Source organism: Bufo bufo, chromosome 2 (assembly GCF_905171765.1).
Source record: "Bufo bufo chromosome 2, aBufBuf1.1, whole genome shotgun sequence".
NCBI classification, from domain to species: Eukaryota; Metazoa; Chordata; class Amphibia; order Anura; family Bufonidae; genus Bufo; species Bufo bufo.
The window spans coordinates 302,473,193-302,545,281 of NC_053390.1; the positions used below are offsets into that span (position 1 = coordinate 302,473,193).

Here is a 72,089-nt window from a genome sequence, read left to right on the forward strand (position 1 = left end):
AATCAGTTTTGAATACCTTGAGGGGTGTAGTTTCTTAGATGGGGTCACTTTTTTGGAGTTTCTACTCTAGGAGTGCATCAGGATGCTTCAAATGGGACATGGTGTCAAAAAAAACAGTCCAGCAAAACCTGCCTTCCAAAAACCGTATGGCATTGCTTTGCTTCTGCGCCCTGCCGTGTGCCCGTACAGCGGTTTACGACCACATATGGGGTGTTTCTGTAAACTACAGAATCAGGGCCATAAATATTGAGTTTGGTTTGGCTGTTAACCCTTGCTTTCTAACTGGAAAAAAATTATTAAAATGAAAAATCTGCCAAAACAGTGAAATTTTGAAATTGTATCTCTATTTTCCATTAATTCTTGTGGAACACCTAAAGGGTTAACAAAGTTTGTAAAATCAGTTTTGAATACCTTGAGGGGTGTAGTTTATAGAATGGGGTAATTTTTGGGTGGTTTCTATTATGTAAGCCTCACAAAGTGACTTCAGACCTGAACTGGTCCCTAAAAATTGGGTTTTTGAAAATTTCTGAAAAATTTCAAGATTTGCTTCTAAACTTCTAAGCCTTGTAACATCCCCAAAAAATAAAATATCATTCCCAAAATGATCCAAACATGAAGTAGACATATGAGGAATGTAAAGTAATAACTATTTTTGGAGGTATTACTATGTATTATAGAAGTAGAGAAATTGAAACTTGGAAATTTTCAATTTTTTAAAAATTTTTGGTAAATTTTGTATTTTTTTATAAATAAAAAAAAAATGTTTTTACTTCATTTTACCAGTGTCATGAAGTACAATATGTGACGAAAAAACAATCTCAGAATGGCCTGGATAAGTCAAAGTGTTTTAAAGTTATCAGCACTTAAAGTGACACTGGTCAGATTTGCAAAAAATGGCCTGGTCCTTAAGGTGAAATAAGGCTGTGTCCTTAAGGGGTTAAAGGAAGTCTGTCTATTTTTTACTAATGTAACTAACAGTAGTGGCCATCAGAAGTTGGATAGGCATTGTTAAAGGGGTATTCCGCTTGTTAAAAGTTATTCCCTATACATAGTATAGGGGATAACTATTAGATTGAAAGTTCCTACCGCTGGGACTCCCACCGATCACATGAGCGGGGGAATTCCGGGGATAGGTGAGAGCTGTACTCAGCTATCTCCGGAACTCCCATAGAAATGAATAGAGCGGCAGCAGGCATGTGCGACCGTCCACTCCTTTTTTTTCATGGGGGCTGCAGGGGGTATGGGGCCCCCGTTCTCATGATCGGTGGGGGGCCCAGAGGTAGAACCCCCACCGATCTGATAGTTATCCCCTGTCTTGTGGATAGGGGATAACTTCTAACAACTGGAATACCCTTTTAGGCTACATGCACACGAACGTTGTTTGTTTCCATGTCCGTTCCGTTTTTTTTCGCGGATAGGATGTGGACCCATTAATTTCAATGGGTCCGCAAAAAATGTGGACAGCATACCGTGTGCTGTCCGCGTCAGTATCTCCGTTCCGTATCACCACAAAAAAAAAAAGAACATGTCCTATTTTTGTCCGTTTTAGGCATTGTTACAATGGATCCGCAAAAAAACGGATAGCATACGGATGTCATCCGTTTTTTTTTTATTTGCGGATCCGCAATTTGCAGACCACAAAACACATACCGTCATGTGCATGTAGCCTTAATCTGCAGAAAAAGCTGTTTTATTCCTTTGGAAAACTGATCGCAAGTTCCCAGTAGGCAGACTTTCCCGTTCAAAGTGCCCAAAACTGCCCGCATTCCCTGATGTCTCCTCCTCAATGCTTCCTCCCCTTGTCTGACATCAGGCAAACATACGAATTACATGCTCGTATGTTAACAATGCTTAGCCAACATTCAGATGGCCATTACTGTGGGTTATATTGGTGGAAAAATAGGTGACAGGCTCCCTTTAGGCACCCAGACATTGGGTTGTACCCTTCTCTTGTTATTCTTTGCTCTCTCACTTTTCTGTCTACTCACAATACAGTACTAAAGGTTTCCTGAGCGGGATGTAGTCCTTAGCAGAACCCCAGTCTGTATCTAAAGCATATCCTGGCTCCCAAAGCCTTTCATCTCCTGGACAAGGTGGCCGTAGAGTCCTCAAGTCTCTCAGATTTTCACACCTCGTCTCCATACTGGTAGGCTCCACCAGGGCCGGTGCAAGGATTTTTGCCAACACAAGCGAAGCTACATTTTGGCGCCCCCCCCCCCCCCCCCCCCTCGGCGCACCGGCCCATAAGACGCACCTAGGTTTTAGAGGAGGATAATAAGAAAAAAATATATTCCATTACACCTCAGACCAGACTACCAATCAGACCCCCAATGCCTCAGATCAGCCCCCCCATGTCAGCCATCAGCTCCCCATGTCACATTTCTCCCCCTCAAGGCCTCCATGTTAACACCTGAGTGGGGCTGTGACTGTCTGACTCCTGCTGCTGGCTGCGTCTTCAGTCTGGCTGACGGCTGTGTCTGGTAGTCAGACGAGACACAAGTTATGGTACGTTCACTCTTGCCATATCGATTGCCACTCAGCTTTCCCAGGAACAGATATGCCTAGATGATGGCCCAATAGAATGAGAATAGAAGCAGAATAAAACAAATCAAGGAATCATTGTCATCTTCCTGTCTATTCAGAATCTTAAGAAGATGGCCGAGATGAGTTTCTCCGGGGTTGTATAGACCTCTAGCTGCCATCATAGACGCTCAGTATGATGATGTTTACTGATGACACTTATAAATGGACATTAGTGATCTCACCTTCCTCCCCCGTAAGTATTATCATTCATCCCACACCTCTGAACGCTTCCATATCTGCCTCTCCACACGGAGCGTGACTCAGACGGTCAAACCTTTCCCCTTAATTTAATTCCATTGATAAAGTACTAACCACACCATGGGGCTGATGCAACAGATCATGAATATTCTCATCCCTGTTACAGGAAGATGAAATATTACATATTCATTTACAGCAATGAACCCAGAAAGCAACATTGCAACCGTTATATCTCTACTCTTGACTCCTTCGGTGTATGAAATAAGGGGCCACAAGGGACGTAACACGTGGCCTACTGTATAGCGTTCTCACATGCGGACCCCTCACAGTCACTAATTATCTGACGACTGACGGGACCTCAAATGCATTACTGGGATTCTCCCCTGCAGGTGATGACTTACTGCAGTACTCAGCTCAGCTCCTTTCTTAAAGGGTTTCTATCACTTCGTTTCACAGAATTAGCTGTCAGACTCTAGCGATCCGCTAGTGTCTGCTCTGCCGAACCATCCTAATATAATTGCTTTTGGGGCAGCCGTTTTGCTAAAAAAAGAACTTTTATTAATATGCTAATGAGCCTCTAGGTGCTATGGGGGCGTCATTAGCACCTAGAGGCTCGGTCTACCTTCACAAACTGCCGCCGCCCAGCGCGTCCCTCCAGCCCGCCCATCTCCTCCGGAATGCGATCCTCCCTGTGAAAGTATGTATTCGGCGCATGCGCAGTGAATGTCTGACCGCTTCCCTGCTCAGACATCTCCACTGCGCCTGCGCGATGACATCATAGTGCTCCGAGGAACAGGCGCAGTGGAGATGTCTGAGCAGTGAAGCGGTCAGACATTCACTGCGCATGCGCCGAATACAGGCGCTCACAGGGAGGATCGCATTCAGGAGGAGATGGGTGGGCTGGAGGGACGCGCTGGGCGGCGGCAGTTTGTGAAGGTAGACCAAGCCTCTAGGCGCTAATGACGCCCCCATAGCACCTAGAGGCTCATTAGCATATTAATAAAAGTTCTTTTTTTAGCAAAACGGCTGCCCCAAAAGCAATTATATTAGGATGGTTCGGCAGAGCAGACACTAGCGGATCGCTAGTGTCTGACTACTAATTATGTGAAACGAAGTAATAGAAACCCTTTAATGAACCCAGGACGGTGAGCGCAAACACAACACAGACACAGTCAGCTCGCCTCACCTCTAGTCCCTGCTTCAATTTCTTGGTCCCTCACCTCTGATTCAATTTCTTGTGCAGGTGACTTGTCAGTTGTCACTAGTGGCAGCCAGAGCGGCGCACTGAGCCTATGAATGAATATCTATCATTCATCTATCTATGATCATCTATCTCTGCCTAAGTGCCTAGCTAGCTATGTTGCCCTGACTACGAGTCCAGCCGGGCGGCCCGGCACACAGCCGCACACGCAGGCTGGGGGGGGGGGGCGGGCGGGTGATATCTGTTGCCCCGAGTCCCTGACTACTCTAGACTAGACGAGCGCCGGCGGCCGCGGCAGGTTCAAGTAAGTCAAGTGCAAAAAAAAAAACATTCATTCATTCTTCCGCCCTGCGCAGGGCGCGCCCTAAGGCGGCCGCTTGGTCTGCCTTATGGTAGCGCCGGCCCTGGGCTCCACCATAACACTTGTCTCTCTTAGGCTACGTCTACACAACGACATTTGTTGCGCGACAATAAGTCGCGCGACAGATAGGGCACAACTACACTGCAACATTTGTAGCGCAACATTTTGTTGCACTAATGTCGCGCGACAATTTTTATAATGGCAGTCTATGGTGTCGCACTGCAACATGTGACATGCTGCGACTGCGACGCAACATTCGCAGAAAAATCTATCTCAAATGGATTTTCTGCGACTGTTGCGTCGCAGTCGCAGCATGTTGCAGTGAGACTGCCACCATAGACTGCCATTATAAAAATTGTCGCACAACATTAGTGCAACAAAATGTCGCGTGACAAATGTCGTTGTGTAGATGTAGCCTAATTCTACGTCTTTGCTCCTCTCTGGCTGGTTTTGTCCTAGGCCTGCTTCTCCTATCTCAAGTTCTACAGCACTCCAAAGTATATATGCAAAGTGCAGTATGAGATTTATTTACATGTCCAGGTCACGTTTCGCTCCATAAAGACCACTTTCAGACCGTAACACAATAACAGATACATACAGGGAGTGCAGAATTATTAGGCAAATTGTATTTTTGAGGATTAATTTTATTATTGAACAACAACCATGTTCTCAATGAACCCAAAAAACTCATTAATATCAAAGCTGAATATTTTTGGAAGTAGTTTTTAGTTTGTTTTTAGTTTTAGCTATTTTAGGGGGATGTCTGTGCAGGTGACTATTACTGTGCATAATTATTAGGCAACTTAACAAAAAACACATATATACCCATTTCAATTATTTATTTTTACCAGTGAAACCAATATAACATCTCAACATTCACAAATATACATTTCTGACATTCAAAAACAAAACAAAAACAAATCAGTGACCAATATAGCCACCTTTCTTTGCAAGGACACTCAAAAGCCTGCCATCCATGGATTCTGTCAGTGATTTGATCTGTTCACCATCAACATTGCGTGCAGCAGCAACCACAGCCTCCCAGACACTGTTCAGAGAGGTGTACTGTTTTCCCTCCTTGTAAATCTCACATTTGATGATGGACCACAGGTTCTCAATGGGGTTCAGATCAGGTGAACAAGGAGGCCATGTCATTAGATTTTCTTCTTTTATACCCTTACTTGCCAGCCACGCTGTGGAGTACTTGGACGCGTGTGATGGAGCATTGTCCTGCATGAAAATCATGTTTTTCTTGAAGGATTCAGACTTCTTCCTGTACCACTGCTTGAAGAAGGTGTCTTCCAGAAACTGGCAGTAGGACTGGGAGTTGAGCTTGACTCCATCCTCAACCCGAAAAGGCCCCACAAGCTCATCTTTGATGATACCAGCCCAAACCAGTACTCCACCTCCACCTTGCTGGCGTATGAGTCGGACTGGAGCTCTCTGCCCTTTACCAATCCAGCCACGGGCCCATCCATCTGGCCCATCAAGACTCTCTCATTTCATCAGTCCATAAAACCTTAGAAAAATCAGTCTTGAGATATTTCTTGGCCCAGTCTTGACGTTTCAGCTTGTGTGTCTTGTTCAGTGGTGGTCGTCTTTCAGCCTTTCTTACCTTGGCCATGTCTCTGAGTATTGCACACCTTGTGCTTTTGGGCACTCCAGTGATGTTGCAGCTCTGAAATATGGCCAAACTGGTGGCAAGTGGCATCTTGGCAGCTGCACGCTTGACTTTTCTCAGTTCATGGGCAGTTATTTTGCGCCTTGGTTTTTCCACACGCTTCTTGCGACTCTGTTGACTATTTTGAATGAAACGCTTGATTGTTCGATGATCACGCTTCAGAAGCTTTGCAATTTTAAGAGTGCTGCATCCCTCTGCAAGATATCTCACTATTTTTGACTTTTCTGAGCCTGTCAAGTCCTTCTTTTGACCCATTTTGCCAAAGGAAAGGAAGTTGCCTAATAATTATGCACACCTAATATAGGGTGTTGATGTCATTAGACCACACCCCTTCTCATTACAGAGATGCACATCACCTAATATGCTTAATTGGTAGTAGGCTTTCGAGCCTATACAGCTTGGAGTAAGACAACATGCATAAAGAGGATGATGTGGTCAAAATACTCATTTGCCTAATAATTCTGCACGCAGTGTATATGATTATAATGTACAAGAGATATACAGGATGGTAATGAACATAATTCATAAAGTCAAGGATACCAATGCGTCTCAAGATCAGAAGAATAATAGGATGAACGGGTATTCAATTATGGGTAGGTAGGTAGGAAGGTGTAAGAGCAGTAATGAGGACAAGTATATCTTAGGGAACATGGTCCTACATGGTAAAAGGTAATGGTTCTGGGATGGAGACCAGAGCGGTAAATTGAACCATGTGGGCCAGAAACAGCAGGTGCAGTGCAGAGAGAGGAGATGTGAGACGGGGTATCCTGATAATCCCCACCATGGTACCTCGCTGTATTGGCTATAGATGGCACACACCAGCATTGTATACAGCCACACCACCAGTGCCAACTCAGTGTGAGCAGCTTGTTACGGTATTTTTAATCCAACAATGTCCCAACCACTTTAAAGAGGACCTTTCACCAGTTTTTACTCTATAAAAGCGAAACCTCACACTGTAGCCCATGTTCCCTAGATGTCATATCGCTAATTTTTTTCATGATATGCTCCTCCGTTGCGCCACTGTGTCCCTCGTCCTGTTTAGGCGCCCTGTATGCTAATTAGTAGCATCGGAACAGGAAGGAGGAGACATCAGCTTTTCTCAGTGGGCGTCTCTTCTGTCTGGCTGTGGCGCTGTCCAATCACAGCGGACCGCGTCACAGCCATTGAGAAAAAACAGCTCACCTTCTCCATGGCTGTGACGCGCTCTGCTGTGATTGGACAGCGCCACAGCCAGACAGAAGAGACGCCCACTGAGAAAAGCTGATGTCTCCTCCTCCCTGTTCCGATGATACTAATTAGCATACAGGGTGCCTAAACAGAAGGAGGGGCACAGCGGCACAACAGAGGAGCATACCATGAAAAAAATTTGCGATATGACATCTAGGGAACATGGGCTACAGTGTGAGGTATCGCTTTTATAAAGTAAAAACTGGTGAAAGGTCCTCTTTAACACTGGAGGCTGTCACTTCTGTCCAGGTCCTGGAGACTTCTGCTGCAGACTTCTCCTTTGATGCTGTAGAGACCCTCTTGACATGAGGATGATGATCACCCAAGACCATGGTATGGTAGCCATTGATAGTGAGCTGCGTGTGGTCCTAATGGCTTAGTCAGTCATGAGAGAGACAGCCTGCTCTGTGACTGGCTGAGTGTGGTGGCGCAAGTTATTCACTCTCCGCTGGATTGGCTCAGCAGCAAATGAATGTCAGACGATCTCTTACAGACTGCTCTCCATTGTCCCCCCCCCTCACATAGACTGCTCCTCATGGTCCTTTCTCTCCCAAAGACTGCTCCCTCCTTACTTCTTCTCTTGCAGACTGCTCCCCATGACTTCCCACCTGAAGAACAATAAACAGTGAGCAATCATTATTTGGACTCTGGATGCTGCTTGGTCCAGTCCCATCACTGCCATTTGCCCTACAGCCATCCAATGACCTTGATCCATAGACCTTCTCCTGCCACTGATTCTCCCCTGAATGCATGGACGTACGGCAGAGAGCTTCCCAACTTGGAAATGAAGCCACCTGGCCCATCCTCCTTACTTCTGTTCTATTTGGAGAGGTGGCCAGTCCCGGGACTCCGTTCGGCCAGTTCAGACAGCTTACTAGTGGTGAACACTGTGGCTCTATGCCCTGTTAGCGCCATCCTGACTGAGAACCAGCAGCAAGGATTGGTCTAGGTCACAATGATGGCTAACCTCCGCCACTCCAGCTGTGGTGAAACTACGACTCCCAGCATGCCCCATTCTTTTCTACGGAGTTCTGAGAACAGCCAAGCAAGTGTGCATCGTGGGAGTCGTAGTTTTACCACAGCTGGAGTGCCGGAGGATAGCCATCACAGGGCTAGGACATCAGGTACACATCGGTGGCCCACACGCTGCAAATCTGAAGAGACTCTGGCTAGCCCCTTCTATCAACCAGGTAAGATCGAAATCCTAATTCCTGACACCTGGTCTGCACCACGTGGTCAAATCATTTTCCTGTTTCCTGGTGCGGTAGCTCCCTAGGTTAGCCCTACAGTGCCTAGCGACAAATACCGCCCTGCAAAACAGACCAAATTTATATTGAGATATACAAACCCATTACCACCATTGTAATGACAACCAAGTAGGACTACATGCGTGTTAGCATTTTGTATGTTTCTAGATATCCACTTGAAAATGAAGGTGAGGGATAAGTATGGGTAACTAGGTTATTTTATACATGGTCCTGATAAATGTTTGACCAACTCATTTCCTAGTACAGTACCATAATATACACAGATTGCCCCACGTGCTGTCCATAGTGTGACGATTAATCTGTCTCATAGGAAGCCTATTTGTGTGACACGATGGGGGGGGGGGGGGGTGATGCTGGCTTAGTCACAAACAAGCTCTGAAAAATGAAAGGTGGAATCTGATTGGTTGCTATGGGCGACTAAGCCAGTTCTACTTTACACCAGTTGTGATAAATCTCCCTCCATGTCCACAGACTGCAGAAGTCTCCTCAAAGGGCATCTGTCACCTATGACCTGTGCGCTTGGCAGCTGAAAACATCTGTGTTGGTCCCATGTTCATATGTGCCCGTATTACTGAGAAATAGGAAGTTTTAATATATGCAAATCAGCCTCTAAGAGCAATGGGGGCGTTACCATTACACCTAGAGGCTCTGCTCTCTCTGTAAATACCACGCCCTCTCCACTTTGATTGACAGGACGAGGCAGTGGAAAGGTCATCACTCCTGGCCCTGTCAATCAAAGTGGAGAGGGCGTGGCAGCTGCAGAGAGAGCAGAGCCTCTAGGTGTAATGGTAACGCCCTCGTTGCTCTTAGAGGCTGATTTGCATATATTGATAGGGGCATGGCCTGATTAGGCTTTGCACCTCATGGTGCCATTGAAACATATGGTACTATTGGTTTTGGGTTTTCTGCCCCCCCCCCCCCCTCCCTTTTCCCTTTGTGTCTCTGATTATTTTCTTCAGGTGAAGTAAGCCAGTTGGATACCGGGCAGCTTCAGGATTGGTCCGTTTGGCTGAAGGGTCAGTGATTATTATTGGTTAAATCTGTTGCTGTCTGGTTGCTGGGCCTTGTTCTATTTTTATCTAGGACCTGGATTGGTTAGCGTTGCGGTGCGGCGGGAAAGCTACCTATTTAACCACCTCCGGACCGCCTAACGCAGATTCGCGTTCCGGAGGTGGCAGCGCTGCGCAGAGTCACGCATATACGCGTCATCTCGCGAGACGCGAGATTTCGCTCAAAGCCGGCCCGCGCATGCGCATCGCGGGCCGGCAAAAGTTAAAGAACAAGTTCGTCACCAGCCTGCCAGCAACGATCATTGGCTGGCAGGCTGGCGATTTTCAAAAAATCCAATCACAAGCCATATAACAGATCATATTAGTAAATATGATCTGTTAAATGGCTTCTCTGCTCCTCTGCTGGTCCTTTTCGTCGGTTGGATCCAGCAGAGGAGCAGACTGAACTGTGAGTTGCACCAAACACTTCACTGTAGCCCCAGATCACCCCCCTGCACCCCAATTAACCCTTTGATCACCCCTGTCAATCACCTAGTGAAAGGAAAAAAAGTGATCAGTGTAAACTGTCACTTATTTTTTTTCACTGGTATTGACTGTTAGGTTTTAGGGATAGTTTAGGCCCCTTGGTTAGGTAGTTTAGCGTGAGTTAGTGCCCAGCCCACCGCACCGCAGTCACTTATTCGCTGTTTAGCGTATCGCTAATCAGCATTTGTACTTTTATAGTATCTGTAAGTGATCAAAACTGATCACGGTCAGATCTATAATTGTATTAGTGTCACCTTAGCTCGCCCTCCACCCAAAACGCAGTGTTTGCCCGATCAGGCGGTGGAGGTCCCTGATAGCACCAGGCGTACCAGGCCCCGTGTCGCTAGACCACAGGTTATGCAGGATCCGCTTCAAGAGCAGCAGAGTGGGGCTGGCGCTGCCGGATCACGTGGTGAGGCATACACCAGCAGCGCAGCCCTCCCTGGACCTAGTACCAGCACTGCCGTACAACATGGTGACGTGGCGAGCACCAGAAGGGCAGTTGAAGCTGGTACGGTGGCACGTGCAGTAGTTACCCCGTCGCAGCCACCGCACAGACAGGCCCGTAGAGCCCCTAGAATCCCTGAGGTGCTGGCAAACCCTGATTGGCAGTCACCAACTTCAGCCGTACCATTAGTTCCCCCTTTCACCGCCCAGTCTGGAGTTCGGGTTGAGATGGCTCAAATCGGTTCGGCCCTGGGATTTTTTGAGCTGTTCTTGACTGCGGAGCTCTTGGACTTAGTCGTGGCAGAGACAAACCGGTATGCCACACAATTTATATCCGCCAACCCGGGAAGCTATTATGCCCAGCCTTTCCGGTGGAAACCAGTCCAAGTTTCCGAACTTAAAATTTTTTTGGGCCTTCTCCTCAACATGGGTCTAACTAAAAAGCATGAATTGTGGTCATATTGGTCCACGAACCCGATTCATCACATGCCCATGTTCTCTTCTGCTAAGTCCAGGGCACGATTTGAGGCCATCCTCCGTTTCCTGCATTTTAGCGACAACACCACCTCCCGTCCCAGAGGCCACCCAGCTTTTGATCGGCTCCACAAAATTCGGCCCCTCATAGACCACTTCAACCAGAAATTTGCAGATTTGTATACCCCCGAGCAAATACATTTTACCGGGCGCCTTGGCTTCAAACAATACATCCCAAGCAAGCGTGCCCGGTATGGGGTCAAATTGTATAAGCTCTGTGAAAGGGCCACAGGCTATACCCACAAATTTCGGATCTATGAGGGAAAAGATCAGACCCTGGAGCCGGTCGGTTGCCCTGACTACCAGGGGAGCAGTGGGAAGACAGTCTGGGACTTGGTGTCACCCTTATTCGGCAAGGGGTACCATCTTTATGTGGACAATTTCTACACAAGTGTGGCCCTCTTTAGGCATTTGTTTCTAGAACGGATTTGCGCCTGTGGCACCGCGCGAACTAGTCGCGTGGGCTTCCCCCAACGGCTCGTTACCACCCGTCTTGCAAGGGGGGAGAGGGCTGCCTTGTGTAACGAAGAACTGCTCGCGGTGAAATGGAGAGACAAGCGTGACGTTTACATGCTCTCCTCCATTCACGCAGACACGACAATACAAATTGAGCGAGCAACCCATGTCATTGAAAAGCCCCTCTATGTCCACGACTATAATGCGCTCATGGGAGGGGTGGACTTCAATGACCAGATGTTGTCTCCGTATTTAGTTTCCCGCAGAACCAGACGCTGGTATAAGAAGGTGTCTGTATATTTAATTCAATTGGCGCTGTATAATAGTTTTGTTCTCTACAGTAAGGCTGGGAGAACAGGATCCTTCCTCAAATTCCAGGAAGAGATCATTGAGAACCTCCTGTATCCAGAAGGTTCCGTGGCCCCATCCACCAGTGTAGTTAGCCGTCTACACGAGCGACATTTCCCCAGTGTCGTTCCTGGTACCTCAACCCAACCGTCACCCCGAAAAAGATGTTGTGTCTGTAGCAGGAGTGGAATAAGGCGTGACACCCGCTATTTCTGTCCTGACTGTCCTGACCACCCTGCCCTATGCTTTGGTGAGTGTTTCCGGAAGTACCACACACAGGTACACTTAGCATAGGGATTGCATCTCACAGGACAGGCACACAGGGCTATTAGGGCCCTTTTACTCACAGCTGCTGCAAACCTCTCCTTTCACCTGGGATAAAGTGCATAACGTACTTCGCCACATCTTTGGGCGATTTGCGCTTTGCACATTGTCCCATGGGGAAGGAGAGGTTTGTTCTATAAAGGTAAAAAAAACTAAACAAAAAAAAAAATACCGGTAAGTAAAAAAGTTAACGTTCAGTTAAAAAAGTTAAAAAAAGTTTATATGTTCTGTTCAAAAGTTAATAAATTTATTGCGTTGCGGCCTGGTTTTTTTCTTTTTTGTTTTGTTTTTTTTACCTTCCAGGTGGACCAACCGATCGACCAGCTGCAGCACTGATGTGCATTCGGACAGAAGCATTGCGCTGCTGTCAGATTACCCGCAAGTCGGTGTATGCGGCGCTGCAAGACGAGATTTCTCCTCTGCAGTAAAAGATATGTTTGCCGAGGCATATGAGCTGAGGAGGTGGCGGTGTTCATATACTTTGGCAAACACTTTGTATATATAAAAAAAAAAATCCCGGCAATGATTTATTCATCCACATCGATTGATGTGAATGGAGAAATCGGGTTTGCCAGGGCATACGAGCTAAGTGGGTATGGATGTTGGGCGGAGCTCCTATGTCCTGGCAGACGGCTTTCCCCTCCTTTTTCTTTTTTTGGCAGAGATTTTTTCATCCACATTGATCGATGCGAATGAAGAAATCTGTGCCATTCATTTTTTTCTTTCAGCCCATACATGGGTATATGTAAAATGACACCCCAAAACACATTCCCCACCTTCTCCTGAGTACGGAGATACCAGATGTGTGACACTTTTTTGCAGCCTAGGTGGGCAAAGGGGCCCATATTCCAAAGAGCACCTTTCGGATTTCACTGGTCATTTTTTACAGAATTTGATTTCAAACTCCTTACCACACATTTGGGCCCCTAGAATGCCAGGGCAGTATAACTACCCCACAAGTAACCCCATTTTGGAAAGAAGACACCCCAAGGTATTCGCTGATGGGCATAGTGAGTTCATGGAAGTTTTTATTTTTTGTCACAAGTTAGTGGAATATGAGACTTTGTAAGAAAAAAAATAAAAATAAAAAAAATCATCATTTTCCGCTAACTTGTGACAAAAAATAAAAAGTTCTATGAACTCACTATGCCCATCAGCGAATACCTTAGGGTGTGTACTTTCCGAAATGGGGTCATTTGTGGGGTGTTTGTACTGTCTGGCCATTGTAGAACCTCAGGAAACATGACAGGTGATCAGAAAGTCAGAGCTGCTTCAAAAAGCGGAAATTCACATTTTTGTACCATAGTTTGTAAACGCTATAACTTTTACCCAAACCATTTTTTTTTTTATCAAAGACATGTAGAATAAATTTAGAGCAAAATTTATATATGGATCTCGGTTTTTTTTGCAAAATTATACAACTGAAAGTGAAAAATGTCATTTTTTTGCAAAAAAAATCGTTAAATTTCGATTAATAACAAAAAAAGTAAAAATGTCAGCAGCAATGAAATACCACCAAATGAAAGCTCTATTAGTGAGAAGAAAAGGAGGTAAAATTCATTTGGGTGGTAAGTTGCATGACTGAGCAATAAACGGTGAAAGTAGTGTAGGTCAGAAGTGTAAAAAGTGGCCTGGTCATTAAGGGTGTTTAAGCCATGGGGGCTGAGGTGGTTAAGAAGGTGTCGTACCTGTGGAGATCAGTCGCCGTGTCAAGAACAGAGAAGAGGCTTGTCCCGCCCGCCCTCCCTGAATATTGTCGCGGTCTTTGTTTCATTTTAGGGGGGGATTAGTCGCTCAGAATTCTGGGTGGACTTAATTCAGTAAATGGACTTTAATATTATTAAATATGGTTTTATATTGGTTTAAAGTGGTTGAGTTATGTAACCCCCAAGAATTTAATAAAGACCGCGGCCTTTTCATCCATTTGAAGTTTGTGTTGTATTATTAATTATTTAAAAGGTTATTGTTGAATATGGCACCATGATAAAACCTCCTATTTCTCAGCAATGCGGGCAGATATGAAGATGGGACCAACACAGATGCCTTCAGCTGCCAAGTGCACATGTAACAGGTCAGCCGGTGTCATAGTACAGATCTGCTGACATGTGACCTTTAACCCACATTTATTACATCTGTATCATCAATCAGAATGATGCCGGCAGCGCCCCTCACATACAGTGGGATGGTTGGACAGGGGTCCTGGCCATCACAGGGGATGTGCAGAGGCATCTTTGGCGGTTCTCTCCTCAGATTTGCATGTACTGGGCACTAGAGCCTGTACTTCTAGAGCCAAGATTCAGCCCTCACCATGACACAGCAGGTTCCACAGCAGCCTATGATGTAAAGAGCAGAACACACGAAACCTCCCTCCCAAAGTTGTGTAACTTTCCCCTCCCCCTGTTCTTCTCAGGCGATGGTACACCCCACCCTCTCCCATCCATTACAATTCACATGTACTGTGGCCTCTCTGAGGTGGGCGTCATCTATGGGCGCGGTCGGCTCCTAGACACGCCCTGCACGCCGATAACCCCGCCCCTTCGCAATTCCCGTCCCGGAGTCTCCGCCCCCTGCCTTCTTAGTTCCCCCTCCCCTCCGCCTCCTTGTTAGTAGTTTTCCAGCGCTTGTCCCGGTGACAGCCCGTCTGTTGTCCCTGTCGTGTGATGCCAAGACTCCAGGAGCGTGATCCTGTGATGGCCGAGGAGCTGGAGGAGCAGTAAGTGCCATCATGGTGACGGGCTGCTGATGGTAGCGGCGCTGGGCTGGCGAGGCCTTTCCTCTACTTGGGTTGTGTAAGCAGCTACAGGTGGCTTATGTCCTGCTGTACAGTGAGAGCTGGGAGACTACAACTCCCAGCATGCTTTGGAGGCACTCCTGATTAGTGATAGTATGGACCAGTAATGTTCTGTAAATACTGACTATTCATTATCCAGGGCGTAATTCTAGGGCTCTGCCCCCTCGTCAGGTTGTAGTTGAGGGGTCAGACCACAGGTGGTATGGGGTGAATTACACAAGTTATCCTTTAGGGTTGTCTAGGACAACCATGGACCATGGTCACCCTCACCGACCCCCCGGTCCCCACACATGAGAAGTGACGTCACTAGTATGGCATGTTGTCCAGCATCTAAGGACCCTGAGGTGAGGGCTTCGAGAAGGTCATGGACAGCATGACAGCCGGACTCCAATGGGACGTGTAGGGCAGCAGCCTTCATAAGGATAGGTTATCGATGATAACTCCTTTAGTCCCAGTGGCACTTGGGTGTTGTCCTTTCCATACGAAGCAAAGATCTCCAGGATAGTTTCCTTAGATAAGTTATAGTCACCTAGTGACCTAAAAAAAGTAAAAAAAAAAAAGTTTTTCCAAATATAAAAAAAAAAATATTAAAGTTCAAATCACTCCCATGCCCATACAATAAAAATATAACAATATTAATGGCATACGGCAAATGGCGTAACGGAAAAAAAAAAACATAAACAGCTAATTCGCCATTTTTTCTCACGTCGACTCCCCAATAATTTTTTTAAAATAAAAAGTGATAAAAAAATTTGCATACAATTCAAATTGGTATCGCTAAAATGTACAGATCGCCCCACAAAAAAATGAGCCCTCACACAGCCCCGTACACATAACTACAAAAAAGTTATCGGGGTCAGAATATGGTGATAAAACAAAATAAAAAATTCTCTAAGGTTTAAAAAAAAAATCGGTATTAAAACGCAAGAAAAATTCTACAAGTGTGGTATCGCTGTAACCGTACTGACCTGGAGAATGAAGATAGCAGGTCAATTGTACCACATAGTGTACGGTGTAAAAAAAATAAAAATTCTCTGCTTCCCACTGCATGTTACGCAACCGTAAATGGCGCCATACTGCATTAGAAAGTACAACTTGTCACGCAAAAAATAAGCCCTCATAAGTCTATGTGAATGGAAAAATTAAAAAGTTAGGACTATGGGAAGACTGGGAGTGAAAAATGAAGACGCAAAAATGGAAAATCACAGGGTCAGGCCCCTTTCACACGAGCACGTTTCTTGCGCTGGTGCAATGCGTGACGTGAACGCATTGCACCCGAACTGAATCCGGACCCATTCACTTCTATGGGGCTGTGCACATGATCGGTGATTTTCATGCATCACTTATGCGTTGTGTGAAAATCGCAGCATGTTTTATATTGTGCATTTATCACGCAGCCCTGGCCCCATAGAAATGAATGGGTCTTCAGTGAAAAACGCATGGCATCCGGAAGCAGGTTCAGATACAATACGTTTCTCACTGATGGTTGCTAGGAGATGTTTGTAAACCTTCAGTTTTCTTATCACGCTCGTGTGAAAGAGGCCTAAGGGTTAATATATGCAAATGAGCCTCTAGGAGCAATGGAGGCGTTGTTATTACACCTAGAGGCTCTGCTGTCTCTCAAATGCCACATCCTCACCTCTTTAGTTGACAGGGCAAGGCCATCATCCTGTTTGCTTGGCCCTGTCAATCAAAGTTCAGGGGACTTGGCAGTTGTAGAGAGAGCAGATCCTCTAGGTGTAATGACAACGCCCCCGTTGCTCCTAGAGGCTCATTTACATATAGTAAAACCTGATGTTTCTCAGCAATACGGGCACATATGAAGATGGGACCAACACAGATGTCTTCAGCTGCCAAGTCCACATGGAACAGGTCAGCCGTTGTCATAGTACAGATCTGCTGACATGTGCCCTTTAATGATGCTTTTATCCAGCACTTTAGGCTCCACTCTCATAGACCTTTGTAGACGTTCGAATACATTTGGAGACATTATTGATGACCTACAAATGTATTCAATCCTTTTGTAGGTCTCCAGAAGGTTTGCTGCTTGAGATGGAGAAAGTATTGATATTGAAAGAAGTATCTAACTTACATTGTGACATTAGGCTACTTTCACACTAGCGTTAATATCCGTCATAGGGTCTCAATACCGGGAAAAACGCTTCCCTTTTGTCCCCATTCATTGTCAATGGGGATAAAACGTAACTGAACAGAACGAATGCTCCAAAATGCATTCTGTTCTCCTACCGGAGAGCAAACCAAACTCTGCGGTTTGCTTTCCGTCCTGGGATGCGGAGCAAGACGGATCCGTCATCACCCACAATGCAAGTCAATGGGGACGGATCCGTTTTCTCTGACACAATAGAAAACTGATCCGTCCCCTCCATTGACTTTCAGTGGAGTTCATGACGGATCCGTCTTGGGTATGTTAAAGATAACGCAACCGGATCCGTTCATAACGGATGCAGATGGTTGTATTATCAGTAACGGAAGCGTTTTTGCTGAACCCTGCCGGATCCAGCAAACATGCTAGTGTGAAAGTAGCCTTATAGGTGCGCAGGAAACTAATTTATTGCCTAAAGATCATGGGGCGGGCAGAACAGGGGACCTGGGCGGGATAAAGGGTGAGTAGACGGAGCCTCTAGGTGCTGATTTTACGCCCACATAGCACCTAGAGGCTCATTAGCAGATTATAAAAGTGCTTTTTTTACAAAAACGGCTGCAGGGAGAAATGTAAAAAACATACTGTTATGTAGAGCTGACATTAGCGCATCGCCAATGCCAGTCAGCTACATAACGGTATTTCTGGTGGTAGAAGCCCTTTAAAGGCTAGCATCACCCCTTTTTCAACAAACTGACACCAATTAGACACAGGTTTTTTATACACTGCGGCGACTATAATAAAGCTATTGACCCTACGATTGACAAGACACCCCTGGACAGTAAGGACAGAGACCTCTCATTAAGAGAGTTATTGCATATTCCATGTGTCTGAAAGACTTTTTTCTCAAGCCCCCATAACTCATACTCCCGCATAGATATGGTATTAGTGGATAAAAGACTACTACAAAATATAATTTCATCAGATATCGGAACCATAACTTGGTCCGACCATGCCCCTACCTCTATACTCATTAACCTACAATACAATACTCTCCCTCGCGAGCCCCGTGGAGATTGAATAATTCCATTTTGAATAACCCTGAATACTTACCTCTATTCCGCACCGCTCTGCAGGAATATTTTACTCTTAATAACTCATATGAGGTCTCATTGTCCACGATCTGGTGGGCTCACAAAGCGTTCATGAGGGGTATCTTTCTAAAATACTCATCAAAAGATTGAACTACTCATAGGCCAGATTAGACAAGTAGAGTGTGAGAACCAAAAATCTCCCAAAATTACCTTTGCAACCCAATTGAAAATGTAAGATATGAGCCGTACATGCGTTAATGCAATCCAGATTTGAGTTCTACCTCCGCAAATCCAAATCCATGTATTACTATTGCGGAAACAGAGTTAATAAATCTTTAGCAAACAGGATTAAGGCTAAATCTGCCAAATCTTAGGATCCCCTTTTTATATGGCAGAGCAGGTAAGAAAATTATGAATCCACAATAAATATCTGATGAATTTGCCTCCTACTACTTTAAATTGTATAATCTCGCCCTAGACGCTGATACTCCTCAACCTACTGAAGAGATAATTAACACCTTCCTGAATAAAATCTCTCTTCCCTAATTATCGTCAGAACCATTAGATATATTAAACGCAGATATCCATATTGATGAAATCACTCAAGTAATAACCTCTCTCAAACTAAACAAATCACCAGGGCCAGACGGGTTAACCAATGAGTACTACAAGAAATTTTTCCCGATCCTCTCTTCATACCTGAAGGGATGTTTCCAGCAATTCTTTGGAGGCAATCCCATTCCCGAGGAAATGCTCTCTGCCCTAATAGTCACACTTCCCAAAGCAGGCAAACCTCCCGACACTCCAGCAAATTTCCGCCCCAAATCATTACTCTATTCTGATCTCAAGATCTTTTCTAAATTATTGTCCAATAGATTGGTAGATATTTTGCCTACTTTAATAAATAATGACCAGGTTGGATTTGTGAAAAATAGACAGATATCTGACGGTACCAGAAGATTTATAGACCTCCTGGATATAATATGGAGTCGTGGAACGCCTTTTCTGCTCTTATCTTTGGATGCGGAGAAGGCGTTCGACAGGGTTCATTGGGGCTTTCTGAGAGCTACTTGATTAAAATTTGGATTTCAAGGAAGCTTCTTTGTAGCCATCCTAGCTCTTTATTCTTTTCCCAATGTGATAGTGTATACTTCGGGCTTTCTATCCTCTAGGTTGAACATTACGAATTGAACCCAACAAGGGTGTCCCATGTCCCCTCTCATTTTCGCTTTGATCATGGAACCCCTAACGGAAAGCATTCGAAGCTTATCCAATCCCTCCCAATCCTTGATTGCAGCCGTTGTATTATTAATTGCTTTAGCGAAGCCTCCTATTACAAAATTTATGTGACTAAATCACAAATATTACCGATGAATATAGACCATAAAGTACTCCGAAATTTGAAAACACAATTTCAATTTCAATGGGTCAAAACTGACTTGCTATATTTCGGAATAGTGCTGTCTTATCCACCATCCACAATGTTCCAAACTAACTTTCTTGAATTATTAGAGGAGGTTAAGAATAAAATATCCTCCTTGAGGTTGTTTAGCATCTCGTGGTTGGGGAGGATTGCTGTGGCCAAGATGGTTCTTCTACCAAAGATCCTATATATTCTTAGAAATGTACCAATATTTATCTCAATCTCCTATATCCAAACCTTGCAAAACTTGCTTATGCGGTTTGTGTGGGGTGGGAAGAGACCGAGGGTCAAGGCGGACATCCTGTTTTCCCATATTCATCAGGGTGGGGTGAACTGCCCATCTCTGTCTTTATACTATAAATCCGTGACACTGGCCCAACTGAAACAATTGTGGATTGGAGATGTCTCTAAAAAATGGGTTCAGATTGAGCTTGGCCTATTAAGGGAACACAGCATTCGAACTTTCTTATTTTCCCTTTTATATTTTGGGTTCCACAACAATTTTCCATAATTAACATCCCCGATTTCAGCTGTGATACTGCTGTGGACTAACCCATCCTTCCATAGATGTTTTGACACCATAGAATGAATGGATATCCCTATATCTATTGTTGAGTTGTTTGTTCCTAACTTCTCAGAATTACCCTGGTCCAAGAAAGGCCTCCACTTCTTGAAAGATTTGAGTGTTCCTACTCTACATCAATTCCACATTTTAGCTGCCAAACAGAACCTGCCATCCTCAGAGTAGTTCCTGTACATGCAACTTAGACATATGCTTAGCTCTGGGTTGATTCCCATTGCTCAATCCTCTAATTGTCCTTTATTAAGGCTATGGATCTCCAATCCTAACTCCAATTCCCACAGCATATCCTTTTGCTACAGAAATTTGCTAATGGAGGAAGGGGAGAAATTGGGGAAAATTAAAGACCACTGGCACCATGATTTAAATCCAAGCTTTACTGATGATCAACGGCAATCTGCTCTTACCTCTGTATGCAAATTTTCCAAGTGTATATCCCAATTGGAAACTCATCGAAAAGTATTCTATAGATGGTACCTCACACCGTGCCGCCTGTCACGTATTTTCCCCCACACATCAGATGTGTGTTTGAGATGTGACAGTGGAATTGGTTCATATATGCATGTGTGGTGGGAATGTGGATTAATAAAGAAAGTTTGGCACCAGATTTTTTTCTATATTATCCGATATATGCCAATTTCAAATTGCCGCAGACCCAGCTTTAGCTCTTCTATCCCTTGGTATAGAACAGTTCTCCTTTTTACATTCTACTATAGTTTCTCATGCATGCATATCTATGCGACAAAAAATTGCGGCCAATTGGAAAACAAGAACACCTATACACGTCTCAAACATTCTACAGTCCATTAATGAACAATGCTGGTAGGAAAGGATGTCCACCTCGGCTTTCAACGTGTCACGTCAATATCTATCTTGATGGGAAGTTTGGATCACTTCTATTTTTTATAAACCCCTTTGATTGATTTCTCTATCTCTTAATCAGATGCGCAGTACTGTCTGAAAAATGCCATATTAGCTATTAGTTAGCAAAGACTACAATTTATGTAAGAACGGACATCTCGATTCCCTCAGGTTATTAGACAGTTTTCTATGTCTTTTCATTTCCGCTGCATTTTGATGTAATCTGTATAATTGAAAAGAATACCATGATACCTGTAAATCGAATGTTGCCTTATGTATACTTGATGGAATTTCAATAAAAACTAATGTTTTTTTTTTTTTTAAAAGCCCTAAATAACATAGCAACGTGTAAGGTTGACCCATGAAGGTGTTTAGAGCGCTCCTTCCTTGGTGTTTGAGTTGTCCAGTAGAAAAGCTAGACTTTGTTCACACCCCTGTCAGAGGCTCCATTCGGCAGATTTAACAGAATGACAGAACTTGACGGATCCCATTGTAAGTCAGAAGATTCGATGGGTGCTGGTGGTATCCATAGTGTGGTGGATCTAACAGAGCATTGTGGCCACGACTGTAGTGTGAGCTTAACCTTACCTGAACTCTGTGCACTGCTATTCTAGCAACTCAATGGTGACTCAGCGTGTGATCGATGATGATGCTGATGGCAGGGCAGGTGATGGCAAGCACATTATTATCAGTCACCTTGTTCCGCCCCATTTATTACCCGGTGACTACTTATTATATCTGCTTACATTCTTTAAAGGGACACTTCCATCAAAATGGTTTTATCACATATTGATTTTTTTTTTTCAAAATATCTTTTTTGAAGTCACTCCATGTATTGTACTTTCTGTCCCAGTCGTTAAAGTGTAACTGCCATTCTATTTTTATTTGTGTAATGTGTAGGGGCAGTGATGTTAACCATTTTTGTAATATACTTTAATTACTGAAATCGTACATTTCTAGTAAAAAAATAGTTCTAAAGTGGCCCATTTTGAGCCTTAGCAACACCCGTCTGTCATCAGTTTACATAACAGTGGAGACTTGCTAACACTGACTGTGTTATGTAAACAGAAGGCCGACGGGTGTTGCTAAGGCTCAAAATGGGCCACTTTAGAGCTATTTTTTTTTAATAGAAATGTACGATTTCAGTAATTAAAGTATATTACAAAAATGGTTAACATCACTGCCCCTATCCATTACACAAATAAAAATAGAACGGCAGTTACACTTTAACTTTCTCCTTTAACATGGTAAAAGGTCTCCCTTGACTTTTGGAGTCAGACCAGAGAGAGAGGAGGAGGATGAGTGACCCCATGAGAGCATCACACTGATAAGTACAGTGCTTTTCTGTGGATGTCTTTATCTAGGCCTGTCAGGAGAACAGTAGATCTGTTGTACTGTTATCCTAGGGACGAGCAAATCGATCCATACAAATTGATTTGTCCATCTGAATGAATTCTCCCTTTTGAGAGAGTGTTCCCACACCTCTGGACGCTCCCTCTTCCGGCAGATTAAGATGGCCGCATATCTCGCGCAGCCTTGGTAATCTTGCGCATGCATTGTTTCTGTGAGTATTGGCGAACGCGCAATGACATCAAAACACATCAACAAATTTGCGCGAGCCACTCAGCCAGTAAAGGAATTTTAGCAGTTCCTGCACAATCACTGATTCAGTTTACCAGGCAGATCATTTGTGCATGCTGCAGTGCTCACAGTACCCTCTGGATGTAAACCTGCCAAGTGGATACCCTTCTGGCTCATACCTGTTCAGTTTAGGCCAGTGAGTGTAAAGTCTACGGTATACAACTGTGCAGGCGTACTCTTCTGACATAGGCCAGAAACGTGTTGTGAACAGAGCTCTAACCCGTGCACGTCCCCTCCATTGGAACAAGTAGTTATAATTACACTGTGCCACTGATACAATGGAGATGACACACAAGTAATGCTGCTACCCCTTCAAGCAGCTGATCCGCGGGGGTTCCAGAAGTCCTGCCAATCTCATAATGATGACCTATCCTCAGGATAGTTTATCAGTATCTTTCCACTGAACAACCCCTTTAATGAGGAAATAGGGCCTGATAGTTAGGGCATGTTCACATGTGGCAGATTTGTTTTAGAATTTCTACGTCTGATGTTTTATGGCCACCTTCAGAAGTGTTGGGTATAGCCTGTTGATTCTGCCCAGAAAATCGGCCGAAATTTACAATACAGTATATTTGCATGTGGTTGAGAAAGCGGAAAAAAAAATCGGTGTGGATTTCAGGGTATGCTGCAGATGCTCAAATCTGTTATTGTGTTGGATTTTCACAGAGCACCTCACCCTTTGCAGTGTTTTCTAGCAGACATTTTCGGTGTTACTTATCACTTATTGTGTAAATTGGGTCAGAGACAGGCTTTTAAGTAGGCCATACACATTAGATGCATGCTGGCCAAATCCACCAATTTCAGCAGGACCACCTGACCATCTAATATGGTATTGTCCTGACTCTTCTCATCTGCTTGGGGTTATTTGGCTGCAAAGTTCCCAAATGCCCAATCCTTGGCTCTCACGGAGGAGAAGTGGCTGCCAGAGGTACCTGGCAACAGCTTACTTCCCTCACCCCAGGGAGAACACACACATGCTTGGTTGATCAAGGATAATAACCCACAGCTCAAGAAGTTTGAAGAATGAATCGATTTGTACATCTCTAATCCAAACCCTTCATGAACATTTTCAATGAATTGGCCATCACATGGTCCTCAGGCAGAGAGTTCAACAGTCTCACTGCTCTTACAGTAAAGAATTCTTGTGTATACTGATGGTGAAACCTTCTTTCCTTTAGACATAGAGGATATCCCCTTGTCATGGTTACAAGCTTAGGTATAAAAAGATCATCGGCAAGATCTCTGTACTGTCCATTCATATATTGGTACATTGTAAGAACACCTTCCCTAAGTTGTCTTATTTTCGGACTAAACAAACTCAAGTTTGATAATTTTTCTTGGTAGTGTAATAGACCTGTTCCCTAAATTACCTTGGTTGCCCTCCTCTGCACCTGCTCTAGTTCAGCTACATCCTCCACTGTTGATGTAGACACTCTGGCCTTCACTGTTAATATTGTCACTTACTGATTTGGTGGGGTTCTCAGCACTAAGACCCCTATAGTATATAGGACATAATCTCTGAGGAGCATTGTGGCTGCCTCAGATTTTTTTTCCCTCTGCGGCGCCACTGTTAATGGGGGGCTCTGTTTTTGTGGGGGCAGTGTTAATGGGGTCACTGTTTTGTTACATTTTACTCTTCTCTTTCCTCTCCTTTTCTTTCAGGTGCCTTTGACTAGGTTCATAGCACCTCTCTCTCTCACTCTTCTCCTGAATATCTGTGTGCTATTGGGCTGGGTAGAGAACAAAGACTTTCAGATGAGTGTGCTGGTCTTGGGCCTTGGGAGAGAACAATCACTGTACAGTCTTGTATAATTGAGTAAGTGAGGGTAGTATCATGACGTAGGGGGAGGTAAGTTAGAGATCAAATAATTGTCCAAGATTAGAAAGGGGCCTGCTTATTTTGCAGAGAAACATCGCCATTTCATGATTATACATATTCTGGTCATTTAAGTTTCAATAATAGAACCAGCCTGTGACCATGAGTGGTGTTGTTCTGGAAGACAAAGCAGACCTTCATTTCTAAACCTGGACAAGCACCTCTAACTACCTGAATGGCTTAAGGGTCATAGTATCTGACATGTTGAATGCATATATGAAAGCAGACCTACACTTACTTACAAGGAAATTTGTAATATGACTTATTATCAGGAATGCTTTGAAGGACTGCAGTGTAATGTACATGTAACATATACACCAGATGTATAGTCCCGACATATGCAACTGGCCATACATTTGTATACATCTACCAAAAAATTCCACTGAGGTCACCCTGTGTTCTCCAGAGCTGCATGTCCACTCTGGCTTTTCACTGCCAGCTAAGGCTCTGTTCACCTTCACACTTTGGCTTATATGCCAGGAAAATGGAGGTTCATGTGGGACTAGGAAATGTTATCAATCAGTTTATGCAATGACAGTATGATATGGACTTCAGAGAAAATGAAATGTATTAATCTGATTCCGTAAAACCCATGTCTTATTTTCCAATTGTCGCAGGTCTCAGAGTTGGTTAACTGGCTGGATCCCATCTTGGTGCCCGACCTCTATGTCTCAATTAAAAGCTGTGGAATCACGGATTCTTCAATGTAAGGAACCCCTGTCAATAACAAGTCCTTATGATGCTGGAAGCTACTGTGGTACCGTGACCACCATGATTGCTAGAACGAAGGGGCATCATCAGAATGCTATGTAGAATATACAGTATAGCTTTAGAACAATCCAAGCTCTGTTTTTTTTCTGATACAGAGTTCCAAATACATTGCAAAAACAGAGTTGGACTCCCAATCATGTACCGTTGGGTTCTGTTGCGTATCTCTGTGGGTACACTTATGGTTATTGTATGGTGCCATCTCCGAATACACGTATCCGTCAGTCCATAACTAAGATGTGTTTTATACAGCACTTGATTAGTCTTTTTTAGGAGCTTTGTATATGTGGATAATAGATAAAAGTTAAAGGTCATGTGCACTTTTTTTAAAGGATTATAAATGTTCAGGTTTTTTTATGCAGCTTCAGTGCAGAGGTATGTGCTTCCATGGTAACAGACTACAAACAAACCTTGTGGGTAGTCTGACTCTGGGGTTAAATGCCTTTTCATCTGCCTCTCTTCTTGATAACTAACAGTTAGTAAGAGAGGAGTATATGGAGGGAGTAACACATTACTTCAAGATCTGACTATACCCAAAGCTTGTTTGTAGTCTGTAACCATGGAGATCCATGTGACTGCATACGAGCTGTAGACAGAAAATGGTAGGATATTATTCATCAAGATTATAAGCTGTTACTTATTTATTTTATTGTACCAGCATAATCTGAAGAGAGTTCCAGCCTGTAAATATTGATGGTCTTTATCAGTATCAGATTGTTGGGGGTCTGACTCCAGACCCTCTCGATCAAAAGCCGTTTTCACCAGCTACCGGCACGGAAACCCAATAGTGGATAGAGCTGGAAGCAGAAGACTTCCAAAGTGTAGTGCTCATGCCAAGTTGTTTAGCTCAACTCCCATTAAAGTGATCTTTCATTCTCAGGTTCAGTGATGATCACAACACTTGGACCACCACCCAACAGTGATATCCTAGGGATATGCCATCACCTTATTTTGTGGGAACACCCATTTAAGAAAATGGTTGCATGAAAAAAATTCTAACTATATGGTTGGGAAAAGTAGGCATATGCCAAGAAAGCAACTTGTGTTTTCCTTGTGTCACTATTCATTAGGCATATTCTCACATACTTAGGTATCCGGAACAGATTTTCTGCTCGCTATGTCTCCCTGCCTGATCAAAACAAGATCTGGACACTGACAGTGAGCCCCGAGCTTCGTGACAAGACTCCACTAGTGATGGTTCATGGATTTGGTGGAGGAGTGGGCCTCTGGATTCAGAACATAGACTCTCTGAGTGCTCGCCGGACACTTCATGCCTTTGATTTGTTGGGATTTGGACGCAGCTCTCGACCAAACTTCCCCAGTGATCCAGAGGGAGCAGAAGAGCACTTTGTTTCATCCATTGAGCAGTGGAGGCAGGAAATGGGAATCAAGGACATGATTCTTCTGGGCCACAGTTTAGGGGGATTTCTAGCAACATCCTATTCCATGAAATACCCTGAGAGGTGAGTAAGAACTTGTGGTCGTTGTTGAATTACCTTAAACACAATCTACTTCTCTAACCCAGGTGGAAAAAAGATAAGAGGCTATGTTTGCTGCAGCTGATATTTGAGCATATTGCTCATACTGAGCATAGACGTTCAGTGGAATCCACCCTGATTTAAAGGGACAAAGAGGCCTCGTTCACATGGCAGTGTTTGGTCAGTGATTTCCATCAGTGAGCCAAAACCAGGAGTAGAGGATGCACAGAGATAAGGTATAATGGAAGGATTTACCTGGTTTTGAGTGAATCCCTGATAGAAATCACTCATCAAACACTGACTATGTGAATTAGGCCTAAGCCTAAAGGCTTCCTAATGAGCATTTGCTGAGAAGGTGAATACAGTCCTGTTATTTCATGATGAGAGACACTGGCTGTAGTACTCTTCGGTGGCATTGTCCCTGTGATCACGATTTGTCTCCCACCTCTTCAGATCTCCAGGAACGTTTGCTTGCATGTTTATTTCCCCTGTTTTAAGGCCCTATCACACCAAATGGTTTTCAGGCCTATCATTGGGAACAAGTATTCACAGGATTGCTCCTCCCTGATAACTGACCTGCATAATCGTGCCACCAATCTGCCAGGGCTCATTTGTCTCCTGATTGGCATCTATCATCAGGATGAAAGATGCCCGATTATCCGCAGCACATCTCCCTGAACTGAATGAGGGAGGAACCACTGAAGTAGGGATCATTCCTCCCACATTCACTTTGCTTTGGTCTTTGTAATTGGCCTGTGAAAACGAGCACTGATGGACGTGTTTGTATCCATCAACGCCCGAATACCGTCACTGTAATAGAGCTCATAGAAATGGTATTTTACAATGTGTTCCTTTTAACATGTTAATGACCACCACAAGTACTTGTAACCTCTCCTGTCATGTCTGTTTTATCAACTACTTCCTATTCTCTATGATGTACCACTCCTTTTTTATTCCTTCTAGAAGTTATGAATGAATTGCTAGCAGTTTGCAATGAAGTTCCAGATGGGTGTTACCAATCAGCACCCAGTCTTACACTCTCCAATTAGTGCTGCCCGTGTCAGGTTGTACAGGGACACATACACAACTAGTAACGCCCATCTGGACCTTCATTGCAGACTGCCAGAAATTCTTTGATAACTTCTAGCAGGAATAATAATGGAATGGCACAATATAGTCATAAAAATAGATTTTCTAGAATTGTTATTACATGTGGAATGCAAGTTATTTAGTAAAACAGACCCGTCAGGAGAGGGGATAGGTTCTTTTTAGCGACCTTAATGTACAGCTTTGTGTCTTTTAAGAGACTATAGAATGATGGCTGCTTGACGTTCATGTAGCCGTGGGTCAGGTGACCATCTGTCAAGGACGGCCTGGAATCCACAAGAGAAGGCAGAAACCGTGTTTTGACATTTCGGCCTTGGTGATCACTTTATATATGAGTGATGTGCAGGCAGCGAAGGTCGCGGCGCTGCTGCACTTCCCTTTGGTTTCAGTATTTTCCTGGAAACATGACTATGTGACCAAGCTGCTGGGTCTAAGTAGTAGTTATGTCAAGATCGGGCTGGATTTATTCCTGTTCTTCAGTATGTTGTACAACTCCATTTTAAAGGAAAATGTGGTGTAAAAATAATCTGAAAAAAAGTTAAGTCCCCCAAAGGTCTTACTGTAATTGGTATCTTTATATAAGTATATAGTTATATAGAAATAGCTGAAGAGGGTTATAATGCCGGTGTAGATCCTCCAGATACTTCATTCCATGCTTGACTGATCTGGATTTTTTATACATTGCAGTGAGTGGGTTATATTATGCATTATACTAACATCTTGATAGATATAGTTTCTCATGGCTTCCAGCTTTCCAGTTTTTACTGATCCCTTTTGTTTTATTCTTCAGAGTGAAGCATCTTATTCTCGTTGATCCCTGGGGCTTCCCTGTTCTACCTACAGACCCCAATGAGGTGCGTTCTCCCCCAGCCTGGGTGAAAGCCCTGGCTACAGTTCTTGGCCGATCCAATCCTTTGGCAGTTGTCAGAGCAGCAGGACCTTGGGGTGAGTGCACATTTTGTTTTCATCTTCTAAATGTGCCCTGGGGTGAGTGCCCCGTTTAAGAACCATTAAGTTACACAGCGAAGCAGAACCCTGGGTAGTGGCGAGGCGCATGAATGGCACTGTGTGCAGACGGATGTCTCTGGTTTACTGATAACCCAAGTTAGGTTTTAAGGCTTTTTCAAGTGTTGGACACAGCTAACTCTGTAAGCACCTATGGGAGGCACTGGGCAGTTTTCTTCCTTCTTGAGAACTATTTTGCATATTTTTCCCAGAAAACATTGCTCTTAGAGGGAATCTGTTTGGTCTTTTTACCACCCTCAACAAACCACCATGCTGTAATAGGTGACCTGATAATCTTTCTGAACGTGCCCTTATCTGTTTTTTCAGGTGCAGCAAAAGTGTTACAATCCGTTTTTAAAACTTTGCACGGTATATGCTAATAGCCTGTGAAGGGTCAGTTGGGTGTTCATGCTTTTTTTTAGGTCCAACCCAGCTCCATCACAGTACGCCTCACTGCACTGCCTATGCCCAGAAACTACAAAGCAGTGGAACATGCACAACAATTGTGGGGCTTAGTGGTGACTACAGCGGCCGGGGCATGTCAGTAGAGACTGGAAGGGGAAGGTTGGACCACGGATTAGATGCTGATGCATTATTTTGCGGATTAGATGCTGTCCCATTCACTTCTATGGGGTCCTTTTCTTCCATTGCAGGGTTCGGCAAAAAAAATGAAACATGTCTTATACTTGTCAGTGAAAATCAGGACATGGCCCTATTGAAGTCTATGGATCAGCAAAAAAACGGAATGCAATCTGTTTTTTTTGCGGACATGCTTAGCTGTCCGCAAAAAAAATTATCCACATTTTTGCGGACAGCATACGGCCGTCTGAATGAGCCCTTAAAGTGTGATCGCCCAAATGATTCTTCACAGGTCACTAGCATACAGCATGTAGAGTTCTGAAAACTGGATTTTATCACTTTTGCTGCATCTGAAAAATCAGGAGCACATTTGGAAAGAATGTTAGGTCATTTTACCACCTCCACACACCACCATGATGATTTGTGACTTCAGAAATAACATTCATGGACAGTCTTAAATATTTATTGTGGCATATTGTCACAATATCAGTGGAGGTCTCACTGCTGTGAGATTCCTAGAAGAAAGTGGCATTTGGCCGGAAGCTGCACTGTGCAGAGAACCTGTACAGCAAACGGTAGGGAGCCGTGCTGTATAGAGGGTAATCCAACGTGGCCACTGTCCTTTACTAGCACTGCAACAAATTCTTTCTAGTGGTCATAAAGGTCCCAACTGTCATACCCTAGTGATATACCATAACTTCTACCTGTGGAAAAACCCTATCAAGGACAAGCAGAGACTATGTTCATGTATGCATCTCAGGAGTGCCGTATTGCATCTCAGCCCCGTCTTCTGTAATGTCTTCACAGAGAAATGGCTTTCTGTGATTTCTAGTTTTGTTGAAACAGCAATAACTTATAAAACTGTCACCCACCAGGTCCCAGACTGGTGCAGAGATTTCGTCCAGATCTGAAGAGGAAATTTGAAGAGTTCTTTGAAGATGATACCATCATGGAATATATATACCACTGCAATGCCCAAACTCCAAGGTAACGTGGTCGTCCTTTCGTGTTATCATGCTTGACTTTTTTTTTGCTTCTTCATCTCATGCCTTCATCTTTTTCATAGTGGTGAAAGTGCCTTTAAAACCATGATGGAAAAGTTTGGCTGGGCTAAGCGTCCCATGATGTCCCGTCTTCATGCAATCCCAAAAGACCTCCCCATCACATTTGTCTATGGAGCGGAGACCTGGATTGATCGAAATTCAGGTGAAAAGGCCAAATTGCTCCGACCTGATTCCTACGTGAACAATTTGGTAAGAGTTAACTTGGAAATGATGAAATATCCATTTGTGTTTGGAGCCGTATTTCTAATATCGATTTTCAAAGGTGCTGTCCGGTTTTTACCAAGAATCCAGACAGCGCTATGGAAAAGCCTAAAGAATTGAGCAGTGTTTACCAAGCAGATCCAGTGCCACTGATCCTTTTCTCCCAGCCAGGCTTTGTTTACCCACTGCAGCGGTAGTGTCAAGTTGACCGCTGCAGCCATTCACTGGCCTTATCCAGGCTTCGAAGAGGCCAGTGATTGGCTGCAGGGGGAAAGTGTTGTTCCAGTGCTTAGGCAAGCACTGTGACGCCTTTCAACAGCGGGGGTACAAGGAGTAGAACCCCCTCCCCCAAAATCAGGTATTGATGACCTACTCTGAGGTGTTGATGGTGGAGATGTTTTTATGAAATTATGGACCTACGAAACAAAGAACAATTCAGCATGGACACATTACAGTTACTCAATCTTAGGCGTAATCCTTATTTATATTGCATGATGCCGGTTTGTAAGTTTTGAACTTAGGTTTTGAGACTAAATTGAAATCATTTCTTTTTAATTCATTCTCCCCAGGCCATCAAAGGTGCTTCTCATCATGTATATGCAGATCAACCAACCATCTTCAATGCTGTAGTTGAAGAGATCTGTGAGACAGTGGATTAAGACCATCCGTTATGGACGTCATAAAACATCCGAGGCTCAAGACAGTGAACAGACTACAGTGACCTGTCTGCTTATGACCTAGATAATATAGTGCCATATTAATGTCCTCCGCAGCATTGGCACCCATTATTGGTGACATTCACCAACCCCTATACTACGTGTTAGCGCTGTGTCTTATTGAGCGGTGGGTTGCTCCTCTTTGTGAAATACTGTAAATACTGTAGAAATTCGAGCCCTCACTACTGATATACAGGCAATATATAGACCCAGAGCACAGAATGTTCTACCTTTTGGAAGGTGCCATCTATATTTTCTAGTGCTTAACATGCAAAACAATACTGATTTATAATATAAATATTCAGTTGTCCTTCTATTCTGCCCCACATTACTTATAGAAGCACAGAACATAAGCACTTGAATGAAGAATTTGTAATGTACTTGAAAAGATGTCCCCAAATCTGAGGGGCTCACCATGAATGTTGATAGAACTACCTCTTCAACCACCTGTTTTGCCCGAGTCCCGCTCGGGCAGTGGGAAAAGTAACTGGAGGGGGAGGTCTGCTTTAGCTGCTGATATCTCCTGAATGGTAGCAGCTAGAAACATGCAACTGGTCTTGTTTGAAAGCTGACAGTCCAGGCTTGGCTCTCATACAAGACCAAAATGACAGCTAAAGTCCAAGCAACAGAGAAGAAATCGCTGTTAGAAATGAAGTCAGGAATAATCGCAGATAAAACCTGTTTTTACTTTCACTTTCAGCTGCATTCACAGCATCCCGATTTCTATCAGCGATATCTTCCCCTGTCCTGAACATATTGCATTCTGGTATAGTCTGAAAGTGTGGAGTGTCAGCTTTCAAACAAGACCAGTTGCATCTAAAGCAGCCCTTCCCCCTCCAGTTAGCTACTTTTCCCACTGCTGATGCTGGACTGGGGCAAAACAGTTAGGGGGTTAAGGTAACTGTAAGAATCAATGTCCAGGTAGAAGATTGTGCCATTCGTTGTCATAGTTTGCCAAGTGTTTCCGTTTTTTTTAGTTTTTTTTTTTGACGAGTTCACTAAACCAGTTCTTACAGTTTGTAACCCTGCTTTGAAGGTTGCTTGCTTAAATCAGACTCCAGTTGACCGGTTTAGGTTTACATCTTAGGAAGCAGGCAAGCAATCAGTCATTTTTGTTAATATAATAGTTTTGGCCAGTTCTTTGTATACAGGGCTTTAGGCTGCCTCTAATGTCTATGCTACTGCATTCATAGATACTGTGTTAGCACACAGACAGTAAGATGATTTTTGTTGGCTTTGCTACCTTAAATTATCTAACTTACTCTTCAGGCCTGGTTAATTTTCTATTCTATTTATACCCTTGTGGTCCAGAAATATACTGGTCTTCATACCTTTAGTCCTTTGAGGGGTCTATAGAGTTTTTCTCTATAATACTTGTAGTGCATTCACCCCCCAATCTATACTTTGTATCTGCAGAACCTCAGATGTTCTGCGGCTATGGGTTTGATGTCCAGTAGCCGTGGCCTTTGGATTACCTACCTCTACAATGTAGCAATCTTGAAGTGTACACAGCTCCAGTGATGGCTCGCCACCTCAGGGCATTTCTTTTCCCCAGAGTGCCTTGAATATCACTAAAGTATTTTTACTCACTCCTGCACAAATACTGCCAGTAATATTCTTTCATAGGATACATGATGAGAGTACTAGTTTTACATCTGAAGACTTGGACCTCAGTCAAGTATTGTTTCTCTAGAGGACCTTTTATTGCAATATTAGTACCTGGCAGTGTAGGGCATGATGAGTAGCGCTCACCTTCTCCCTGGCTGTGACGCGTTCCGCTGCGAATGGGCAGCTCACAGCCAGGGAGAAGGAGACGCCCCTAGAGAAACACGGCCGTCTCCTCCTCCCTGTACCAATGCTATTAATTAGCATACAGGGTGGCAAAAAAGAACGGGGGCACAGCAGGGCAACGGAGCAGCCCATCTGAAAAAAAATGACTGCCCCGACACTTACTCCTCCTGCCCTACAGTGCTAGGTACTAATATTGTAACGTCAGGACCAGTGAAAGGTCCTTTTTAAATGGATGAATGAAATCTTCCACGAGGCACAGATATGCTGTGTATCTGCTTGCGGTAAATCTGCCGCGGGTTTCATGACCAGCAAAGTGGATGAGATTTTTAGAAATTTCATCTACGTTCTGCTGAAATAATCTGCAGCATATATTCGCCTCCAATGTAGATTTGAAGTCCACAGCATGTCTGTTTGCAATGCAACTCTGAGCTCTGTGACAGCACTGCGTGTTACTCCTGTGGATTTTGTCACAGTGTTTGCTTCCACAAATTGTGACCTGACAAGTGGTTTCCAGCAAAAACCTGTGCGTTGCTGCCCCCTTGTGGTTCTCAGCTAATTGCAAGTGATTTGATTATTTTTATTTTTTTTTCTCAAAATCAACATATATTATTTTTTTTTTCAAGAAATTGTTGTGACACTATAACCACTATATTCTGTAAATATGATATAGGTGTAAACAAAATTGGTTAACTTAAAATTAGTTAAATTGAAATACTAAAAGTGAAATAATAAGTTATTGATATATTTTGATATGTGACAATATGCAGTACAAAGCCGGTGGTAAGGTGATCTTTTACTCGTTCCACAAGCGATATATGTTATTGGTATTGCATAATTGTGATATTTGTAATACCGAGAGACCTCTCTCCAGTTCTCATGGTGCATTGTACAGTTTTGTTAACTTTCTATTAATATGTATTCTAATAAAGTCCTTGTAATCATATGGAGTTGTCTTCTTCATGTAACTATACCAACTGAACGTGGTAGACACTATTACTTGGTTTCCAAGTCTGTTCACATAGGACTGTAAATATGATGTAAACGAGCCCATAATCTACAATGTTTTTGGCAGTGTCTAAAGTCGTCAGGTGTGGAATGTGCAACAGTTCCATGCAAGAAAAAGCTTGTTTTGCGCAGGTTTTCTCTCCGAAAGGCATTAGGATTTTGAAAAGCCCATCCAAATGTATCATACTGTAAACTGGTTAAATTTTTGGTGCGGTATTCCACAATATCGATCTAACAATTTTGGAACCTATGGACATGGCCTAATGGTTTGGTGCATCAATGTTTGTTGACCTAGTTCTCTTGCGCCCTTGTGAGTCACCATGTAATGGGCGAATACCTAGCTTAGTAAGCAGCTTACACTGGCCACATATTTGGATGATAGATCAGTGGGTGGAGTCAAAAATATGTAGGTCTGTATCTACAAGAGTACAAGGGATGGCTATCTGTCACTTTATTTTCATTATATCTTTCTTGCTTTTTAGCTCAGTTCCATTAGGGCAGAGCTTTGACTTCAGTTTAGTCAAAGTGCCTTGTTTGAAGTAATCTGAGACGCACCTCCTAAATCATTATTGGTTGAGGCCAAGGGTAGGCCTTAGACTAGCCACTGTAGATAAACTGTAGTCAGAGATCGCAGCTCTGACCTAATGTAGCTAACCTAAAAAGCAGGAAAGATACTACAATCTGAATAAAATAAATAGCATATACTGTAGGTACTAACTTTTAAGCTTGGACGTACTCCCACAAAACTTTTTTTTCTCTGGCCGATTAAAAAGGTACATGATTGTAGTTATGAGTTATGCAATTCATTCTGCTCTCGGCTCTGCCATGTGACTGACACTCTCTCCAACTAACACCACATCTTGTGGATGACACAAGGCTTACCTGGATAGTGGATCCTTTGGGTTGCTATGGATGGAGATCAACACCTCTGGTTGTGAATCTGTGGGCAATGGCTCATGTGAGAAGAAACCTGTGGTAGCAAACTCAGGAGACTGAATACGTAGTTGATCAAGCAAAAGGTCACGGCTGGTAGATTTCATGCAGTACGACAAACCAAGCAGACAAATGTCACATGATGCAAACAACTGGCAAATGGCTGATTAAAAAGCCAAACACAAGTGCACACCAAGCACAATGCAAGAATTCTTTATTTCATTCCAACCATAACGCATATCGGAGTCCGGCCCCTTCTTCAGATGAATATGGATATAACAAGATATACAGTACAGACCAAAAGTTTGGACACACCTTCTCATTCAAAGAGTTTTCTTTATTTTCATGACTATGAAAATTGTAGATTCACACTGAAGGCATCAAAACTATGAATTAACACATGTGGAATTATATACATAACAAACAAGTGTGAAACAACTGAAAATATGTCATATTCTAGGTTCTTCAAAGTAGCCACCTTTTGCTTTGATTACTGCTTTGCACACTCTTGGCATTCTCTTGATGAGCTTCAAGAGGTAGTCCCCTGAAATGGTTTTCACTTCACAGGTGTGCCCTGTCAGGTTTAATAAGTGGGATTTCTTGCCTTATAAATGGGGTTGGGACCATCAGTTGCGTTGAGGAGAAGTTAGGTGGATACACAGCTGATAGTCCTACTGAATAGACTGTTAGAATTTGTATTATGGCAAGAAAAAAGCAGCTAAGTAAAGAAAAACGAGTGGCCATCATTACTTTAAGAAATGAAGGTCAGTCAGTCAGTCGAAAAATTGGGAAAACTTTGAAAGTAAGGGCTATTTGACCATGAAGGAGAGTGATGGGGTGCTGCGCCAGATGACCTGGCCTCCACAGTCACCGGACCTGAACCCAATCGAGATGGTTTGGGGTGAGCTGGACCGCAGAGTGAAGGCAAAAGGGCCAACAAGTGCTAAGCATCTCTGGGAACTCCTTCAAGACTGTTGGAAGACCATTTCAGGGGACTACCTCTTGAAGCTCACCAAGAGTGTGCAAAGCAGTAATCAAAGCAAAAGGTGGCTACTTTGAAGAACCTAGAATATGACATATTTTCTGTTGTTTCACACTTGTTTGTGTTGTATATAATTCCACATGTGTTAATTCATAGTTTTGATGCCTTCATAGTCATGAAAATAAAGAAAACTCTTTGAGAAGGTGTGTCCAAACTTTTGGTCTGTACTGTAGGTGAGAAAATGTTTGGGGAGGGGTTAATGACAAAAAAACACTGATGTGGTTTAAAATACATTCCAGATCGTGCTAATAAGGGCATAGTTGTGAAATAAATGTATTTAAGAAATTGTAAAAAACACAATAGCTCCTGCACTAATCAATCATTCAAAGTCTGTTGCTAGAAAGGAGGTGGGACACTCCGTTACATTTGGACAGAACGTGCATTGCTGTATTGGCCCAGAGTGTTGCTAATCTCCTAAGGAAAAAGCTTGCATATGTGCTTAAAGTTTCTGGTGCATACATGGTGCCTGATAGAATAGAAGGTTATACTTACCCTGCACTGCCGTTACAAGGGAGACAGCGGTGCAGTTAAACTAAGAAGAGGCCACGACCACTTCAAACAGGTGGTCAATATTGTATAACTGCACAACCCCTTTAATCAAAAACATTTTCTCTTCATTCAGGCCCAAGGATGCCAGTGTGTTCATCTTAAAAATCAACAACAATTTAGCGCCTCGTGTCTGTTTGTTACTGTAGGTGGAACTTGTTCAATTGGAATAATTGTAAATTCCAAACAATTGCTTGTGTAATGGATTCCTGCATGGCGATAGATACTATGTTTGATGCATCCATTTTTAACATTAAATCAATGTTTATTGACTTCCTGTCTACGACTCCTACTGGTCCAGCCAATGTACTGCAATTTACAAGTGCATTCCAATAAATAAATCACAATGGAAAAGGACCTGTTTGGAAAAGCAGATATTGAGAAAATTTTCGTCTGTAACATGGCTGGTAAAATTTTGGATTCTGTGCCCGATGGTATCACAGCATATGCATTTGCAGCTAAAACTGCCTTTCGACTTGTGTGTCCTTGTTCCCTAGGGTTATTTCTTTTTAACCTTTGTACTATGGTGTGCTTAACCCTTAGGATACCAGAGTTTTTTTCATTTTTGCGTTTTCATTTTTCTTCCCTGTCTTCCTAGAGCCATAACTTTATTTTTCCATTCACATATCGGTATGAGGGCTTGTTTTTTGCGGAACAAGTTGTACTTTCTAATGCCACAATTTATATTGCATACCATGTAGTGGGAAGTGGTAAAAAAAATTCCTCCACAGTCTTACGGGTTTTGTCCCTACGGCGTTCCCTATGCGGCAAAACTGAACTGTGCCCTTCCTTCTCTGGGTCAGTACGATTACAACAATAGCACATATGTATAGGTTTATTATGTTTAAATACAGAAAGAATAAACTAAAACTTTGAAAAAAAAAAAGTTTTTTTTTACATCACCATATTCTGACCCCCACAACTTTTTTATCGTTATGTCTGCTAAGCTGTGTGGGAACTCATTTATTGTGGGATCTGTAGTTTTTATTGATATTTTTTTCCGTTACATCATTCACCATATTGGAAAAATATTTTAATAGTACAGGTGTTTTCGGACGCGGTGATACCCATAGTGTTGTATGTTTTTTATTATTTATATGTTTATTTTTTCTAAAGAAAGGGGAGTGATTTAAAATTTTTCTATTTTTTTACATTTTCTATTTTTTTTTTTTTTTGTAACCCCTCTAGTAGGCTACAATGTCCACTACTTAGTTTTGTTTTTTTTGAGAATATTACTATACTCCCATGAGGTGTACAGTGTTGACCTCCCACCTACTGGCCTACATAGGAACTGCAGCTCTAATATGCCGGGTCTCATCAGAGAGACCCAGCCTATTAGAAATAATAAGCAACATCCCCAATCACCACACAGGGATGCCGGTCTTAACCCAGAAGCGTGCACTTTTACCCTTTGGACACAGCATTGAAAGACTGTAATTTCAGTGAATGGCATTATTGCCGGTTGCCGCTGGCCTCTGCTGTTTATAACAGTAGAGACCTGTCGGTTGTGGCGCCCGCTGCATGCACAAGCAAGCGCCATGTTTAAAGACCCCACCAGCGCCATACATGTATGGCGCTGGTAGCAAAGGGGTTAGTATGTTTTCCATACTGGTATGTGTGATAGGATAGGCCAATGGCTTCCAAGACAGTTTAGATTTTACTGTGGGACTCACTGTACGTAGTTATATACGAGATAGAACTGTGACCATAATTAACTGACTTATGCAATTTTTGGTGGTTAATTTGCAGGCTCTTTGCAAGGAGGGAGAATGTGTTTTTGTTTCTTTTTGAAACGCTGCTACATGGTCTACTTTTGGGAGAGAAAATCCAAGTTTACTACAATTGTGTCGGAGTCTCTGGAAAGGGACATTATTTTACACATACCTAACCAGGCCCACTTTTCCACCAAAACTGAAGTTAGTGGTGTAAAAATGCAAAAAGTCACAAGATTTTGTGCAAGTAAGTGCAAAAAGTTGCAAAAGCCCTATTTTGTGACTTTTTGAAGCCAGAATTCTGCCGTGAAGGATTGATAAATCAGGCCTTACAGTCGACCTTAATTCACTAGGGGATGCTAAAATTAAAAACAAAAAAACGTTATTCACACTTATTAAGTTTAAAACGTTGGGAGAAGTTGGACATTCAACAACAATTGCCAATCAGTGGTGATAGGAATGTTTACTGCGGGTAATGAAACAAATAAACTTGCAAAGCAAACAGTAACAATTGCGCCTCAGAGTTCAAACATGCGCTAATTGTACAAAAGAAAAGGGCTGGGCACTCACTATATCTAGTAGCCGTGGTGCTTTATTAATTAGAATCAATTATTATAATATTAAAAACTAGAGGTGGGACGAATCCAAATCCGAATCCGAAAAGGTTCTCGAATATATCGAATCTTTCGAATCTCGAATCCTACGAATCCTGTACATAATTGTGTGAACGCACGGTGTAAGAAACAAAGTCAGACCGCGTCAGTTTGTCTGAACCTCCACCTCCCAGTCACGGTCGCACCCTATATGACCGCGATGACCCCTGCTCCTATCACTACAAAACATACAGGGTAATACAGCGCCACATACCTCTTACATCCAGTGACGTCTCTTGTAGATGTTCTCTTTCCTCATCTTCTCCTTTCAGACCTTCAGACCAGACACCAGTTTTCAGCCATTTTTCATCTCTGCAGCTTGACAAAAAAAAAAAATATTAGTTTACTACTTTTCCATCATCCTCCCATCTTCTGGACAAATCATCCTAACACCCCCAATACTGTGCCGCTGTGCTCCCCAATACTATACTGCAGAAACTACCCCTGATAATACTAGTACCACACAGAGCCCCCCATATAAAATACCCCTTCTTTGTGGCCTCAGTAGATGCCCCCACAGTGCCACCCAATAATGTGCCAGTAAGTGTCCCCATAGATGCCCCCCTAATCATGTGCCAGTATCAAGTGCGGAGTGCCTCTCTCCTCCCCCCATGTGCCGGTATCATAGTGCCATCTCCCCCACAATGTGCCCGTATCATAGTGCCACCTCCCCCCATAATGTGCCCGTATCATAGTGCCATCTCCCCCCATAATGTGCCCGTATCATAGTGCCATCTCCCCCCATAATGTGCCCGTATCATAGTGCCATCTCCCCCCATAATGTGCCCGTATCATAGTGCCACCTCCCCCCATAATGTGCCCGTATCATAGTGCCTCCCCCAATGTGCCAGTATCATAGTGCCATCTCCCCCCATAATGTGCCCGTATCATAGTGCCACCTCCCCCCATAATGTGCCCGTATCATAGTGCCATCTCCCCCCATAATGTGCCCGTATCATAGTGCCATCTCCCCCCATAATGTGCCCGTATCATAGTGCCTCCCCCAATGTGCCAGTAGTATCATAGTGCCTCTCACCTCTCCCCCTGGCATTCACAGACCCCCCCACCCCATAACGGTGCCATCCACAGACCCCCCCCCACCCCATATAACGGTGCCATCCACAGACCCCCCCCCCACCCCATAACAGTGCCATCCACAGACCCCCCCCTACCCCATAACAGTGCCATCCACAGACCCCCCCACCCCATAAAAGTGCCATCCACAGACCCCCCCCACCCCATAACAGTGCCATCCACAGACCCCCCCCACCCCATAACAGTGCCATCCACAGACCCCCCCATCCTATAACAGTGCCATCCCCACCCCATAACAGTGCCATCCACAGACCTCCCCCCACCCCATAACAGTGCCATCCACAGACCCCGCCCACCCCATTACAGTGCCATCCACAGACCCCCCCCACCCCATAACAGTGCCATCCACAGACCCCCCCACCCCATAACAGTGCCATCCACAGACCCCCCATCCTATAACAGTGCCATCCACACCCCATAACAGTGCCATCCACACCCCATAACAGTGCCATCCACAGACCCCCGCACCCCATAACAGTGCCATCCACAGACCCCCCCCACCCCATAACAGTGCCATCCACAGACCCCCCCACCCCATAACAGTGCCATCCACAGACCCCCCCACCCCTTAACAGTGTCATCCACAGACCCTCCCATTGCCGCTCCAGTAGTTATATAATGTGTAATTGTGATTAATAATCATGCCCCCTCTGTGTGTAGTATTACATTCAATAAATCTTACTTACAGCCGGCTACTGCTATCGTAACAGGCCGGCCGGGCAGACGAGCGGCAGCGTCACTGACTGACGTCACCTGCCTGAGCCGCCTGCTTTATGAATGAAGCGGCGCAAGCAGGTGACGTCAGTCAGTGACGCTGCCGCTCGTCTGCCCGGCCGGCCTGTTACGATAGCAGTACTAGCCCTGTAAGTAAGATTTATTGAATGTAATACTACAGACAGAGGGGGCAGCATGATTATTAATCACAATTACACATTATATAACTACTGGAGCGGAGGGGCCGGAGCACAGTGAACGCACCGGCCCCCAGCTCCGCCTCCCAGTCCCTCCCACCAGATTCGTCGGATTCGTTTCAGGCAAATTACGTCTGGATTCGAGTCCACGAATCCCACGAATCCAGCAAGATTCGAGGGATTCGTGGATTCGACGAATCCCCCGTCCCATCTCTATTAAAAACACATATTCTAACACACATTCATACACATCAATAATAGTATCTAAAATATAATCACTGTAACACAATGGTAAAAGGACCTATTTGATATATATAAAAGTCAGATATGATCAGTAATTCGCATATGACCAATAATCCGGATATGTGGAGGATGAAAACAGCGCTAATTGTCACCACTGATGAAAGCTGTAGCGCACTATGAGGTTTAATTCACACCCCTCTGCGCTAGAGCAGCCTTTTAGAACCTACAACAACTGACTCTGTGCACATCCAAACTGTAGTGTGGCACATGAATAGCAGAGACTCCACTCTTGCTGACTAAGGCCTCATGCACACGACCGTTGTTTTGGTCCGCATCCGAGCCGCAGTTTTTACGGCTCGGATGTGGACCCATTCACTTCAATGGGGCCGCAAAAGATGCGGACAGCACTCTATGTGCTGTCCGCATCTGTTGCTCCGTTCCGTGGTCAGCAACAAAATATAACCTGTCCTATTCTTGTCCGTTTTGCGGACATAAATAGGCAGTTATATCAATGGCTGTCCATGCTGTTCCGCAAATTGCGGAACGCACACAGACGCCATCCGTGTTTTGTGGATCCGCAGTTTGCGGACCGCAAAACACACAACGGTCATGTGCATGAGGGCTAATGATGCACCTGGAGCTAAGCTAAAACAAACTGATCGTCGGTGAAGGGTTAAATGAACTATCCCTGCCGCTAAATGTTCATTGTAGGTAGTTACAAAGGCTACTTTCACACTGGCGTTTCTGGGTCCGCTTGTGAAATCCGTTTCAGGGCTCTTACAAATGGCCCAAAATTGATCAGTTAAGCCCCAATACATTCTGAATGGATAAGGATCCGTTCAGAATGCATCACTTTGGCTGCGTTTGGTCTCCGTTACGTTTTTTAGACGGTCACTAAAGCCTAACGGATCCGTCCTGACTTACAATGTAAGGGTCCATTCACACATCCGTGTGTGTTTTACGGATCCGCAAAACACGGACAGCGGCAATGTGCGTTCCGCATTTTGCGAACCGCACATTGCCGGCACTAAGAGAATATACCTATTCTTGTCCGCTATTGCGGACAAGAATAGGACATGTTCTATTTTTTTTAGGATCGGAATTGCGGACCCGGAAGTGCGGGTCCGCATTTACGGATCGGGGCCGCACGTCGTGCGGCCCCATAGAAATGTATGGGTCCGCAATTCCGTTCCGCAAAATGCGGAATGGGATTGCGGATGTGTGAATGGAGCCTTAAGTCAATGGTGACTGATCCGTTTTTCACTGACACAATATGGTGCAATTAAGTCAAGATGGATCAGTTTTGACTTTGCATTATTCATTTAAAAAAAAGTCTAACGGATACAAGCGTTTGCATTATTCGTGCAGATCTGTCTGTGCAGATACAAGACGGATCCGCACAAAACGCGAGTGTGAAAGTAGCCTAACTATGCTATTCGCTCACTATGCTGAGGCTCAATGCGTTTCTTATCACAATCATCAGGAGCCCTACACTGGAAGCATAGTGTAATCTATTTCAACATAAATCGCGCTACACCCTACATGTATGGAGGCAGCGCTCCGGCACTAGTGCGGCCACCAAAACACAGGGCATTTAAATCTGTGTCCGCAATTGCAGACAAGATTAGGCATTTTCTATTAAGTGCCGGCGATGTGCGGTCCGCAAAATGTGGAACGCACATCGCCGGTGTCCGTGTTTTGCGTGGATCCGCAAAACACACACTGACGTGTGAATGGAGCCTAAGGGTTACTTTAGCTCAAAAGAAGGGCTTTCCCCCCGAAAGGCTATCCACCAGAGATTAAATTACTGGATTGGAGGAGCATCACCCACAATTCATTATGGCCTATCCATTACTGGCATATTATATTAGCCCCAGATGTATACATCAGTGGGGATACAGCCACCCACCTACAATATTCCCTTAGGATTTGGATATTCCCTACTTTGGGAGGGTATCGGCAAACACAATCCCCCTATATGATTTAATACATCACATGTCAAAGGTTGGTTACAAAAAGCAGGTAAAGGATATATGCTCATTTAGACCACTGGGACGTATGGTTTTCAGACGAAATATCCATTGTGCTTCTTTCTTCAAAAGGTCCCGGTCAAAGTCACCACCCCTAGGGCATGACTTGATGACCTCAATGCCTTGAAACTTAATCACATGTGGGTCCCGATTGTGGCATTCAACCACATGCCTGGCGACCGACGTATCTGCTTCGTTCCTGACATCATTAAGATGTTCACCAATTCTCCTCCTAAATTGTCTTGTGGTTTTCCCCACATATTGAATTCCACAGGCACAAGTTATCAGTAATACCAGACCCACAGTTCTGCAACTGATAAAAGTCCTGATGTAATATATGGTACCTGTACTTGTGCTTTGAAAAGTGCTACGTTTTTTTATGGCAACGCATGCAATGCAGCCACTGCAACGGTACGTACCACGCATCGATTCAGTTAACCAATTCGGGGTACGAGGAATAGGTTCATGAAAACTGTGGATCAAACGGTCCTTTATATTCCTGCCTCGCCAATACGTGATCGCTGGAATATCCACCACCAGGTGTCCATTTTCTGGATCCAGGAGCGGACACAGACAGCAGAGGGCCTCTGTGCAAAGAATGTGCCTGGGCCCCCTCCCCTCCAAGCCAAGTTCTCAACATAACCAATTTAGTCCTAACATTACTTATAGCAATACAAAACATACAGGGTAAGGCCTCATGCACACGACAGTGTTTTTTCACTGTCACTGATTTGGCTTCAGTGGTCCGTGTCCGATTTTGCTTCAGTTGTGTTTCCTTGTGTCTTCCTTTTTTTTTGTCTGACAGGGGAAAAAAAGGGAAAGTTAATAAAAAGTGTAGTTTTATTGCACCAAGGTCTTGTAGAAAAAAACGGACACGGACACAGATGACATACCATTTTATTTATTTTTTTGATGAACCCATTGACTTGAATGGGTCCGTCCTCCGTTTTCCACTGACAAGAATAGGACAGGTTATATTTTTTTGACGGACTGGAATCACGGACGCGGAGAAAAAACGGAGGACTATCAGTTTTTTTTCACAGCTCTATAGAAATGAATGGGACCTCCGCTAAACTGTGAAAAATGACGGAACGGACGCGGATGCACACAACGGTCGTGTGCATGAGGCCTAAGGCTACTTTCACACCTGCGGCACTACGCTCCAGCCACCTGATGCGGCAAAGAATGCAAGGAATCGGCCGGACACAAACTCAGGCATGCAGCGGTTTGAGTCCCACTGATTCTCTGCATTTTTGCCAGATTGTGACCGATCTCTGTCAGACCCCATTATAGTTAATGTGGCCGGCAGACATTCTGTCTGCATCCAGCAGTGCTGGACCAGTGAATTCCAGCAGGCTGTTCTCTGCTGGAACAGCCTGCCAGAATCACTAACTCAGATGTGAAGGTAGCCTAATACAGGTCCACATACCTCTTACATCCAGTGACGTCTTCTTTGATGTAGATGTGCTCTGTCCTAATCTTCTTCTTTCAGACAACACCGCCATGATGATTTTTTAGGGACAGTGCTAGGAAAGACTTTATTGTGCTGAAAAAACGATTTACAAGTTCAGGGAAAGATTATTCAAGGTGTAAGGAAAGGAAAGGAGGGCATCATTTACACTATAAAAGGAGAACAGGGTGCAATAGGAGAATGTACAGCCTGGGTAATAGGAGCGATTCTATTACACCTTGCTGCACTTATTGGGGATCCAAATTGCTATTATACTGCTGCTTTTAGGTTTGCACTAGATGATACATTTGTATTTCCAGCAAACCTTGCTTGTTATTGGGGTGCAAGTGCTGTGTTGCAGGATATATTTATAGGAAATATACGTACGTCATATTAACCGCTTTGCGGTGTATTTAAACTATTCTACAGTTTCTTTTGGGGTGTACAGTCGTGGCCAAAGGTTTTGAGAATGACACAAATATTAGTTTTCACAAAGTTTGCTGCTAAACTGCTTTTAGATCTTTGTTTCAGTTGTTTCTGTGATGTAGTGAAATATAATTACACGCACTTCATACGTTTCAAAGGCTTTTATCGACAATTACATGACATTTATGCAAAGAGTCAGTATTTGCAGTGTTGGCCCTTCTTTTTCAGGACCTCTGCAATTCGACTGGGCATGCTCTCAATCAACTTCTGGGCCAATTCCTGACTGATAGCAACCCATTCTTTCATAATCACTTCTTGGAGTTTGTCAGAATTAGTGGGTTTTTGTTTGTCCATCCGCCTCTTGAGGATTGACCACAAGTTCTCAATGGGATTGAGATCTGGGGAGTTTCCAGGCCATGGACTCAAAATGTCAATCTGTTGTTGGATTGTTGGAAGAAGTTGCTGTTGGAGGGTGTTTTGGTACCATTCTTTATTCATGGCTGTGTTTTTGGGCAAAATTGTGAGTGAGCCCACTCCCTTGGATGAGAAGCAACTAGGGATGAGCGAACCCGAACTGTATAGTTCAGGTTCGTACCGAATTTTGGGGTGTCCGTGACACGGACCCGAACCCGAACATTTTCATAAAAGTCCGGGTTCGAGTTTGGTGTTTGGCGCTTTCTTGGCGCTTTTTGAAAGGCTGCAAAGCAGCCAATCAACAAGCGTCATACTACTTGCCCCAAGAGGCCATCACAGCCTTGCCTACTATTGGCATGGCTGTGATTGGCCAGTGCAGCATGTGACCCAGCCTCTATATAAGCTTGGGTCACGTAGCGCTGCACGTCACTCTGCTGATACAAATGTAGGGAGAGGTTGCAGCTGCGACGTTAGGGCGAGATTAGGCAGATTAACTCCTCCAAAAGACTTCATTCAGTGATCGATCTACAGCTGTGGATCATTGAACTGCTGCTATTCAATTGCTCAGTGTTTTTAGGCTGCCGAGAGTGTTTTTCAGTCAATTTTTTTCTGGGGTGATCGGCGGCCATTTTGTGGCTTGTGGTGCGCCACCAAGTACATTTAACCATCAATAGTGTGGTTATTTTTTGCTATATCCTACATCAGGGTCAAGCTGTCATCAAGTGCATTTAACCATCAATAGTGTGGTTATTTTTTGGCCATACACTACATCAGGGGCAAGCTGAGCCTGTCCCCCAAGTGCATTTAACCATCAATAGTGTGGTTATTTTTTGGCCATATACTACATCAGGGGCAAGCTGACCTTGTCACCCAAGTGCATTTAACCATCAATAGTGTGGTTATTTTTTGCTATATCCTACATCAGGGTCAAGCTGTCATCAAGTGCATTTAACCATCAATAGTGTGGTTATTTTTTGGCCATACACTACATCAGGGGCAAGCTGAGCCTGTCCCCCAAGTGCATTTAACCATCAATAGTGTGGTTATTTTTTGGCCATATACTACATCAGGGGCAAGTTGAGCCTGTCACCCAGCGCCTAAAAAATAGGCCTCACATTTATATTCATCCAAATCTGTCATTACTGTTTTAGCTGGTCAAGTTATTTTTAGTGTCCGTCTGTAATGACCGACGTCACGCACAGGGAGGAAAACAGGGAAAGCCCTGCCAAAGGGAGAGGGAACGGTGGTGACCCCTAACTCACCTTGAGGCTGGCACCTGACTGCCCTGACGTCCCTAGACGGGTTCCTCACCCGTGCGGCGATCACGTGCCTAAACCCTGGCTTTCCCTAATATGAGCCCTAGATAGTGAACGGGCCGGTGGGATCGCTAGTCCGCACCACTATCACTAAGAGGGAAACACCAGGGAGAGGACAGACAAAACAGACAAACACATACACCCAGGTGGGCGACCACAATAGACCAAAAAGGTCCAACAGGGATCCAGAGGGTAGCGTTCTGGACCAACTACCAGAGAACGCAGCAACACAGCTCCAGAAGGTCAGAATAGATGTCCAGGCAGGAAGCTCTATCTCTGGCAACCAGAGAAGTGTAAGAGAGGAATATAAGGAAGTCTGGGAGTGCTGGACAAGGAACAGCTGAGGAGAAGGAGCTACGGATCCCTGAGTGAGCCAAAAGGGTTTGCAAAGCAAACCCAGAAAGCTACCATAAGGAAAACAGCCCTATCTTAAATAGAGCGTGCAGCCAACCGCTGCGACTTTCTGACCCCGGGTATAACGGAGTCAGGCGTGGTTCTCGATACCCTCGTGACACCGTCAAAGCACAGTTTTTGTTCTGGGTTGAAAAACAATTCCCAATTTTGCAATTCTCAAAATTAGTGGTTTCTGCTGTATCAGGCCTACTTTAAATCTATCCCTAAAAGGGTAGATTAGATTCAAGGTGCTGATAGGGTCATTCTCAAGAACTTCACACACACGCTACAGTGCAGATCCAAGTCTAATTCTGTGATTAAACGTATACCTGTCACCCAGCGCCTAAAAAATAGGCCTCACATTTATATTCATCCAAATCTGTCATTACTGTTTTAGCTGGTCAAGTTATTTAGTGTCCGTCAAAGCACAGTTTTTGTTCTGGGTTGAAAAACAATTCCCAATTTTGCAATTCTCAAAATTAGTGGTTTCTGCTGTATCAGGCCTACTTTAAATCTATCCCTAAAAGGGTAAATTAGATTCAAGGTGCTGATAGGGTCATTCTCAAGAACTTCACACACACGCTACAGTGCAGATCCAAGTCTAATTCTGTGATTAAACGTATACCTGTCACCCAGCGCCTAAAAAATAGGCCTCACATTTATATTCATCCAAATCTGTCATTACTGTTTTAGCTGGTCAAGTTATTTAGTGTCCGTCAAAGCACAGTTTTTGTTCTGGGTTGAAAAACAATTCCCAATTTTGCAATTCTCAAAATTAGTGGTTTCTGCTGTATCAGGCCTACTTTAAATCTATCCCTAAAAGGGTAAATTAGATTCAAGGTGCTGATAGGGTCATTCTCAAGAACTTCACACACACGCTACAGTGCAGATCCAAGTCTAATTCTGTGATTAAACGTATACCTGTCACCCAGCGCCTAAAAAATAGGCCTCACATTTATATTCATCCAAATCTGTCATTACTGTTTTAGCTGGTCAAGTTATTTAGTGTCCGTCAAAGCACAGTTTTTGTTCTGGGTTGAAAAACAATTCCCAATTTTGCAATTCTAAAAATTAGTGGTTTCTGCTGTATCAGGCCTACTTTAAATCTATCCCTAAAAGGGTAGATTAGATTCAAGGTGCTGATAGGGTCATTCTCAAGAACTTCACACACACGCTACCGTGCATCTCCAAGTCTAATTCTGTCCGTAAACGTATACCTGTCACCCAGCGCCTAAATAATAGGCCTCAAATTTGTATTCAGCTAAATCTGTCATTACTGGTGTGCCTGTATTAGTGTAATACGGTACCTAAATAGATAGCCAGATAGTGTTAGGTGTCTGTAAAAAAAAGGCCTGATTTTGAATTCAATACATTGGCCCGAATAATATTTTTATTATTGTGGTGAACGGTCACAATGAGGAAAACATCTAGTAAGGGACGCGGACATGGTCGTGGTGGTGTTAGTGGACCCTCTGGTGCTGGGTGAGGAAGTGGCCGTTCTGCCACAGCCACACGTCCTAGTGTACCAACTACCTCAGGTCCCAGTAGCCGCCAGAATTTACAGGGATATTTGGTGGGGCTCAATGCCGTTCTAAGGATGGTAAGGCATGAGCAGGTACAGGCATTAGTCAATTGGGTGGCCGACAGTGCATCCAGCACGTTCACATTATCTCCCACCCAGTCTTCTGCAGAAAGCGCACAGATGGCGCATGAAAACCAAGCCCATCAGTCTGTCACATCACCCCCATGCATATCAGGGAAACTGTCTGAGCCTCAAGTTATGCAGCAGTCTCTTATGTTGTTTGAAGACTCTGCTGGCAGGGTTTCCCAAGGGCATCCACCTAGCCCTTCCCCAGGGGTGGAAGAGATAGAATGCACTAACGCACAACCACTTATGTTTCCTGATGATGAGGACATGGGAATACCACCTCAGCACGTCTCTGATGATGACGAAATACAGGTGCCAACTGCTGCGTCTTTCTGCAGTGTGCAGACTGAACAGGAGGTCAGGGATCAAGACTGGGTGGAAGACGATTCAGGGAACGATGAGGTCCTAGACCCCACATGGAATGAAGGTCGTGCCACTGACTTTCACATTTCGGAGGAAGAGGCAGTGGTGAGACCGAGCCAACAGCGTAGCAAAAGACAAAGAGTGAGCAGTGGGCAAAAGCAGAACACCCGCCGCCAAGAGACTCCGCCTGCTACTGACCGCCGCCATCTGGGACCGAGCACACCAAAGGCAGCTTCAAGGAGTTCCCTGGCATGGCACTTCTTCAAACAATGTGCTGACGACAAGACCCGAGTGGTTTGCACGCTGTGCCATCAGAGCCTGAAGCGAGGCATTAACGTTCTGAACCTTAGCACAACCTGCATTACCAGGCACCTGCATGCAAAGCATGAACTGCAGTGGAGTAAACACCTTAAAAACAAGGAAGTCACTCAGGCTCCCCCAGCTACCTCTTCTGCTGCTGCCGCCTCGGCCTCTTCTGCTGCTGCCGCCACCTCGGCCTCTTCCTCCGCCTCTGGAGGAACGTTGGCACCTGCCGCCCAGCAAACATGGGATGTACCACCAACACCACCACCTGCGTCACCAAGCATCTCAACCATGTCACACGGCAGCGTTCAGCTCTCCATCTCACAAACATTTGAGAGAAAGCGTAAATTCCCACCTAGCCACCCTCGATCCCTGGCCCTGAATGCCAGCATTTCTAAACTACTGGCCTATGAAATGCTGTCATTTAGGCTGGCGGACACAGACAGCTTCAAACAGCTCATGTCGCTTGCTGTCCCACAGTATGTTGTTCCCAGCCGGCACTACTTCTCCAAGAGAGCCGTGCCTTCCCTGCACAACCAAGTATCCGATAAAATCAAGTGTGCACTGCGCAACGCCATCTGTGGCAAGGTCCACCTAACCACAGATACGTGGACCAGTAAGCACGGCCAGGGACGCTATATCTCCCTAACTGCACACTGGGTAAATGTAGTGGCGGCTGGGCCCCAGGCAGAGAGCTGTTTGGCGCACGTCCTTCCGCCGCCAAGGATCGCAGGGCAACATTCTTTGCCTCCTGTCTCCTCCTCCTCCTACTCAGCTTCCTCCTCCTCTTCTTCCACCTGCTCATCCAATCAGCCACACACCTTCACCACCAACTTCAGCACAGCCCGGGGCAAACGTCAGCAGGCCGTTCTGAAACTCATATGTTTGGGGGACAGGCCCCACACCGCACAGGAGTTGTGGGGGGGGGGGTATAGAACAACAGACCGACGAGTGGTTGCTGCCGGTGAGCCTCAAGCCCGGCCTGGTGGTGTGCGATAATGGGCAAAATCTCGTTGCAGCTCTGGGACTAGCCGGTTTGACGCACATCCCTTGCCTGGTGCATGTGCTGAATTTGGCGGTGCAGAAGTTCATTCACAACTACCCCGACATGTCAGAGCTGCTGCATAAAGTGCTGGCCGTCTGTTCGCGCTTCCGGCGTTCACATCCTGCCGCTGCTCGCTTGTCTGCACTACAGCGTAACTTCGGCCTTCCCGCTCACCGCCTCATATGCGACGTGCCCACCAGGTGGAACTCCACCTTGCACATGCTGGACAGACTGTGCGAGCAGCAGCAGGCCATAGTGGAGTTTCAGCTGCAGCACGCACGGGTCAGTCGCACTGCGGAACAGCACCACTTCACCACCAATGACTGGGCCTCCATGCGAGACCTGTGTGACCTGTTGCGCCGTTTCGAGTACTCCACCAACATGGCCAGTGGCGATGACGCCGTTATCAGCGTTACAATACCACTTCTATGTCTCCTTGAGAAAACACTTAGGGCGATGGTGGAAGAGGAGGTGGCCCAGGAGGAGGAGGAGGAAGAGGGGTCATTTTTAGCACTTTCAGGCCAGTCTCTTCGAAGTGACTCAGAGGGAGGTTTTTTGCAACAGCAGAGGCCAGGTACAAATGTGGCCAGACAGGGCCCACTACTGGAGGACGAGGAGGACGAGGACGAGGTGGAGGAGGATGAGGATGAAGCAGGTTCACAGCGGGCTGGCACCCAACGCAGCTCGGGCCCATCACTGGTGCGTGGCTGGGGGGAAACGCAGGACGATGACGATACGCCTCCCACAGAGGACAGCTTATCCTTACCTCTGGGCAGCCTGGCACACATGAGCGACTACATGCTGCAGTGCCTGCGCAACGACAGCAGAGTTGCCCACATTTTAACGTGTGCGGACTACTGGGTTGCCACCCTGCTGGATCCACTGTACAAAGACAATGTGCCCACCTTACTTCATGCACTGGAGCGTGACAGTAAGATGCGCGAGTACAAGCGCACGTTGGTAGACGCGCTACTGAGAGCATTCCCAAATGTCACAGGGGAACAAGTGGAAGCCCAAGGCGAAGGCAGAGGAGGAGCAAGAGGTCGCCAACGCAGCTGTGTCACGGCCAGCTCCTCTGAGGGCAGGGTTAGCATGGCAGAGATGTGGAAAAGTTTTGTCACCACGCCGCAGCTAACTGCACCACCACCTGATACGGAACGTGTTAGCAGAAGGCAACATTTCAATAACATGGTGGAACAGTACCTGTGCACACCCCTCCACGTACAAGCTGACGTTCATAAAAATGAACCAGGCATGGATCGCACAGGACCTGTCCATCCTTTGTGCAGATTAGACATTAACTACCTCCCCTTAACAATATATTATTGTACTCCAGGGCACTTCCTCATTCAATCCTATTTTTATTTTCATTTTACCATTATATTGCGGGGCAACCCAAAGTTGAATGAACCTCTCCTCTGTCTGGGTGCCGGGGCCTAAAAATATCTGACAGTGGCCTGTTCCAGTGGTGGGTGACATGAAGCCTGATTCTCTGCTATGACATGAAGAATGATTCTCTGCTGACATGAAGCCTGAATCTCTGTTATGGGACCTCTCTCCTCTGCCTGGGTGCCTGGGCCTAAATATGTGACAATGGACTGTTCCAGTGGTGGGTGACGTGAAGCCTGATTCTCTGCTATGACATGAAGACTGATTCTCTGCTGACATGAAGCCTGAATCTCTGTTATGGGACCTCTCTCCTCTGTCTGGGTGTCGGGGCCTAAAAATATCTGACAGTGGCCTGTTCCAGTGGTGGGTGACGTGAAGCCTGATTCTCTGCTATGACATGAAGACTGATTCTTTGCTGACATGAAGCCAGATTCTCTGTTACGAGACCTCTCTCCTCTGCCTGGGTGCCTGGGCCTAAATATCTGACAATGGACTGTTCCAGTGTTGGGTGACGTAAAGCCTGATTCTCTGCTATGACATGCAGACTGATTCTCTGCTGACATGAAGCCAGATTCTCTGTTACAGGACCTCTATCCTCTGCCTGGGTGCCTGGGCCTAAATATCTGACAATGGACTGTTCCAGTGTTGGGTGACGTAAAGCATGATTCTCTGCTATGACATGCAGACTGATTCTCTGCTGACATGAAGCCTGAATCTCTGTTATGGGACCTCTCTCCTCTGTCTGGGTGCCGGGGCCTAAAAATATCTGACAGTGGCCTGTTCCAGTGGTGGGTGACGTGAAGCCTGATTCTCTGCTATGACATGAAGACTGATTCTTTGCTGACATGAAGCCAGATTCTCTGTTACGGGACCTCTCTCCTCTGCCTGGGTGCCTGGGCCTAAATATCTGACAATGGACTGTTCCAGTGTTGGGTGACATAAAGCATGATTCTCTGCTAGGACATGCAGACTGATTCTCTGCTGACATGAAGCCAGATTCTCTGTTACGGGACCTCTCTCCTCTGCCTGGGTGCCTGGGCCTAAATATCTGACAATGGACTGTTCCAGTGTTGGGTGACGTAAAGCATGATTCTCTGCTAGGACATGCAGACTGATTCTCTGCTGACATGAAGCCAGATTCTCTGTTACGGGACCTCTCTCCTCTGCCTGGGTGCCTGGGCCTAAATATCTGACAATGGACTGTTCCAGTGTTGGGTGACGTAAAGCATGATTCTCTGCTAGGACATGCAGACTGATTCTCTGCTGACATGAAGCCAGATTCTCTGTTACGGGACCTCTCTCCTCTGCCTGGGTGCCGGGGCCTAAATATATGACAATGGACTGTTACAGTGGTGGGTGACGTGAAGCCAGATTCTCTGCTATGGCATGAAGAGACTGATTCTCTGCTGACGTGAAGCCAGATTCTCTGCTATGGGACCTCTCTCCAATTGATATTGGTTAATTTTTATTTATTTTATTTTTATTTTTATTCATTTCCCTATCCACATTTGTTTGCAGGGGATTTACCTACATGTTGCTGCCTTTTGCAGCCCTCTAGCTCTTTCCTGGGCTGTTTTACAGCCATTTTAGTGCCCAAAAGTTCGGGTCCCCATTGACTTCAATGGGGTTCGGGTCCGGGACGAAGTTCTCGAACCCAAACATTCAGGTGTTCGCTCAACTCTAGAAGCAACCCCACACATGAATGGTTTCAGGATGCTTTACTGTTGGCATGACACAGGACTGATTGTAGCGCTCACCTTTTCTTCTCTGGACAAGCCTTTTTCCAGATGCCCTAAACAATCGAAAAGAGGCTTCATCGGAGAATATGACTTTGCCCCAGTCCTCAGCAGTCCATTCACCATACTTTCAGCAGAAGATCAATCTGTCCCTGATGTTTTTTTTGGAGAGAAGTGGCTTCTTTTCTGGCCTTCTTGACACCAGGCCATCTTCCAAAAGTCTTCGCCTCACTGTGCGTGCAGATGCGCTCACACCTGCCTGCTGCCATTCCTGAGCAAGCTCTGCACTGGTGGCACTCCGATCCCGCAGCTGAATCCTCTTTAGGAGACGATCCTGGCGCTTGCTGGACTTTCTTCGACGCCCTGAAGCCTTCTTAACAAGAATTGAACCTCTTTCCTTGAAGTTCTTGATGATCCTATAAATTGTTGATTGAGGTGCAATCTTAGTAGCCACAATATCCTTGCCTGTGAAGCCATTTTTATGCAACGCAATGATGGCTGCACGCGTTTCTTTGCAGGTCACCATGGTTAACAATGGAAGAACAATGATTTCAAGCATCACCCTCCTTTTAACATGTTAAGTCTGCCATTTTAACCCAATCAGCCTGACATAATGATCTCCAGCCTTGTGCTCGTCAACATTCTCACCTGAGCTAACAAGACGATTACTGAAATGATCTCAGCAGGCCCTTTAATGACAGCAATGAAATGCAGTGGAAAGGTTTTTTTGGGCTTAAGTTAATTTTCATGGCAAAGAAGGACTATGCAATTCATCTGATCACTCTTCATAACATTCTGGAGTATATGCAAATTGCTATTATAAAAACGTAAGCAGCAACTTTTCCAATTTCCAATATTTATCTAATTCTCAAAACTTTTGGCCACGACTGTATTAGTGTAAAGAAAGGACGTTTTATTTACCATTCAAAGGTGCAGTTACATTGTACTACACACTTTTTTGGGGGTGTTTTAATAGTATAAAATGTATGTATTATTTGCCATTCTGCGGAGCAGTTACATTGTACTACAGCCTTTTTTAGGGTGCATTAGTGTAAAAAATTACATCTTATCTGCAGTTCTGGGGTGCAGTTACATTGTACTGCACATTTTTTTTGGGGTGTTTTAATAGTATAAAAAGTACGTCTTATTTTCCATTCTGCGGTGCAGTTACATTGTACTACAGCCTTTTTTGGGGTGTATTAGTGAAAAAAAAGTACATCTTATTTGCCGTTCTGTGGTGCAGTTACATAGCACTACAGCCTTTATTGGAGTGTATAAGTGTAAAAAAAAAGTACATCTTATTTGCCGTTCTGTGGTGCAGTTACATAGTACTACAGCCTTTTTTGGGGTGTATTAGTGGAAAAAACAAGTATGTTTTATTTGTCGCTCTGCGCTCAAGTTACATTGTTCTACAGCTTTTTTGTGGTGTATTAATTTCCTTTTAATTTAATCATTTTATCTAACAGTATGTCAGACATACAAGTGACAGGCCCTTCAAAGGGAACGGGCAGTGGTCAAAATGTTTCTGGCGCAGGCACAAGTAGAAGCAGAATAAGGGAGCATGGCAGCAGGAGTTGCAGCAAGAGGCCTGATCTCCCAGTGTCAGCTAGCGGTCGTGTCTTGACCAGCAACCCAGCGGTGCTTGAATGGTTGACTCTGTCTTCTACTTCGTTGCAAGTAACATCTGACACCCCCAGCCAAGAGTCGGTGGGTTCTTCAGACACAATGCTTAGTTGGCATGGCCCGGGAGCAGGCCCTGTGCCCTCACCTGTCCTCAACCTGCCTTTGTCCTTATCGGTTCCCTCTGCTAGAGAAGTATTATATGCCATAGGCTCCACTCCACTTTTCAGTGAGGACGAGCTACTAGAGGACGGTCAGCAGCTACTGCCCAGCCAAGATCTGGAAGAGAAATCTGCCGCTTCCTTCTGTAGGTGGGCAAGTAGTGATGATTAGAGTTCCGTGGGAGCGTGGCAGTTACATAGTACTACGTCTTTTTTTCCATCTTTTTTTTCCATCTGAAGTCATGATTCCTTTCTGCTTAAGTTACTTAAGCAGGGAGGAATCATGACTTCAGATGGAAAAAAAGACGAATATTCTAAAAAAACTAATATATTCGACATAGTGCTATATATTAGTTTTTCCAATATTCGTAATATTCTAAAACAAGAATATATAGCAATATAGCGAATATTCTAAAAAAACAAAAAACAAATGTACAACAATTTAGCTAATATAGTGCTATAATCTTTTTTTTTAATAGTTGTAATTTTTTTCCAATCTGGACTTCAGATGAGAAAAAAATTACAACTATTAGACAAAGAAGATTATAGCACTACAAAAGCTAAATTGCTCTATATTATTTTTTTTTTTGAATATTCGCTATATTGCTATATACCGGTATTCTTGTTTTTTAATATTACGAATATTCTAAAAAACGAATATATTAGTTTTTTTTGAATATTCCTCTTTTTTTTTAAATCTGTACAGTTGTTCCACTTTGGCATACTCTTCCCCGACAAGAGTCCCCGTCACCATGGGAATGCCTGGGGGTTAGAATATACCATCGGATCTGAATTTTCAGTTCACATAATCACTTGATTTTTTCTTTTCAGTGAATGCCTAATGTTGGGGGCCTGTAGTCCAATGGCCTACAGTAAAAAAAATTATCCATTGACCGCATAATGTACCTAACCACCTAGCCACATAATCAGAATTTCTTTTATGTCAGGTGAATGCCTAATTTTTAAGGCCCATACTCCCGTGGCCTAAAATGAAATTTTTTTAGGCTCCAACAGGGCACATTTAAGAGAATTTTCCTTTAAGACGCATAAAAATGTACCCTGATTAAGACACATATTTTTTGTTGGAAATTTTGTCATTGATCTCCCTCTAGTATGTCACTGTCCATGTTGTGGGACTATTTGTGCACTTCTACTAAGTATTTGGTGGCTGCAAATATGAGTTGAAGATTTTTCAGGTTCGCCTGCCATTAAAGTGAATGGGGCCCGCCGCAAACTTGCGGTTCGCGAACATTTGATCGCTTTTGCGCGCTCACGTTCGCGAACTGTACCGACCAATGTTCGTCCATCACTACACATGTGGTCTCCTCATGCTGCTGCCACCTCACCACTCTGTGGTCTCCTCATGCTGCTGCCACCTCAACGCTCTGTGGTCTCCTCATGCTGCTGCCACCTCAACACTCTGTGGTCTCCTTATGTTGCTGCCACCTCCCCACTCTGTCACTGGGCCACTCTGTGGTCTCCTCATGCTGCTGCTAACTCAACACTATGGCACTGGACCACTCTGTGGTCTCCTTATGCTGCTGCCACCTCCTCACTCTGTCACTGGGCCACTCACTGGTCTCCTCATGCTGCTGCTACCTCCTCACTCTGTCACTGGGCCACTCTGTGGTCTCCTCATACTGCTGCCACCTCCTCACTCTGTCACTGGGCCACTCTGTGGTCTCCTAATGCTGCTGCCACATCACTACTCTTTGGTCTTCTCATGCTGCTGTCACTTCTCCACTCTGTCATTGGGCATGACAGTTCTCTAATTAGAATCTTTAATCTCTCCACGCATGCACTTAACAAGGCGGAGACCAGCCTCCTACAAAAAGGCCTCTCGTACTACCCCACAGGCAAATTTAACGAATTTGAATTATTCGTTGATCTCAATAGTTTTATCCGTAAAATTACACTCTATAGACACTTTGAGATTAAGGCCCTGAGAACAGAAACCAAGACTGGATGCTCCACAACCGTAACTGAAGTTTCCGCAACTGAACCAGCCGATTTACCAGAAGAAAATAACACAGGTTTAAAACCGAAGTCCACATTTAACCCCACCCACCATATAGGCAATCATATAGAGACATTTTTTTCTCTAGTTGTAAAAGATTTGAGAAATATAAATAAAGGTTTAAAGATTCCGAACAACCTTAGCACATCCGAAAAAGAGGCCTTAAAGGATTTAATGCTGGATAAATCAATAGTAATTAGAAATGCCGATAGAGGTGGAGGAATCGTCATTCAATATAGAACGGAATACATGACAGAAGCCTATAGAATTTTAAAGGACGAAGAATATTATCAAATTTTAACAGAAAACCCATTGAAAGACTACTCGAAAGAAATATTAGCCTTACGAAAGGAGGCTGATGAGAAAAACTTTCTAACGAAAAAAGAGTAAGATTATATCACCGTGGACCATCCAAATCTGTTACTATTTTACCATCTACCCAAAATACATAAAGCCCTTCATAACCCTCCAGGAAGACCAATTATCTCCGGGATCTCATTGCTCACATGCAATTTGTCCCACTATGTGGATATCCTGCTGCAGAAATACGTTATTAAACTACCATCATATCTGAAAGACTCATCAAGCCTCATCTCGTATCACGGTCGGCGTGGCTATCACATACGTGACACAGAGGGAGGGAACGAGGAAGGCCCTGCCCAAGTGAGAGGGAAGATGGTGACCCCTGACTCACCTGGCGGCTGGCACCTGGCTGCCCTGACGTCCCTAGACGGGTTCCTCACCCGTACGCCGATCACGTGCCTAAAGCCCTGGCTTTCCCTGAGCTGAGCCCTAGGTAGTGAACAGGGCGATGGGAACACTAGTCCGCACCACTAACTCTAAGGGAAAACACCAAGGGGAGGACAGACAACACAGACTCAACATATATTCCCAGGTGGGCGACAACAGGAGACAACAATAAGCCAAACAGGGATCCGGAGGGTAGCACACAGGAACAACAACCAGGATTAACCACTCCAGTGGGTCAGTATAGATGTCCAGGCAGGAAGCTCTATAACTGGCAACTAGAAAAGTGTGAGGGGAGAATATAAGGAGGTAGGGAGTGGCAGACACAAAACAGCTGAGGAGGAGAAGCTACGGATCCCTGAGAGAGACAAAAAGGATAGCAAGGCAAACACAGAAAACAATAACTAAGAAACACCATGATCTTTAGATATAGAGCGCGCAGCCACCCGCTGCGACTTCCTGACCCCGGGTATAACGGAGTCAGACGTGGCTCTTGATACCCTCGTGACAGTACCCCCCCTTTCACGAGGGGCCTCCGGACACTCAGGACCAGGTCTCTCCGGATGAGAGGCATGGAAAGTCTGAATTAACCTGTTGGCGTTTACCTCTGACGCTGGAACCCACATTCTTTCCTCGGGACCGTAACCCCTCCAATGCACAAGATACTGAAGAGAGCGGCGGACCCGACGAGAATCAACAATTCTGGCTATTTGAAACTCCAGATTACCATCCACAATAACAGGAGGAGGTGGCAGCGGCGATGGTTCTAGAGGTGGAACATACTTCTTGAGTAACGATTTATGGAAGACGTTATTGATCTTAAAAGTCTGAGGTAGCTCCAGGTGAAAAGCCACAGGGTTAATGACGGCTACTATTTTATAGGGACCAATGAACCTAGGACCCAGTTTCCAAGAAGGAACCTTCAACTTAATATTCCTAGTAGACAACCACACATAGTCATTCACTCTTAGGTCCGGACCTGGCGACCGTTTCTTATCGGCCATGCATTTATATATACCACTCATCTTTTTCAAGTTAACTTGCACCTTCTGCCATACCGATGAAAGAGATGAAGAAAACCTTTCCTCTTCGGGAACCCCAGAAGACCCCCCCTCTTTGAAAGTACAAAATTGGGGATGAAAACCGTATGCACCAAGGAATGGTGACTTGCCAGTGGACTCCTGATAATGATTATTTATGGCAAACTCAGCTAACGGTAAGTATGATGACCACAACTCTTGGTTTTCAGACACAAAACACCTTAAATATGTTTCTAGGTTTTGGTTGGTACGCTCAGTCTGTCCATTCGACTGAGGATGGAAAGCTGAGGAAAAGGACAAGTGAACCCCCAAACGGGAACAAAAAGCTTTCCAAAACTTAGAAATAAACTGGGTTCCCCGATCCGAAACCACATCGGAAGGGACCCCGTGAAGCTTCACGATTTCACTGATAAACACCTGAGCGAGAGTTTTAGCATTAGGAAGTGCGGGTAGCGCAATAAAGTGTACCATTTTGCTAAACCTGTCTACTACTACCAAGATAACTGTTTTACCCGCCGACAACGGTAAGTCAGTGATGAAATCCATAGACAGATGTGTCCATGGCCTATTGGGGATAAAAAGTGGCAATAAAGACCCTGCTGGACGTGTATGAGAGACTTTCGCGCGTGCACAAGTAGAACAAGTAGACACGAAATCCATTACATCCTGACGCAACCTTGTCCACCAAAAACGACGAGATAAAAGCTCCAAGGTTGCTTTACTACCCGGGTGTCCAGCAAGTGCCGAATTATGATGTTCTTTTAATAATTCAAGACGCAGGTTTAACGGTACAAACAATTTCTCTGAGGGGCAAGAGGCCGGGGCGTCCCCCTGAGCCTCTAACACCTTTCCCTCTAGAACAGAGTGTACAGCAGAGACAACCACTCCTCTTTGTAAAATAGGTACCGGATCACAAACATTACCCCCTCCAGGGAAACTACGAGATAATGCGTCTGCCTTGGTATTTTTTGCCCCAGGACGATAGGTGATTACAAAGTTAAATCTGGTAAAGAATAGCGACCACCCAGCTTGTCTAGGGGTGAGACGTTTAGCCGATTCTAGGTACAGAAGGTTCTTGTGATCCGTAATCACCGTGACGGGGTGGATTGCTCCCTCTAAGAAGTGACGCCACTCTTCAAGCGTCAGTTTAATCGCCAACAGTTCCCTATTTCCAATATCATAATTCTTCTCTGCAGAAGATAATTTTTTGGAAAAGAAAGCGCAAGGACGCCATTTGCCAGGAGACGGACCCTGAGACAATACAGCTCCCACTCCCACCTCTGACGCATCTACCTCGACAATAAAAGGCTGGGAGACATCAGGTTGAATTAGAACAGGTGCCGAGGTAAACCTCTCCTTTAGAGAGGAAAATGCATCTTTAGCGGCGTCAGACCATTTGGAAAAATCCGTCCCCTTCCTAGTCATGTCGGTAAGGGGTTTAACGATCACTGAATAATTTTTAATGAACTTTCTATAGAAATTAGCGAAACCCAAAAACCGTTGTAGGGCTTTAAGGTTCTCAGGAAGATCCCAATCTAAAATTGCCTGGACCTTCCCAGGATCCATGCGGAAACCTGAAGCAGATAATAGATATCCCAGGAACTGTAATTCCTGAACAGCGAAGACACATTTTTCAATTTTCGCATATAATTTATTCGTCCGTAGGACCTGCAGTACTTGCCTGACATGCACCTCATGTGTTTTCAGATCAGCCGAATAAATTAAGATATCATCTAGGTATATTACTACAAACCTGCCGATGAGATGACTAAAAATATCATTAACGAAATGTTGGAAGACAGCAGGGGCATTGGTCAGACCAAAAGGCATAACAAGATTTTCATAATGCCCCTCAGGGGTGTTAAAAGCTGTCTTCCACTCATCCCCTTCCCTGATACGAATCAGATTGTAGGCCCCCCTAAGATCAAGTTTGGAGAACCACTTAGCACCCGCAATCTGATTAAAAAGGTCAGGAATGAGAGGAAGAGGGTATGGGTCACGGATGGTTATCTGGTTTAACTCACGGAAATCTAAGCAAGGACGCAGGCCGCCATCTTTTTTTTTAACAAAGAAAAACCCTGCAGCCACGGGTGAAGAAGAGGGTCTGATGTGTCCCTTAGCCAGACTCTCGGAGATATAATCTTTCATGGCTTGTCTCTCGGGACCCGAAAGATTATACAACCTGGACTTGGGTAATTTTGCCCCGGGAATCAGGTTAACCGGGCAATCATAAGGACGATGAGGTGGTAGTTTCTGAAACCCCTTTCAGAAAAAACGTCCTCAAAGTCCGAAATAAATGTAGGTAGGGAAGCTATGGAGGCGATTAAGCAATTGTTATTTAAGCAATTCTCTCTGCAATGCTCACTCCACTCCAATATCTCCCTGGCCTGCCAATCCACCACTGGATTGTGCGCTACCAACCAGGGAAGACCCAATACCACCGGAGAGGGAAGGCCCTCCAGAACGTAACATAAAAGACACTCATTATGGTGGTCCCCTACCCGAAGGTGTAAATTACGAACAATGTGGGTGAGGTTTCTCTGAGACAGAGGAGCAGAATCTATAGCGAATACGGGAATAGGTCTCTGCAGCGTACAGAGAGACAAACCCATAGTGCGGGCAAAATGGGCATCAATCAAGTTTACCCCTGCTCCACTGTCTAGAAAAACAGAAATAGACTCTGTCTTAACACCAAAAACAATGACCGCTGGTAACACAAATTGAGATGTTCGTATGGAGGAAACGTATACCCCCCGGCTGACATCCTCCGCACAGCCCGGGGTTAGTAGTTTTCCGACGGTCTTTTGTTTTTGAGAAAGGAGGGACAGACATTAATGAAATGACCCCTCCCCCCACAGAAAAAACAAGCCCCCCCCCTACGGCGAATCTCGGGAGGACGGACCTGACGAGAAGTTCCGCCTAGCTGCATAGGCTCATCTAAGTCAGTACAGGCTGACTGTTGCTTGGGAGAGGTAACCAATTGCTCCGGAATTTTCGATCTCTCCCTAAGACGTCTATCTATTCTGATAGAGAGGGACATAACAGCATCAAGGGAAAGGGGGGTCTCATACAGCGCCAGTGCATCCTTAACCCTTTCAGATAACCCAGAGCAGAACTGACTCCTGAGAGCCGGGTCGTTCCACTGAGTATCCGTAGCCCACCTACGGAACTCTGAGCAATATTCCTCTGCTGACCGATCTCCCTGTAGGAGTCTCCGTAACTTCGACTCAGCCAGGGCGACTCGGTCAGGGTCATCATATATGAGACCCAAAGCCCCAAAAAATCCCTCCACTGACCGAAGAGCCTGAGAACCAGGGGGTAACGAGAACGCCCAGGATTGCGGATCCCCCTGAAGCAGGGAAATGACAATCCCAACCCGCTGTTCTTCATGACCTGAAGAGTAAGGGCGCAACTTAAAATATAATTTGCAGGCCTCACGGAACGTTGCAAATTTGTCCATTCCCCCAGAAAATCTGTCGGGAAGAGCAACCTTGGGTTCAGTGACAACCTGGTTACCCATAGCAACCGCTGGGGGTGCGGTCTGCTGCATTTGCTGCTGTTGTTGGAGAACAGACGCCTTCAATCCTGCCACCTCCAAAGACAGGCTTTGAAGCTGTTCTGCCAAGGCATCAATAGGATCCATATTGGATTCTAAGTAGAGAGAGAGAAAAAAAAAACAACAAACAAAAAATTAAAAAAAAAAATTTTTTATTTATTTTTTCTCAAAAAGTAAGGGCCAGTTATAATATCACGGTCGGCGTGGCTATCACATACGTGACACAGAGGGAGGGAACGAGGAAGGCCCTGCCCAAGTGAGAGGGAAGATGGTGACCCCTGACTCACCTGGCGGCTGGCACCTAGCTGCCCTGACGTCCCTAGACGGGTTCCTCACCCGTACGCCGATCACGTGCCTAAAGCCCTGGCTTTCCCTGAGCTGAGCCCTAGGTAGTGAACAGGGCGATGGGAACACTAGTCCGCACCACTAACTCTAAGGGAAAACACCAAGGGGAGGACAGACAACACAGACTCAACATATATTCCCAGGTGGGCGACAACAGGAGACAACAATAAGCCAAACAGGGATCCGGAGGGTAGCACACAGGAACAACAACCAGGATTAACCACTCCAGTGGGTCAGTATAGATGTCCAGGCAGGAAGCTCTATAACTGGCAACTAGAAAAGTGTGAGGGGAGAATATAAGGAGGTAGGGAGTGGCAGACACGAAACAGCTGAGGAGGAGAAGCTACGGATCCCTGAGAGAGACAAAAAGGATAGCAAGGCAAACACAGAAAACAATAACTAAGAAACACCATGATCTTTAGATATAGAGCGCGCAGCCACCCGCTGCGACTTCCTGACCCCGGGTATAACGGAGTCAGACGTGGCTCTTGATACCCTCGTGACATCTCGTCACTGAAATAAGTTAAATGGCAAGATTCATACAGTTGGGTTACCCTAGACGTTTCAGAGCTCTATTCCAATATCCCACACACTGCAGGAATAGAAGCAATCCGTCACTACCTCTCAACTGACAACACCATGCCAACCGCACAAAGCACATTTGTACTAGAAGCAATAAACTTTATATTGAACCATAACGTCTTCACTTCACGTTTCGCGCCCAGTTTCGCCAATTTGTATATGGGACAGTTTGAGGAACAATACATCTATGGCGAACATCGGAAAATATCGTCTTCTATATGCAGTATATAGATGACTTGCTAATTATATGGAACGGGAACATCGATGAGGCAGCCTACTTTACCAGACATCTCGACAACAATACCTTCAGCCTTTCTTTTACAGCAAATTACTCCAACACTTGAATCGAATACCTAGACCTCGTACTCTTCTTTAAAGAAGAATCCATTGAAACTAAAACATTTTTCAAGAAAGTTGATGGAAACAGTTACCTGGACCTGGACTACAAGAGCTCACATCACAAAAAGTGGAGAAATAATATACCGTTCAGTCAGTTTAAACGCATTCTAAGAAATTGCACCAATGATAAGGATTTCATAACCCAGAGCCATATCCTCACTCTCCAGTTCCTTAATAAAGGTTACCCCAATAACATTGTTGAGACAGCGTTGGAAAGATCAAAAAAATATACCAGACAGGAGTGCCTAGTATCAAAACGAAAGGGACAAGGGGCCCCCAAAGTCCACATTTATTACTACTTACAATACTAACCAGAAAATCTTATGGGATATCTTTACCAAACATTGGCCGATCCTGCTGGTAGATCCATTCTTGAAGGATCATATTAAACCCAGGCCACAACTTACGTTCAGAAGGGCCCAAACACTTAAGAACCTTCTTGCCCCCAGCCAACTGCGCAAGATGAAAAAGAAAAACACTCCATCAACAACGTTTTTTCCTAACCTTCATGGCAGTTATAAATGTGGCCATCGATTAGGTTACTTTCACATTAGCGTTCGGGGTTCCGCTTGTGAGTTCCGTTTGAAGGCTCTCACAAGCGGCCCCGAACGGATCCGTAGAGCCCCAATGCATTCTGAGTGGATGCGGATCCGCTCAGAATGCATCAGGATGGCTCCGCTTGGCCTCCGTTCCGCTCAGCAGGCAGACATCCGAACGTAGCTTGCAGCGTTCGGGTGTCCGCCTGGCCGTGCGGAGCCAAGCGGATCCGTCCAGGCTTACAATGTAAGTCAATGGGGACGGATCCGTTTGAAGTTGACACAATATGGTGCAATTTCAAACGGATCCGTCCCCCATTGACTTTGAATGTAAAGTCTGGACGGATCCATCTGACTAACTTTCACACTTAGAATTTTTTCTGAACTATAATGCAGACGGATCCGTACTGAACGGATCCCAACGTTTGCATTATAGGAGCGGATCCGTCTGTGCAGACACCAGATGGATGCGCTCTGAACGCAAGTGTGAAAGTAGCCTTATGTAAATGTTGCCTAAATATATCATCACGGAAGTTCAATTTCAGTAGTAATGTCACAGGTGAACATTTTGACATCAAGACATTCCTGAACTGTTCCTCCTCATACGTCATCTATCTCCTAGAGTGAACCTGCGGACTCCAATACATAGGCCGCATTCAGCTTGAGAGAAAGGAACAATAAACACCAGTGGAACATTACAAACGGCTACACGAAGCATGGAGTCTCCAGACACTTTCTACAATACCATAATAAAGATCCCACTCAGTTTTTTATAACACCCATAGAACACATACCAAGCACTTGTTCCAGCCATTTTCAATACCTCAGGAAAAAAGAGATGTACCGTTATCCCCAGCTTCCGGTACCCCGGTCACTGCAAGCAGCCGGCATCTTCCTCTTATCCAGCGCGCATCTCATCCTCACCTCATCGCCGCTCCTGTCTCCCCCGTTATCATTTTTTGCTAGCGTTCCCCTGGGCACCTTCATCCTCAGCCTCTGGTCCCCTGGTCACTGCAAGCAGTTGGCATCTTCCTCTCACACCGCCTCTCCTTTCTTCCGTTTTGCGATCTGCTGCACTACAGTGTTGGTTTAAGTCACAGTATTGAGTCTATTCACACTTACCATTTCACCTTTCCTATGGTCATCCTCTCCTTCCCCTACCAACATACATCCTATTCATCAAACGCTCATTCTCCTGTCTAATCCTTCTCCTTTACTCCACACATGATTACCATTGACACCAGCGCCCCCTGGGTCTTTCTTACTCATTTGTCTGAGTGTCAGAGCATGTCCTATATATACTTACCCATCAGAGGCGTTGCTAGGGTCTCAAAAGATCCGGGGCCCAAGCTCCAATGTATATGGCCCAAGTTGACCGACCGCCCCCTCCGCTCCTCCCAAACACTAGCACTGAAGACATTTTACTGTACTTGCTATAGAGCTATACAGCAGCACGTACCTTTCACATCCAAAGCCTCCCAGGTGACGTCTCCTCTGATGTAGATCTTCTCTGTCATCATCTTCTCCATTCGGTCCGGACAACTTCTCTCAGCCACCCCGTCTCTGCAGAGTGTAACACACAGACATCTTAGCTTCCTCGCTTTTCCATCATCATCCCCCAACCTGGAGTCCCAACAGTGTTATCCTGCTGCTTTCTGTGCCCCCCAATACCCCCAAATACTATCCTGAACGAAAATGAGTGCCATACAGATAATCTTCCCCATAATATTAGTGTTCCTCATAGTCCTACCAATTGTAATTCCCTTATAGAATGCCCTCATTAGAAATACTGCCCCCTACAGTGCCCCCAACAGTGATAATGCTCTATAAGAGTACCTCCATTAGTAGAAGAGCCCTCTAGTATTAATAATGCCCTTACAAAGCCCCCAGTAGAAATAAGGCCCCCCTATTGTTCCCCCAGTGGTAATAAAGCTCTCTACAGATCCCTCAGTGGTAATAAGGCCCCATATTATTCCCCCAGTAGTAATAAAGATCTCTACAGACCTCTCAGTAGTAATAAGGCCTCCCATAATGCTGTTAGTAGAAATAATGCTTATCTATAAGTTCCTCCTATAGAGGCCCCAGTAGTAATAAGAACGCCTAATGTCCCCTGGATTTAAAATGCCCCCCACAGTGCCCCCAGTATTTATAATGCCCCCTACTGTTACAATGCTCACCCTGAAGTGTCCCAGTATTTACATATATCGCCCCCTACTGTTATAATGGTACTACAGTGCCTCCAGTATTTATATCCCCGCCTACTGTTATAATGCTCGCCCTGAAGAGCTCCCAGTATTTATAATGCTCCCTGCAGTGCCTCCTGTAGTTATATTCCTCTGTTTAGTGTCCTCAGAAATTATAATTCCTCAGGCCCTCCACCATACAGTCCCATGTAAATAACATTATTTCCCTCCCTCTGCCATACAGTCCCATGTAAATACCATCACACATCTCTCCAGCCCCCTCCAATATACAGTCCCATGTAAATAACATCCCTCTCTATCTACAGCCCCCTAAAAAATACAGTCACATGTAAATAACATCACACCATCTCTCCTGCTCCCTCCAATATACAGTCCCACATAAATAACATCACCCCTCCCCAGCCGCCTTCAACATACAGTCCCATGTAAAGAACATCACCCCCTCCCCAGCCACCTTCAACATACAGTCCCATGTAAATATCACCTCCTCAATATTCAGTCCCATGTAAATAACATAACTCCCCCCTGGACACCTTCAACATACAGTCCCATGTAAATAAAGTCACCCCTCCCCAGCCACCTCCAACATGCAGTCCCATGTAAATACCATTACCCCTCAACATTCAGTCCCATGTAAATAATATCACTCCCTCCCACAACCACCTTCAACATATAGTCTCATGTAAATAACATCACTCGGCCCCAGCCACCTCCAACATGCATTCCCATGTAAATAACATCACCCCCTCAACTTTCAGTCCCATGTAAATAATGTCCCTCCCTTCAGCCTAACATACATCCCAATTAAATAACTACAACTCCCAACATTGATCTGTCTCTCACACTGAGTAATCTACCCCTTCACTTACCATTCCTCCTGTAGGAGACCTCACCTCAGCTTCTTCCCATTACTTCTCTTCACTGCTGAGCCGTCCTCTCCTGCACTGCATCATTGCAGATCCTTTTCAGCTACTGCATATAGAACTGGTCACATGACCTGTGATGTCATCACAGGTCCTTCATCTTTTGCAGGGCATTAGATTCAATTGAATCAGCTGTATCTATCTGGCAGGCAGTACATTCGGGGCCTGGGACAAAACATCAGGGGCCCAGGCCCCGAAAGTTTTAACCTAGCAACGCCCCTGTTACCCATCAATGTGTACATATAGAGATTGATATACTATATCCATTTGACAATCTGTCCCCAATCTGTCCCCCAACTAATAAACACAGATCAATAATCATTGATTGATTGAAATATTTATTCATTAATGAATTTGCTTATATCTTAGCAAGATTTACTTATTTATTGAAATATGTTTTATACATTTATGAGATATATATATTAATGCAGCACAAATAATTATTTTAATGTTTCTGATCATGTATTTATTCTACATCATCCATATTTATATGTGGACTCTTCTTGCCGTCACCGCTATGGCGTTATATCGTTTGCCTGTTCCCCAAATTTTTTAATTTTATTATTATTAATATTTTTCCTGGTCTCTGTCCCATTTTCATTTTAACAGTGTAAAGTACTTCATGTTATAAAATGCTTATATATATATATATATATATATGCTCCGAAACGCATTGTCATCCTTGAATAAACAGAAGTTCACATCCTTATTCGCCTGGTCGTTCAGTTACGCCGACAAAGTGCCTTCACGGAGGGTATGGGTCTACACGTAGGCCCCACCCTTTTCAGTATCAAACAGCTGATTGTCAGGGGTTCTCGGATCCCCACCAATCAGATACTCTATATTCTAGATAGATCATCAGTTAGAGTGTCAGGAAACCTCTTTAAGTGCCTATCTTACTGAAAAGGATACATTTTCAGATTTGATATGTTTGGAATTAATGGCATGAAATTCAGCCGATGCTAATACAGAAAATGTTGCTCTTTCTATTTGGTTCCCTTTATGATGAACCAGATAAAATATGGATTTGGGTTTGAGTGCAGTGGTGATGGGAGGTGGCTCCTGGTTGATGTCTAATGAGAGGTGGTTAGAAGATGACTAACTGGGACCCAATAAGGTTCACAGGGAAAGGACTGGTGGGAGGAGGTGGAACCATAATAAATACTAAATGCTTGACTAGAAACTTGGATGGATAGATAGATAGATAGATAGCTATAGGCTTCCAAACGTTCTCCATGTATGCCCTGTATTAATTAAATAACATAATATCATTGAGAATCAGGGAAGGGGCAGTTTAATATCCACTGATTCCCTATGCTGGGAGTTGTAGTTCTCTACTTTTAAAGCCCTCTCCCTATAATGTCCACTGATGTCCAATAATAACAATCTGTACATGCTGGGAATTGTAGTTATCTCCTCTTATATGCCTCTCCATGTAATTGCCACTGATGTCTCACATGCCTAACATGCTTGAATAATTACCACTACAGTATGTCGTTACAAATCGTTGTCTAAGTTATGTTTGTATACATTTTAGTGGGAGGGGGATTTATCTTGGCAGATTTAGTATTCTGTAGTCTATTACAGTTTCACATGGTTTTAACTCAGCTTTCCCAGGAACCTGAATAGCAAATTTGCCTAGCTGTGGGACTATTTAGGAGTGAGGAGGGTGATTTTTCTTGGTAGAGTTAGTATTCTTAGACTTTCACTTGGCGGTGACCCAGCTTTCCTAGGAACCTGCAAATCTGCCTAGCTATGGCACTATTTAGTAATGGGAAGTAGAATTTATCTTGGTAGATTTAGTATACTGTAGTCTGTTACAGTTCCACATGGGTATAACCTACAATATTTGTTTTATTAATAACTAGGAGATTCCAAAATGGGTACTCTCCCAGCCCCCTCTTAAAAAAATTCCTGCCTCACGTGCACTACCATAGCAGTGGGTGTGGGGGAAAAGACAGGGCTGCAGCCTGAGAGAACAATGCACTGCTTTTCTATTGTATTTTTCATGGTCTGCAGAGACACATAAGGAGATTATGTTACGTTTTGTAGGTTGTTTTTTTATGTGTGTGTGTGTTTGGATTTGGATTCGGGCTTTAGTTCCCCTTTAGAAGCTAGTATCCACAGTAGGAGCAACAGCCATGGCACAGACGTTTCTGCTACAGATGGCCAGGGGATCATCGTACAATCTCATCTGGTACTTTGTTGCTTCCAGTGCTTGTTAATATTGCCTTCACTGTGCTGTGCTGCTAACAGAAGCATCAGTACCACAATGAGTGAGCAATGTTGCTGTCATATAACTACCACTTCATGCTCTACGATCAAAAGAGGATCGTGTTATTTGTGGTCACCTCTGGAGGTATCTGCAGCTCCTGTAAGGGAGATGAATCATAACTGTCCATCCATTGATAAATGATTCAGAGTATAGAAAATAAATCTGTACAGAGATAATACAACTGGCAAAAAAGCAAAATATAAGGCAGGTGGCCAATGAAAGAGAACTAATCTAAAAAAACAAGTACATAAATTACAAATAACCAAGATCAGAGCCTGTAGAATTCCTGTGCACCACACCTACGTATATGAGCTTGTTCTGGTTTCTCTTCAGAAAGGCTTTCCACAAGATTTTGGAGTATACCTTTGGGAGTTTGCATTTGTTCGGCCCAAAAGAGCATTTCTAATGTTGGATGAGAAGGTCCGGCTCACAATTGCCATTTGGAATTCCAAGTCCTAGGGGACTTTAACTTGTGATTGTCTGATTACTTCTCCCATAGACTGCTGAGATTTACCATTGCAGTCTATGGGAGAATCACATTTCTGTCAAGGCCTCAGATGGCATGGTCACAATTGACCATGTGCAGTACGCCAGTCCTTCAGGGTGAGCGAGTGTGAGGTCACGGGGGTCAGTAGACAGACCGAGAGTTGCTCTTAGTACCCACAGTTTGTAGTATACCCTGGGCAGGCGTACAGTCAGTGATGAAGAGGCTGGCACGTAGATTCTCTGGGGCACTCTCTAGATATAGGGACCAGGCCGGGTGATAGGTGAGGTGCCCTGGGTGTTGAAGGTTTAGCATGCCTGTGGCAAGATCTCTTATAGTTCATGACGCCAGTGCCTGTAACGGTGGCACACCGATTGTTAAGAGGAATAATGGAGGTACACACGATTGCAGTGAACTAGAATTCTTCTTTACTGAACAGTTCAAACTATGTACAAACTCGCAACAGTTCCATATGAAGAATATTAGCAACAAGCAGGCTTTACATAGGTGGCAGGTAGAATCCTAGCAAGGTGACTCAGAGGGAATTAAAACTCACAGATCAGGCTGTACTTTCTGAAGATCCTGTCTGGCATTCTCCAAGGCCCATATGCCTAATAGCTGGCTTTATCCTTGGGTAGGGAAACCTCCTCTGGCATAAATTCTCTTGCTAACAATAAACTTCTGCCTCTCAGCTTTCCACTTGACTGGATAGGATCAGCACTGCTCTGGACTCTGCAGGGTGCAGGATAACTCCGGAGGAAACTCCTCTCCTGGATTAACCTCTGAGCTTCACTTACTCAGGACTTCAGGCAGGCTAGACTGAACTTGCTTAGCCTCCTGGGCTAGACTCAACTCCTACTTCCTGTCTGGGCCTAACTATATCTACCAGGGGGTTCCCTAGCTCCCTCCTCAGCTCCGGAGGAGAAACTACACCCCTAGCAGGCCTGGTACACAGGAAATAACAGGGAATTATGCAGTCATACAATACAAAATACAAGTCCTTTGCCACTGGGTGTCTGCTGTGTACAACTACAGACCAGTAAGCTTAACATATACTGTCAGACAAATATTTTGACTAACTAGCAGATGGGCGCTACATGCATGGGTTTACTGTTTATGTACAGGTCCTCACAGGCTTGGGTACGTCTCATTTATCTTATTGTTTATTGTGTTTTTTAACATTGCACAACAATTTCTTATGCTTGATTTTTTTTTTACATTAAGGGAGAATGAAATATGACATCCAGAGGGCTTTGCCTGCCATGATACACATATAATAATGAGTCCAGTTGCTGTGTTTGTCAT

The 72,089-nt window shown here is 44.6% G+C and overlaps 1 protein-coding gene across 2 annotated transcripts; it reads left to right on the top strand.

Moving 5' to 3' along the window:
* Positions 1-14,719: 14,719 nt before the first annotated feature.
* On the top strand, positions 14,720-34,185 carry ABHD4 (abhydrolase domain containing 4, N-acyl phospholipase B). 2 transcript variants are annotated; one of them, XM_040416843.1, is made up of 8 exons: positions 14,781-14,879; positions 24,320-24,473; positions 25,151-25,239; positions 26,392-26,764; positions 28,677-28,831; positions 30,346-30,457; positions 30,537-30,723; positions 31,305-31,501. In XM_040416843.1, exons 3-8 carry the CDS (start codon positions 25,200-25,202, stop codon positions 31,392-31,394), a joined length of 957 nt encoding a protein of 318 aa, XP_040272777.1. In that variant the 5' UTR covers positions 14,781-14,879; positions 24,320-24,473; positions 25,151-25,199; the 3' UTR covers positions 31,395-31,501. The 2 variants fall into 2 exon arrangements, with proteins under 2 accessions (XP_040272775.1, XP_040272777.1); XM_040416841.1 differs by lacking the exon at positions 24,320-24,473 and having other exon boundaries at positions 14,720-14,879; positions 31,305-34,185.
* The last annotated feature ends 37,904 nt before the right edge of the window (positions 34,186-72,089 follow it).

Excerpts from the sequence above, each read along its gene's own strand:
- ABHD4 (XM_040416841.1), top strand. The coding sequence starts at position 14,827 with ATGCCAAGACTCCAGGAGCGTGATCCTGTGATGGCCGAGGAGCTGGAG. Across the intron at positions 25,240-26,391 it reads GGAATCACGGATTCTTCAAT|GTATCCGGAACAGATTTTCT; the intron begins GTAAGGAACCCC and ends TCACATACTTAG. Across the intron at positions 26,765-28,676 it reads TCCATGAAATACCCTGAGAG|AGTGAAGCATCTTATTCTCG; the intron begins GTGAGTAAGAAC and ends TTTATTCTTCAG.